We start from the raw sequence: 72089 nt of genomic DNA, 5'->3' as shown, positions 1-72089 counted from the left end.
AGTGCTTTGCAAGTTAGGCCAAGAGTATAGCACTCAACAGGAAGCTTGACTCCTTATTTAATAGATAACATGTAATTTTAATTTAGGGCGGGGAATGAGAAGCTCTACAGGAAATGCAACATAGATTGTGGCAAAGAGAAGCACTGCGTTTCAAAATGTGACAGAAATTTTAGACTACTCATTCCAAAGTTATATATTTGAATTTGCAAACCAGACCAACTGAAATAAATTCCTTTCAGTATAAAGAGTCCTTAAAAGGCACTTGTGGTGTTTAGCAGTGTCTGTTTTACTCTAGGCAAAAATTAATCTTTACCATCATCTTGCAAAGTTCCATCCATTGCAGTGTCATATATGGACAAATGTTGAATATCAACATGAGTTTCTGTCACAGAGTCTTCCTATTAGCCAACTGTGATATGGGCCAAGCGAGTAGCATCCCCCATCACTGGAAAACTTTTAAGTTTTCTTTCCTATAGGGATTTTAAGTTTCCCTTTCCTTAAGTTTCATTTCCCCCAGTTTCTTAGCTCGCTAGTTCCTGACTTAATCATATTTTAAATCAGCTTTTTAATCTTAAACAGAAGATTCTTCCTAGCCTGAACCATAGGAAGTCCCCTTCCCCCTGCTCCAGGCCATTCCAGGCCCAGCTCCTGGGTGAACACCACCACCTAAATGACCGAATTGACCAGAGAAGAAGACCACAGATTCCAAGAAGCTAAACCGAATGTCTATCACACAGCCAGCTTGTGTCGATGCCTTTGGGTCCTGCTTCTTGGGCCAACACTTTTAACTCTGTTTAACAAAAATCTATTTTTCCTCATTTAGGGGCCTTGGAGATACAGATGATACCCCAGTGAGATTACCAGTCCAACCAAAGAAACCAACACAACGTTCCAAGCAGATCTCGGTCTTCCGGGCGAATCTCGAGACCCCTTCCTCTCATCTGAGATCAGATAGGGTGAGAGTTCTGTGAATCCCCCAATAGGAAGGGACAGCTCTACGCCCCTGCCCAGCAGGAAGTAGATACAGAAGAAAAGACCTCCTGTCCCTCAACTTCCCATCGAGATTTTATGGGGATCACGTCTCTCAAGGAGAATACAAGGCAGGCAGTTAGAGATGGGAATCGGGTCTCTGCATTCCTGCATAACCCACAGAAGTCAACAGCCCAAAAAACCTCCCCTCTCCTCCCAAAACTTTCCTTTCTCACTATATTTCTCTACCCCTATGAGGAAACAGTGAAATGCTCCTCTCTCTGACTGTTGGGTACAAAATACCCAACTAGATTAAACCAGCTACTCACACCTGCCCAGTGCAGGCCACAATGGCCTTCATTTCACCTGGGCCTCATTATACCATCATTATAACCTCATACATATACCCAGAAGTTCATTAATATCATTACAACAGACTGAATTCTGGGAAGGAACATGCACAGTTTAAAAAGATGAGGCGATAGCCTCTTGTCAATCACAAGTATCAATCAAGTAGTCCCACTCCTGGTAAGGAACAGGCCATTTTAGAGAAAAAAAGGGATAAAAACTCCAAGTCCTTGCCAGTCAGTGCCTCTAGAGCCTTGCCTTTGCTCGGGGCCCACTCCAAACTTTTTGGAGTATAGTACTATCTCTTCTAATAAACTACTATTTCACCACTTTACTTTCATGTCTCGTTCAGTTATTTGCTCCAGATTCCAAGAACCTGGGCACTGTGCTGAGGAGGGCCCACTCTCTGGTAACAGTTGCAATGGCATAAAAATATAAATTAAAGGAGTGAACCTGTAAGTTAATCATAGTGCATCAGGTAAGAGGAGCGCTGGATTGCTTATCTGCTGACATCAAAAAAATTTGGTGACTGAAAAACATTTGGAGGTGCATTTCAAGAAATACAAGATAAAAAACAGTGTGCTTGCTTGTATTTATAGCATCTCTACTGCTCCCCTTATTGACATATTGTAACCACTTTGTTCTAATTCTTTTGTCCACTGACAACTAAGGAAGATTTAGGTAATCATGAAAGTATGTGTGCTGCTAGGGCCTGGAAAGGCAAAAGTTATCAACCAACAAATCTCAGTTTTAACTGAGGTTTTCAACCATTTGTTATTTGAGTATGAAGGCGCTCTCTTTTTCTCTCCCTCTCCCCCACAAGGAATACTTAATATTCAGAGAGTTTTTGGATCCAGGTTATAGTGCTCAGATCCATATTAGAAAATGTTAAAGAAATATATAAAAATGGACAACTGAGGGTTTTAGCATCAGTGATTTTATTGAATAAAAAGGAGACTCTCAAAAGTAATCATTTTCAAACTTTTATAATGGAATTCAAACTATGTCTGATAAATTTCTGGCAAACTGATAATCTCAGTGGACTCCATGGGTTTAGAAAATGTCAAAGTAATGAGGATTTAAATGAGATGACCCAGTTATTTACAATTAAATTACACAACAGTTATAATTTTAAGACTATAAGCTCCAAAATGCTATCAAGTAGCTTTATGAATTATAGACGATGAAAGAGGATAAAATACTACATAGGAGCAGAAACTGATTATTTCTTATCTTACTCTATTTGTTAGACACAGACAACATATGCCCATTATAATAGTTAATGAGTAATGCTGAGCTGTCATAATCCCAGTGTCTACCTTTTCACAAAGCTGTTTATCTCATTATAAATCTAAACTCCAGTTGTTCTGTGGGACTTAAGGTGATGAAATCAGTCTTGTGTGTATTAATTGAAGCTCATGGTAAGAAATTTAGCCTGTAGAGTAAGTAATGTTGCAAGGAAAATATCTATAAGGAAAAGAGACATTCCACTTCCACAGCATACATTAGCATACATTAGCACATCTTGGAATGTTAACATGATTTAGGAGGCAATGATACTTTAGCTTTTAGTTTAGTTTTCTTTCTTTTTCTTTTTTTTTTTTACATTAACATACACGATTGAAGATTTAAAGATTTATTTTCCCTCTCACAGAAAATTTAATATACCATAAGCATGTCATAGGAAAAGAGTATGGACTTTATATTCAAAGAACCCTGGTTTTATTTTTTAATTTCTCTGTTTTGAATTCATTATTTAAACCTACAATTTAACAAATATTTGTTGAGCATGCCTGTGTGTCAGGTTCTGTATGAGACATTTGGCCTTCCATGCAGTTGCTAAAGACCTGTGAAGAGTTGTATAACTGCTCTGAGTCTCAGTCTGTTCCTCCCCCACCCCTATTTTTTTTCCCTTTTTTTTAAATAGGGATAATGTCTTAATCTATTCAGACTGCTTTAACAAAATACCATAAACTATAAACTAGGTGACTTATAAACAACAAATATTTATTTTTCATCTTTTTAGATACTATGTGTCCAAGATTAGGATACTGACAGATCTGGTGTCCGATAAGGGTGTCCTCAATCATAGACTACTGTCTTTTCCTGTGTCCTCTGAAGAGAAATTTTTGCCACCCCAAAGGTGCCTTTTAGGGTATTGATTTGAAGCTGTTTCTTAAGACATGAAAGATTCAGAAAGAGTCTTTCACACTCACACCCTCTCCCCCTTTTGCTGCCCAAGAGATTCACATAGAAAAATCTGTTTTGGAAAGGAGATTTTTAGGATGTTTGTCTTATCCTAATTTGAATTCAGTATGGTTAATAGCAGAGGCCTGTTCGCTAGATACCTGCTGTACCCTACCGTTTTGAAATTGCCCAGCAAACATTTGCCTGCCATGTGTGTTCAACTCCTCTTCAACTACCTGTAAATCGCCCATTCTCACTTCTGAAATCTAATGCCCTGCTCCCCACCTTTTCTCCTTTGTCCAAGATGTCATATATACCCAATGTTGCCTCACTGTTTTTGGAATATTTATGCTTATGTGAATTCTCTATGCACATGTATTGAAATTTGATTTTCTCCAGTTGACTTGTCTCTGTTAATTTGATTATTAGCCGAGCTAGAAGAACTTAGAAGGTATAAAGAAAGGTATTATTTCTTTCAGTCCCCACACCTCACATGGCAGAAAGGATGAGGGATCTTTCTGGGGCCTCTTTTATAAGGGCACTAATCCCATTTATAAAAACTCTACCCTCATGACTAAAAATCTCCTAAAGCCCCACCTCTAAATACCACCTGTCACGTGGGGCGGCTTGCGGGGTCTCAGCTCCTGCTCCCCACATAAGAATGCAGGATATGGTGAGGCCAAAAAGGAGAACCCACAGAGCCATAGATAGGGGAGTCATACCTCTATATTTTCACTGGCGGCTGGGTTGGAGACACAGGCAGCAGGAGCCACACTAACCACAGCCTGCCATCCACTACTCTGCAATCCACAACCTGGATTGCAGTGCTAATTGCAATCTGTGCTTGCCAGCCACCATCTTCTTGCTAGCCTCCATTTTCTGCTAGCATAGCCATGCTAGCAGTTATAATAGTGGCGAATGGCTCACTGGTTACAGCCGACAGCCAACTAGCCAAGCTTATGGCCATCCAATCACAATTGATGGCCATTTACTACCTGAGCCAGCACCTTTCCACGTGAGGCCAAGAGCCTGGAAACTGCACTTCTGGCTCTGTCCCCACACCATCCCATTAGGTATTAGGATTTCAACATATGCATTTTGGGAACACATACATTCAGTCTACAGCAGATGTTATCATCAGCTTCATTCTATTTTGCAAAGAATAACATGACAGCCACTGAATAAATGATAGCTATTACTCCTTTACTTTACAATTTTTAACTTTAAAACATTTCATTGTACTACTTCCACAGTGCCTGCTTCCAGTAACTTTATTGTTTTACTCCACTCTTCATAGGCAAACTTGTTAAAAGTAGTTATGGCCCCCAATGTCTTCATTGTTCACTTGCTAATTCATTTTTTAAACCACAAACTCTTACCTCACTAAAAATCTTCTCTCTTTTTTTTTGGTTTTAATGTCCTTTTTTGTAAAATCTAGTTATTGCTTCCTAGTCCTTATAGCTATCTGTTATTTGACGTCCATTCACTCACTCAGTCCTTAAACAAATATTAATTTAGTGTGCTTACTATCGATTGTTAAGCCACACTGTGGGAATACAACAGTGATTACTTTGGATGCTGCACTGTGGTCCACGGCCTTGAGCATGGAGGGTCTACTGATCACTCCCTCCTTCCTAGAACTCTTCTTTCTTTGGACCTTGTGAAAATTTCTATTCCCTTTGAATTCAACTTGCACCTTTTTTTTTTTTTTTTCTCAAACAAACTTAAAAACAAAACATATAATCAGAGATGTTGGAAAGACCATTAGCATATAGTTAGATAAGACCTTCTGAGACAGGTTAGTTAACATGTTGTAGGCAGACAGGAAAGATCCCTAGTGAAATAAGCAAAAGGCAGCCATATCCTGAAACTCCTTGAGGTTAATAAATTATTTCATAAATCCCTTTTGGCTGGACAAAGGAGCAGAACTGATAGCTAGGAATAGGTTCATTAATCCCTTTAGGGTGGGCAAACAGGACAAACCTGGTAGACGAATTCCATTAAAAAAGAGCCAGCCCCCTTCCCCAATCAGGCAAGGGAAGGTATAAAAGTAAGAACTTTTGCCTCAGTCACTGGGCACCCCCGCTCGGGAGCTCTGACCCTTTGCTTTCAATAAACTATCCTCTTAAAAACAAACAAACAAACAAACAAACAAACAAACAAAAACTCCTCATCTCTCCTTGGTCCGTGTTTCCATTCTTTGGTCTCACGGGACACGATTCCAGCACTCTCAAAGAAAATATCCTACATCACTTCCAAAGTGAACACCCTAATGTATCCACACCCAGAAAAAAAACAGAGTGTTGAAATTATCTCAGAATTCATCCTTATTTGGCTTTCCATTTTATCCCTTCTTCCCCCAAAAGTAACCACTGTCATGGTTTCTAACACATTGTATTAATTTGCCTGTTTTTCAGTTTATATCAATGGGATCATGGAGTATTTAATTTTTTGCAATGATAGGCAAAGGGGAAAGAAGACTAATACAAATGCTTTGTCAGTACCTGAGATGATATTTTCATCACTTTTTTCTGTCTTCTTGCCGTAACCACCCCCACCTATTATGAGTTGGCTGTATTAGATAATCAAATGATCTTTTATTGGAATTCCACGAGGACTTTGTCTTTTAATTTTATTTGAACTTTGGTATATAATGCTTTCTTTTTCATTATGTAAAAGAGGAATAAAACCTTGGGATCATAAAATAACTTTTTCTCCTTTTCTAAAGAGAAAGATTTTGTGGGTTCAAGAATTACAATTTTCTCTATTTATTTATTTATTTATTTATTTATTTATTTATTTAACGGGAGAGAGTTGGTCTCAATAAATAACTATTTTTTCTTACTTTTCTCATTTTAATATCATTTAGCTAAACTTAAGTATGTATGCATTTTAATAACAAACAAATGCAGATATATTTTATTGACAATCTATAATGAATAATGTTTTGCCTATCTGAGTAAACTGCAGAGGAAGGTATTAGTATTCTTGAGTAATTAAGGAGTTGATTTATAACTGCAAAAATAGATATTTATAATTAATAAGATAATTTTTCAAATTTGTTTTAAACATTCAAAAGAATTTATATATTTTCCAAGGGGATTGAAGTTATAGTTCAAATTTAAACAGTATAATTTAAACTTTTTTTTCCAAGGAATCTTTCTTTCTCTCTCTTTCTTTCTTTGTTTCTTTCTTCGTTTCTTCCTTCCTTCCTTCCTTCCTTCCTTCCTTCCTTCCTTCCTTCCTTCCTTCCTTCTTCTGTCTCTCTCTCTCTCTCTCTCTCTGTCTTTTTTTTCTTTCTGACTGAAGTTGGGAGCTGAGTATCCCACAGTTCAGTTGGTTTACATCACTTAATATTTCATTCTGGCCACTGACTTCCTTCCACAACCCCCGCAATATATAAACAATTATTTTGGGTAACTAAGATGGTAATGGCAATTTGAAAAGAAACATGCACATTTTCATAAGTTCCTTTGAAATATATTTGCACTGTCTGATCCAAACTGATTCACCAACAGCTGAATGGACTGTCAGTGGATATCAACCTCAGTTGGAAGCAATCCATTTCCTGATTATCAAACAATAAAGTTCCCTCACATGGAAATTCAAATATGAAGCCTATTTTGATAATGGGCATTGGACCAGTCAAGTCAGGTAACGTTACTGCTGGTAAAATCATTGGGCCATGTCCATGCAGAGGGTGCCAAAGCAGAGATTTAAAGAAAAGACGAAAGAAGCAATGCCTCTAGAATGAAGCAAAAGAAGAAAGCAGTTGTGTGTAAGATAAAAAAAAAAATTATAGTTGGACTGTAATAACTTTATATCTGTTTCTGGCTGTGCCTGAGAGAATGCTATTCACCCTTGGCCTAAACAAGAGCAAGAAAGGTTAAGTAGTGATTTTTATATACTGTTTAAATTGCAAAAATCTCCTAGAGATACTATCTAGCTACATTAATTAGTGATGTGTAGATCAACGGTTTACATATCATTTAACTGGTTACAAAATCTCACTTTAATTTGTGGTCAGTAGGATATGATAAATCCTGCTGGAAAACTTTTGCCTGATCTCTTCTGAAACCGAGATTCTTTGAACATTATATACTGTTTCATAATCCAGAGACAAAGTGTCTTTTGTGACTAAAACCCTAGGAAGTCTCTCCCAGAAGGCCCTAGGCCACCACAATACTTGGGTGTTCTTGCTTTGTCCTGCTCTACCATGCCCTTTATCTTTATTCAAGTCTTATATGAACATGTTCTATGGAGTCTGTGGGTCTTTTTAATTATCTGAACCTATGTAGCATTAGATGCTTCCTTGGATCTCAAGACCATCCTAGTTCTTACAATCAGTTTCATTTCCTGTCCTTGTCATCCACTTCCAAACAGCAAATCGACCCTTCATGTAATTTGAGTAAACATCTATCATTGCAACAAAAGGCTTTACTAGAACAAAAGAAGAAAAGCCTGTGGTTGAGCAAGGCTATAATATTTGTTGCCCAGGAGAGCTGCAAAGATTGGAGAGATAAAAATGTTGATATTTCTCAGTGGGTGATTTTAAGATCCACAAAAGGCCCTTGTAGGGGAAATGAAGCTGTGATCACTGGCATTGGAAACTAACCCACTGTCAGGATTACACAGAGAAAAGGATGTTAAATTAGAGTTGAGGGATGGACTGCAGAGTCTTTGATGATAAAGCTGGAGACAGAAATATTGTTCAAATTCACTACAGCACAGATTCTTTACTTCAGATAACTTGGGCCTTGCTAATACTGAGCATGAAATTCAAAAATCAGGAGATGCTCTTACATGTAAATCATGGTGTTAAATGAAGAAGAGCACTGTTGTTTGTGTAAGATCTCCCTGAATGATAATGAAATCTTTGAGTAAGAAAAGCAGTGAGGAAGCAAGAGCTATTTTCACAGCTGCTCAGAGGCTCCCTGTCTCTGATAGTGACAGTGGCAGAACAGTGACTCCCTTTCTGGTCCCTGGCAATCTAGGAGAGTTAGGCTTATGTGTTTGCTTTCCGTGGACATGTCTAATCTGAAAATATTTTGTATTTTTGACTAATTAAATAACATGCAGACAGCTTAGTGGAATGTTTATGTGTGACCAGAAACTGAGAAACTGATTTGGAACTCACAGAATTGTTGCAATGAATCAAATACTCCAGGAAGCACCTAGTTTCATGAGACATATAGTACTTCTTCTCGTTCCAGCCTTTCTCTATGCCAGCCTTATTCCCTGAACTGATATTATTTAGACAGTAGGAGAGGAAAAGGAAAGGCAAAAGTAAAAAGAAAATTGCTTCAATCAAGGACATATCTGTGAAATTGTGTGTCTTTTGTTGTTTTTGAAATGCCTTAGTTTTATTTTCACCTTTCTTGTTTAAAAAGGTTGCTGAATCTCTAAGGCGATACATATTTTGAGTTAAGGTTAAATGTTCAAGGGTTGAATTGAGATATTTAAGGGATAGTTTTGGCAACCATCAGCTGACATTTTAGAGTAGACACTAATGGTCGTTGGCATGTTTCCCGTTTCCATCACTGTAATTCCCTCAGGTATCTTGGCATCCAGCCACCTTGACTATTTCTATCAGTGTATGATGCTTCCTCTCCAGACCTTTTGAGAACAATATAAACCTCATCTATTGATTTTTTCCTTTTTTGAAGGCCATCCAAGTACAGGCAGCTAATTGTGACTTCCGTGTCAACAATTAGCTGATCTTATAGAAGAATCATAATGCATGCCTGGAAAAAAAATCTTAAAACCAACATGAGAGTCTTATGCGTTCTCCCTGGTAACATGTGTGTTTTCATATATGCAATTTTAGATGATATTCCCAGGGTTTAAATTCAATCCAGTTTACGATTACTATGATGAACTATTCAGGGCAGTAAGAAAGAGAAATTGATGCTAGGAACAGAGAGAATTACATTTAGTAACTAATTTATGAGCTCCTATATTATTATTGTTTCATTAACTTTGACATTATGAGAGATGTACGTATTTTGCTCCCAAAATATTAGAACAATAATAAGAAAAAGGTTGTATGAGTAATTTATCTCAGTGAGTGAAGGTGCTAGAAACTGAAAAGTTGTGTTGAATAATAGGCCTTCATTATTTCTGATAAAAATCAGCTATCATCCTTATTACTTTATGAATGCTTAGAAGATACTGTCTTTGTCTTTGTTTTTCAGCAGTTTGGCTCTGAAATGCATAGATGCAGTTTCTTTTTGAAATTATTCTATTTGTATTTTATTAGGGTACTTCAATTTGTAAGTTGAACAATCAAATTAGGAAAATTCATGACATTTGCTTCTTCAAAATTTCTAGATATAATTTTTTTTCTTTTCTCATCTCTTGAACACCATGTTCATGTATGTTAAAGCATATAATATTATTATTATTTTAAATATTTTTTCTTTGTGTTCTTCAGTTTGGATATTTTCTATTGCGGTGCCTTAAAGTTGACACTTCTGATTAGTACAATTTGCTCTTCAGATCATCAAATTAATTTTGGTATCAGATATTACATTTTTCAATCTAGTTTTTCCATTGTTTTTTCTTTTTTACACAGTTTTGTTCTAATTCTTTATCTTCTTCATATATTAATTTATCTATCTTTTCCTATAGGTTCTTAAAATTTCCCATAGTTATTTTAAAGTTAACATACTATTTTCAAAACAGTATTCTTTTTTTCCCGCTTAACTATGGTTCACATTTTATGTTTCTTTAAATGTTTAGTTATTTTAATTTTATATTGGACATTGTAGATAATATGCTATAGAGACTCTGTAACCTACTCTCTTTTCCGAAACATGCTGAGATTTTTTTATTAGTAGGCAGAGAAATTACTGTTGAATCATCATGAAGCTGTAGTCTTTGTTTCTGTTTTTGTTTTTTGTTTTTCCCCAGGGGGTGCATTGTTTAAATATATTCTTAACGTTTTTGATACTTCTCCCATTGACAGATGTGGTCTATGTCCTCTTCCTTTGAGTCTGGGTAGGATTTTAACTTGCTTGTATTGGAAAGAATATGACAGAGTTGACTCTGGTTGACTTCTGAGGTTAGATCAGAAACAGTAATTAAGCTTCTCACTTGTTTGCTGGGATACATACCTTTGGAAACTTGGGCCTGTTAGGTCATAAGGCAAGTCAGCTTCCAACTCCTTCATTATAACACTTGAAATCTTTAGCTATTATGTAAGTAATCCAACAGCCCTGAAGGCCTCTCTGCTCTTAAGAAGCCCAGGTCACAAGGAACAACTACAGGTAACTGCTAGTCAAAAGCCCCAGCGTTGGTGCAACAATGCTAGCATCAACCACTAGACATGTAAAAATACTTCATTTAATTCCAGTTCAACTTTATCAAGTCATGTTCAACTGTGCCCAGTCTTCTCAGCTGAGAAAAGTAACCTCTGTTCTGTCCTGTCTTATGTTTTCGTGTTTTTTGTGTTTTTTTTTTAAATCTTATTCCTAGGGCATAGTACTTAGTTCTGGAATATAATCCTTACTCCTAAAATGGGGATATTGTGGAGCTTCAAAGAAAATCCAAGGCATTTACCAAACCTCTTTACCCTGACAGCATTTGAACTATTCTCTTTTTTCTAGTACCTCGATACTCTTGAAAATTTGCTTGGCTTTTTCTCTTTCCAGGTACTACTATATTCTGGAATCCTTCGGTTCTTGTTTCCTCTCTATGTACTTTAGGACAGATCCCCAATTTAAAAAACACAACGTTCTCCTTTGTCTTGTTTTATCTCTTTCCTTTTTTTTCTTTTTGCTAAAATATTAATTTCTAACTATATTAACATGCACACCTATAAGGCTTATCTTATATAAAGTCATTATATATGAATAGATAGATAGATATTAGAATAGTAACAACACAATTATAACAATACGGCTAATAAAAATGATTGTAAGTCCTCTCTTTATTCATTTCTTTCTTCTTTCCTTTCCCCTGCTTAGTTATTCATTTACTTATTTATATAAGTATTTGGGCTGTCTTTGTGATATATCCTACTAGATAAGGACAGTTCAGTTATGCTGTTTTAATATATCCTTGAGAAATCCCTCTCATTGTGGTTAAGATGACAACTCAATGCACAGATAAGTTAATTTATTCTATTTTTATCTCACAATTTCTAGATTTTGCTTAAAATTTTACATAACTTTTATATTATAGTCATGTAATCCCTTTACATGGTACTGAGGATAAATATAAAATCTAAAGTATGCTCAGAGAAGTCTAGGTTCCATTCTGGATCTCACCACCCCGTTACCTTCCTCTCACTCTAGATAACCATTTTCTAAGCTTTTAATTTATCTTTTTCTACTTATTAAGCTATTTGCAAGAGTTTAGTTTCCTTATCCTTTTTTAGATAAGCAACATGTTATATAAACTTGTCTGTATTTTCCCCAAAATAGTATATCTTAATATACTCCACTAATAGCACATAGAGACAAAAATTAATTTCTTTTCACTACATTGTGTGAATATACTATACTTTTTTCAAGCAATCCCACATTGAATAGCCTTTTTCTTTACCTCTTTCACTATTATAGTGTTACAATGAATATCCTAACTTGTATATTTTTTGTATGTGTTTGCAAATGGATTTCTGGGAGTGTGCTGAAATAACGATAAACATACATGGGGTGATTTTTCTAAATATTGTCAAAATCTTTCTATAAGATTTGTTCCATTTTACATGCCCATCAACTGTATATATGAGTCTCAATCACAGAATATATTAAGGTGGTGCAAAAGTAATTGTGGTTTTAAAGGTTAAAAATAATTGCAAAAAACAAAATTATTTTTGTACCAACCTAATAATGTCCAACTTTTGTGTATTTTGCCATGCGATTGTGTGAAATGCTATCTCATTGGCAGGGGTGGGGAGGTTCTTTTTCTTCTCTGCTGTTAGAAGCCATTGTTCTGTAATATCAGTTGCAAATAATTTCTCATTTTTCAATTGCCTTTTACTCTGCTATGGTATTTTATTTCCATGAATAAGTATTCTGTTCTGTTACTCATTTTCTTCTTGGAGTACTAATATTTAAGCCAAAATTAGGGGGAGAATATGATATTATTATAAGATAATTTAAATAAGTTACTATTTAAAGAACATATTTTGTAATTAATTACTTTTATAATAGAAGGAACAACCTGATGACCATGGGAGCTCATTCCTTGTCTTTCTGGTGCAGTTGACATGAGCTGGTTTTGCTAGACTAAACCAGATCACAGAAGACAGAGGAGGGAGAGAGGATTCCTTCACTAATATGACCAAGGTCGCTTTGTAGCCCTCCTGGTTGAGAAACGAGGGCTTTGCAGTCTTAGTTCCTAGATTAGGCGCTCCTTTGGTTATACAGAAAACCTGATATCATACACAGATTCAATAAATATATAAAGCTGTTGGGGTGAGGGTCCCTCTGCCAGAGTATGCTTAGTGACATGTCTCTACCAACCCAAGCTTGCCACAAAAGGAATAGCTATGGGGACTCAATGAATCCTTTGCTTTCAGATAAACCTTTGTTTATGTTGTTTAATAGAATATATATGTGAACATGCATCTCAAACCACACACGTTGCACAGCATTATATCTGAATGATCATCATATTTTATAAAAATCTATTTATAATGAACAATTTCCTGATCTATGTATACTGTGAAAGAAGTGTTTGCTCTCTTATAAATATGGAAAACTATATGAATAGGTACAATAGTCTTGTACCTAAATGAGATATTTTCTTTGCATTTCAGATTATATTTGTTAAAAGATATAACTGGAAAATGTCCCCCAAACTGATGCTTGCCTTTACATGAGTGGTTCTCAAATAGCTTGTTATATGTACCACCTTGACTATTAAAACAGTCACTTACGACTTACAGAAATAAACTTATACTATTTTTGCATCTGGAACATTCAGTTCAGGAAGGAAAGTCACTCAAGTAAAATAGATCTGAAATGAAAATAACACACAATGTTGTCTTCCAGAATATTTACAATGTCTGGTATCTAATGAATAATACATGCTAACAGAAATATTTATCTACTTAGGAATCCCTGAACATTTTGACTATGGAATACAAATCCTGGCTCTGATTCTTGATCTGCCACTTTCCATCAGTATGATGTTTTGGCAAGTAACATAGAAACTTTCAGAGCTTACTTTTTTTTTTTTTTCTGTTAAATGTGTGTAGGTAAGATCTACCCTGTTAGTGGTTGTTAGAATTATATACAATTATATGTGATTTACTAGTGGCATGATACTTGACACACTGTAAGTGCTCAAAGTTAATTTTAAAGTTATTATGGCTAATTCTTAAAACAAAATTGGGATTGTAGTTGTGGTCCTACAATCTATCTGTACAAAAGGTACAGTTATATTTGATGTAGAAAGAAGACTTTGGTAGTCCTAGTTGGGTTTTAAACTTTCTCTTCTAACCAGCTTGGTTCTGGATGCAAATCAGATATCCCATTTTACTGCATAACTTTAAAAAAAAAAAACATCAGTTAAGACTGGTATTCACAATGCTGATAGGCTGATTTTGAGGTCAAATATGTCTGTAAATCTGTAGTTTTCAAAAATGTCTGGATTTAACAAGTTGAAATATGGGATTTTGGTCTTATAATATTATTATGTTAGTATTATAATTATCCTTAAATCTTCAAATAACTGAGTGAGTTAGTCATTATTATTCTCTTTTTGGAGATGTGGGGATAAAGCTCTGAGAGCTTTTGAAACTTGCCTGTGATCTACAACTAATTAACTGTGAGGTAGAATTTAACCCTAGCCTAGTTTGACTCAAAAAAAACCAGATTTTAACCATTATGATACTCTACACAATTCTACTGATCTCTGAATATGTATACAATAATAGGTAAATGTGGGGACAGAGCCCCAGAGAGCAGTTTCCAGGTTATCGGCCTCACATAGAAAGGTGCTGGCTCAGGTAGTAAATGGCCATCAATTGTGTTTGGCTGGCCATCAGCTGTGGCTAGTTGGCTGTCAGCTGTAACTGGTGAGCCATTGGCCACTAATGTAACTGCATGGCTATGCTAGCAGGAAATGAGGGCTAGCAAGAAGATGGTGGCTGGCAAGTGCGATTGCAGTGGGTGTGGTTCCTGCTTCCTGTGTCTCCAACCCAGCCACCAGCGAGAATATAGTGGTGTGACTCCTGTCGTCTGGGGCTGCCTGCAGGGGTCTCAGCTCCCGCTCCCCACACAAGAACACAGGACACAGTCAGGCCAAAAAGGAACACCCACGGAGCCATAGGTAGCAGAGTCATACCACTATATTCTCGCTGGCGTTTGGGTTGGAGACAGGAAGCAGGAGCCACACTGTTCGCAACCCTCACTGTGCCACTTGCAGGCTCAGCCAACATCTTCTTGCTAGACCCCATTTTCTGCTAGCGTAGCATGGCAGTTATATTAGTGGCCAGTGGCTCACCAGTTACAGTTGACGGCCAACTAGCCACAGCTGATGGCCAGCCAATCACAGTTGATGGCCATTTACTACCTGAGCCAACACCTTTCCACGTGAGGCCGAGAGCCTGGAAACTGCACTCCTGGCTCTGTCCCCACACTCCCCTGCCTATGGCTCCGTGGGTGTTCCCTTTTGGCCTCACCATATCCTGTGTTCTTATGTGGGGAGACGGGCCAGAGACCCCGCAGGCCACCCCGCATGACAAATGGAGCAGCGAGCAGGGTGCGGTGCTGGTCAAAGCTTCCTGAAGGTCGGTGAAACAGTTTGTGCTTATGACCACTCAGTCACAGGAGGACCAGGAGGAGCAGCTGCCGGAGAGCTGGACCCCCATGGAGGGGTGGGAAGACATGGACGGTTCCCCAACCAGCATAGGCCAGAGAAAGCGAAGGTCACTGTGGCCCTGTGGACTGGGAAGTACTTGCTGACGCAGCCCTGATGCGGGACTTGTCCCAGGAGAATACGCTTGCTGAGTCCTCCATGGGAGCTGAGGGTAAGGTCAAGGTCATCCCTCACCCCCAGGACAGCCCTGGAGAATGACTATGGACTATGAGGAATGGGTGTTATCCCTAATTTAATGGACCGCTTGACTGTTTTCTTGGGAACATACCACCATGTAGTGGAACTGGCAGATGTTTGCTTTTGTGTCCAAACTGGCCGCCATCGAGAATATGTAAGCACCTTGACTGTGAGTCGTGGTTGTTCCAGCACAGTACCCTGAGAGTCCCAGAGAGAGTGGTGGTGCCCTGAGAGGCCCTGGCTGTGTCCAGGAAGTCTGGCTGTACCCAGAGAGAATGGTGGTGCCCTGAGAGCCCTGGCTGAATCCAGGAAGTCTGGCTGTGCCCAGTGAGAGTGGCAATGCACTGAGAGCCCTGGCTGAGTCCAGGAAGTCTGGCTATACCCAGAGAGAGTGGCGGTGTCCTGAGAACCTTGGCTGAGCCCAGGAAGTCTGGTTGTGCCCAGAAACAGTGGCAGTGCCCTGAGAAACCCTGGCTGTGTCCAGGGAGGCTGGTGGTACCCTAAGAAGCCCAGGAAGTCTGGCTGTGTCCAGAAGTACTGGTGGTGTCCTGAGAAACCTGGATGTGCCCAGAGAGCCTGGCTGTGTCCAGGATATTGCATTCACTTCCAGGCTCCTCGCACAGGGCCCCTCGCGGAAGACGCTTGTCGCGTAGATTGTGAGGCAAGACCCTGTGGAGGTGGTGTGTGGGACAGAGCCAGGAGTGCAGTTTCCAGGCTCTGGCCCTCACGTGGAAAGGTGCTGGCTTCAGGTAGTAAATGGCCATCAACTGTGATTGGCAGGCCATCAGCTGTGGCTAGTTGGCTGTCAGCTGTTACCGGTGAGCCATTGGCCACTAATATAACTGCCATGGCTATGCTAGCAGGAAATGGGGGCTAGCAAGAAGATGGTGGCTGGCAAGCACGGATTGCAGTTAGGTCGGCGGGTTGCGGACAGTGTACCTCCTGCTTCCTGTGTCTCCAACCCAACTGCCAGCAAAAATATAGTGGTATGACTCCCCTAGCTATGGCTCCGTGGGTGTTCCTTTTTGGCCTAACCATATCCTGCGTTATTATGTGGGGAGTGAGACCAGAGACCCGGCAGGCTGCCCCGCATGACAGTATGTTGATACCAGGTGTAAGACTTAATAGAGAGAATGGCTTAAAAGATAACACAGTTCCCATGTTAACTACCGTGTTTCCCCAAAAATAAGACCTAACCGGAAAATAAGCCCTAGGATGATTTTTCAGGATGATATCCCCTGAACATAAGCCCTAATGCATCTTTTGGAGCAAAATTTAATACAAGACATGGTCTTATTTGTGGGGAAACACGGTAGTATTAGGGTCAGGAAGATTGTCCTGGCCCCAACGTGCTAGGGTGGAATTTCAGGTACAGGAAACTTGAGAAATTAAAACATTTTAATTTTATTTGATTTTTTCAATTTATTTCATATTTAACATTTAAATTATTTTCTGCCTATTTCCAAAGTACATGTCAGTATATAGTATGAAATAGGGTAGTAGCTAAAGGTAAGTGGTTTTAGAGTCTGTTAGCCTAGATTCCAATCCTGGCCCCAAATTTACTATCTGTGTAACATTCAACAAGTGATTTGTTTTTGTTTTGTTTTGTCTTGTCTTTATATCTTTGCCTTAATAATAAAGCATACAGAATATTTAGAATATGTCCCCAGTTTATGCCACCTTTTCTTAATATTATTGTGATTAGTTAGTGATTTATTACTCTGTGGGAACTGTTTCTGTAGAAAGTTATACTGAAAAGTAGAAGATCAAATAACATATTTGAAGGGCAAAACTGAAAAATTAAGTCTCCCGTACTCATTCTCCTATTTCACTCACTAAATTAAAATATCCACCCAATCAAAAATGTCACTGGTATGGAAAATAAGTTGGTGCTTCAGACATAGCCACCTAGGAGTTCTAGAACTATCCTTTGTGGTGACTACTGGGCTATATTAGACAGATATGTTAGTACCTATCACCATAACTACTTTCACTTTGGGGAATTTTGGGGGGGAAATTAAGAAATAATTGGAAATCATATCAATGAAACTCAACTCTGAATTTGTTATGCAATAATAGATAACAAGAAAAATACCCTTCACCAAAAATTCAGATCACACATCATTTTTCTTTCCTCATATTTATTTAATATTGTCATTGAATATTTGTATATTTGTCCTCTTGTGTGCAGGCTTTTGTAAACTCCTTTAGTCACATTGCAAGAAAGGGTGCAGTGTGTACATATATTCTTGTTTTGAAGTATCTAGGTGTGCCCCCGACTCAAGTTTTTTTTCATGGATCACCTACCTAAAGAGATCCCATCACTCAAAGTTAGGGATGACAGGATACCAATGGTTTGGATCTGAAGATATCCAAAAGATTCATGTTAAGTATAGGGGATTTTCAATGTAAAAATCCAGTTGTTACACTCAATATATAACTTTATATTAAGAAGACATGTGGTCCTAGATATTGGACCTGGAACTGCCTTCATGTCTGTAAAGTTAGAAAAAAGTTAAAACACAGATGTATCTTTCAGAGACTTGAAACAAGAAGTTATATGTGAGACATCAGCAGGAATGGTGGAATAAACATCCAAAATATTGCTTTTTTATAAAAAAAACACAATAAGAACACTGGAAAAAAATCATCAAAATTAACCTCTTTTAAACTCTGGAAATAACCAAAGGCTTAGAACAATCAGAGAGATATTTAATCAAGAAAAATGTAAGAACACTGTAACTTACTCTTTTTCTATCTCCTCATCCTAGCTGTGCAGTAACAATGAAAATTAACAGCTCCTCTGTCATAGTGAAAAACAAGAGGCTAGCAGCCTATGAAGTGGCAACAAGTTTGGAGTTCTCTGAAAGCATCATTTTCAGAGAATTGTCATTGTTTTATCTATCTGGACGTTCCCTTGAACTCCTCCTGGTATGACTTGTGGTATTTGACTTAATTCAGAGCTCAGTCAGAGCACATAGCCTTTTCTCTGAGGGCATTTATCAACAACAATAAGCAGCAATTGCTACTGTTGCAGCTGCCTTGGCAGTGATAACACTTGGGGCTAACAAAAAGCTAATCAAAAAATGTAAAAGGAAAATTCTGTGATTGAGATGTCCATTGAGGATTTTGTAAAGCTCCAATATATTCTAGGGAATCTAGAAGGCTGCATACACGAATAGGACTGTGCACATGCCCGAGGGGGTTTGTAGTTCCAGGAGAGAAGTAAGAGCATCCTAAACTCTCACTTCTGGTTGACTTTGAGGTTCTACATAAGCAGAAAATGAAAACGGAAGCAAAATTGTAAACTACCTGCTTGAGCATTGCAGATACACCATAATACACACAAAGTTCCACAGAAAAGAATGGGGGACTTATTGGTTCCAGGCATTTAAGAAAAAAATTGATGAATTGGAGTTTATCATAATCAAAATTTTCTGCTCTTATGAGACTGAATAACAAGCCACGGACTGGGAGAAAAGATTTGCGAAGCACGGATACACTAAAAGAACTTGTATTTAGAATACATAAAGGGCACTCAAAACTCACTACAATAAAAAATGGAAAAAACAACAACTCAGTAATGAATGGACAAAAAATTTGAACTGATGTTTTACCAAATAAAACATAGGATGGCAAGTAAGCAACTAAAGAATGAATAAACAATCTGTGGTATATCCATGTGGTGGCATAGTACTAAGCACCAAAAAGGAATGAACAACAACATGAGTAAATCTCAAATGTGTTAGGCTGTGATGAAGACAGAGTCAAAATTGATATGTTGTAGAATTACATTAATAGGACAGTCTTACAAAGGCAGACTGTAGAAGCAAAAAACAGAGAAGTGGTTGCCATGGGCTGGGGATAGAGGAAAAATTGACCATAAAGGGCCATGAGGGAGTTTTGAAGTATGATACAATCATTCTGTTTCTTGATATACAATTGTCAAAACTCACTGAACTGTAACTAAAAAGGTGACTTTTACTGTATTTAAATTATGACATAATGAAAAAAATGAAAGGAATAAAACCACTATCAGCTGCATTTAAATAAATGCCATATATCATTTTTGGTGTGGTGAGTGGAATATCATTGAATTCAGCATATGTTCTATAATATTAAAATATGTAATTTTAGTATATACAAAGGGTGCCAGAGAAATGAATACACATTTTAAGAAAGGAAAAACCGTTAAAATTGTAATGCTCATTATATACTGATAACAAAAGATGACTATAAATCACGTTTAACTTCTGCAATTACAAGAAGTGCTCAAAGTGGTTACCATCAGCATAATTTTAATACAGATTTTTCCTTTCTTAAAATGTGTATACATTTCTCTGGCACCTTCTGCGTATATATAAAATAATCTAATTTAGTTTTTAATGATCGGTGCATCTATCTCATAGACATAAATAACTTTAATAAGTGGTTTCACGCATTTCCTGAAGAAATATCTGTTTTTCTAGAAGGCTATATTTTCCAAAGTCAGCCAAATTAAGTAGAATATTACACATTTGAATCATTAGTACAGCAGTGAATGAGAACAGCTAACTATGTTTTTCACAGCAGGGACAAGGATTGTTTGCTAGATAATTTTAAAGTGTATTTCTTCTGCTCCTATTGGCATTCTTTATAAAGATTTTTTAAAAGTACTTCTATATTTTCTTAAGTGCTCAGTGTTTAGTGCTTAGTGGTACTTCAACCCAAACAAATCATTCTTTAAGTTCAGGAGCCTCAGATATGGATATTAATAATTTTATATTTAAATTATCCACTTCAATGTAAAAAGCCATATATATATATATATATATACTTTACATGTGTTATCATTGGAGTGGAAGCCCCTTCATCTTTTCTTATCACACTTCTTCATCATTTCTTATGACCTAAGGAGGTCCTAGTCCTTCATGTAAAAACATATACATGGACTACTTCTCATTTACAAGAAATAAGACTACGTTGTTTTATGGTGTCTTTACTTCTGCTTCTTTTATCTATTCCTCCTTTCCCCATTTTACTCATTAAATCTGTAGCGTAATCACACTAGATTAACAGATCAATTGATTGTGCTTACACATGCCACTACTTGACCATGGGATTCCAAGTCTATTAGTTCTTTTTGCTTATCCATTGGGATACATAAAACAAAACAAAACATTTTAAAGTACATGCCAGCAGTTATTTTAATTTTAGGATTTGCATTTTGGTAATATTTTTTGCTGATTAATGTAAGAATATTAATACATAGCGACCATTACCAGGCACTATTGCAGGTATTGTGGATGCTATGAACAACACAAAGTCATTTTACACCTTCTTATTCTGGAAGAATTTTAGATGTGCCATGTAAGGTGGTATGAATTACATCAAAGAGTGAAAGAAGAAAGAGTAAGAGTAGAGATATAACATGCATTTATCAACAAATCCATTATTGTGATAGGCATCTTTACCTTCCATCAATATCTAGTTCACCGTCTGAGCACAAAGGAGGATTGTCTTTCTCTGTGCCCTTGAAGAGTCTTACCTCAGGGGAAAGAAATGGAGGTTTATAGCACCTGGCTTGGCTTTGCAAGATCAAGAGAAGGCATAGGATCTTAAATGTCCCCCAACTGCCTGCCCTTCCACCCCCCCAAACACACACACACACACACACACGGGAGCAAGAGGTGTGGCACAGGTACATCTGTAGAAAAAAGTTTGAGAGAGCCTCAGAATCCCCATCTGGCTGATTGTGAAAAGTGTTTCTCACCCAAAACCAGTTTTTTTCTTCTTTTTTTAATTATTAGTTTCAGGTATACAAAACGATGTAATAGACATTTCACCCCTCCCCGTATGATCTCATTTATATGTGGAATCTCAAGAACTGAAGAAATGAGCAAAGTAAACAGAAAAAGTCTCAGAGATACAGAGAAAAACTGAAGGTGGCTAGATGGGAGAGGGGTGGAGATGAGGGAGAAGGGGAAGAGATTAGACAGCATAAATTGGTAAGTATAATATTGCCAAAGGGATACAAAAGACAGTTTGGGGAATATAATCAATAATATTGTAAAGATTTTGTAGGGTGTCAGATGGGAACATGTCTTATTAAGGAGACCACTTCAGGGATGATATAGATGCTTGACCACTGCACTGTACACCTAAAGCTGAAGCTGAATAATATTGTATGTCAACTATAATTTTATATATATATATATGGTCATGGGATAGGGAGTACAGCATAGGCCATAGAGCCAATAGAATTTTAATAGATTTATATGATGCCAAAACCAGTTATTAAAGACTGGTGGAGGTGACTTTTTCTTCAAATGTGAAGAAGTAACACAAGACTTCAAGGAAAATGATACCACCAAAGGAACATAATAATTTTCCAGCAACCTTCACTAAAGAAATGGAGATCAATAAATTGCTTGACAAAGATTTAAAAATAAGTTTTGGGGAGGAGCTTGCATTCTATAGACTTATCATTAAATCTCAGTCTTTTGGCGGTTTTGATTCATTGGGCTGTGAACTTCACAATCGTCTCCTAGTTGTTCATTTCCATTAGGTGAGACAGGGAGATGAGAGGAGGGTGGAATTAGATAACAGTGTAGGTTTTTGTGGACATAAGTTTTCAACTCCTTTGGGTAAATACCAAGGAGCATGATAGCTAAATTGTATGGTAAGAGTATATTTAGTTTTATAGGAACCATCATACTGTCTTCCAAAGTGTCTGTGGAGTTTTGCATTTTCACCAGCAATAAATGAGAGCTCCGATTGTTTCACATCCTCATTATCATTGCTATTGTCATTAATTATAATAGGAAGAGAGGCAACATATATGGCCATAAATATAGTAAACAAGTAAGTGTCACAGCAGGAGCCTGTGGTGATTCTCTTATTGAGACAGGTTAGTTAGTATGATTGCTAGGTAGATAGGTAGGTCCCTGGTAAAATAAAGAAAAGACAGCCATATCCTAAAACTTCAGGTTTTGAAATCACTCCTTTGCTCCAGGACATAATGTAACAAGGCCTTAAGGTTAATCATAAAATTCATTTTGGCCTGACAAATGGAGCAGATCTGATAGATAAGAGTGGGTTACTTTGCTAATTCCTTTAGGACAAGCAGAACAAACCTGGTAGACGGATTTCATTACAAGGTGCCAGTTCCCTTCTTCAAACAAGTTCCCTTCTTCAAACATCTCCCCTTCCCCAAGCAGGCAAGAGAAGGTATAAAAGTAAGAGCTTTTGCCTCAGTCCTGACCCCACCCCCCATTTGGGATCCCCTTCCACTTGGGCGCTGCAACCTCTTCTCCTACCTCTAATAAACTATCCTCTTTTTAAAACAGTTTGCCTTTCCCTGGTCCGTGTTTCCATTTTTCAGCTTCACGAGACACGATCCCGGCCCACACTCAGAAACTGCCGGCAGATCCAACATCACCTACATCATTATGATTTTCTTCTAATATATCAGTGTAATTGAAGCAAGGCTATATGCTTATATCACAAAAAGGCAATGGATGGCATTGTGGAAAATGTACCTGTTTGCTTCACTGGGTTCATTATGTTGGCGAAGGAAAAGCAAAGAGGTTTATTATTATAGGGATAATTTAATCCCTCAGAGTTAAGTGTCAGACATACATCCCCTATAACCCTAAGTAAAGATAATTAATCCAACTGAATAGAACAGTAAACTGTAGCTTCACACTGCTGTTTCTTTGCAACTGGGGTGATCTTATTTCTATATATGGCCTTTTTCATTAGTAGTAAATCTTTGCACTTCTGCTCCCTTCTCATACGCACCTTCACTGTCATTTAAAGTTTGCAAATATTTTACAGAAATCAGCAACTGTACAATTAAATTAATTTTGTATTTCTAAAGGTTACTTTTGGTAAAGGGCAAAGTTGGCATTTCAGTGAGTATTCACTGTGCTATTTCAACAAGCATTTGCAATTTAAGTGTGTGTTTTCCTCCTCTACACATAATTTTAATGTGTTCTTCAAAAAGAAGCCAACCAACAGATTGCTTAGAAAGTCTACATCTTTTCTATTTGCCACACAAGCTCTCTCCCCATTGATGTTTCCTTCCTTCCTTCCTTCCTTCCTTCCTTCCTTCCTTCCTTCCTTCCTTCCTTCCTTTCCTTTCCTTTCCTTTCCTTTCCTTTCCTTTCCTTTCAGGGTAGTGTTGGAAAAAGATTCTATTACAATGTTTTTAGAACAGACTAAGGATATGTTAACTTTTACCTGAAATATACAGGTATAAATTGATACTTATTATTAAAACTATACAATTTCACAATGAAATTGTTCTAATTTCTAATCACTGTGAGATATTTCCTATCTATAGCATATTCCAATACAATCTTTTACTCCAGCTTTCACTCCTATTTTGAAATCTGTTCTACCTTTTGACCAGAAAAAAAAAAATCCAGTTGATTCTCTGTAGTTACTTGGTCTTCCATCCACCACCATAAAATAACTATCATCAGCATACATTAGGCTATCCTTTTTTTCTGAAATGAAATACACTTCTTTTCTCTACTATTTTGACAGTTAGTAATAGACTGTCTTTCAAGGATATATGTTTCAAGAGGCTTTCTTTCTTTTTAGATTAGATAATAAATTCCTTGAATGCAGGAATATTTTTATATCCCTCACAGAACCTGGAAAGAATACAGTAGAAACTCAATGAACATTTGAATTTAGAGTCAATGAAACATATAAGTGTGTGTGTGTGTGTAAGTGTAATTACCTAGCTTTGAAATCTAAATTTCCTCAAAGAAATGCATATGCTTAATTAATTTAGTGCCTTCTTTTACATAGTTTCATTAGTATCTGAGATAGGTCCTCACATCATTTATTATAATTAAAATTAAATAATTACTTGTGCTTTATTTATCTTTATTCTTTGCCACTTCAATAATCTGAAAGCACCACTATGAGAACTGTACTTTCTTTAGTTCCAGGCAAGCAAAATGCACTAAACAAATAATTATTGAATTAAAAATATAAGTGGACAATTAATAAATTGAAGGTGCAATCATATATTGATCTAAATCTGTGGTGTGGACTTTTAATATTTGTGTTGTGTATGTTCAGTTCGAAGAAATAGTATTTCTTTTTTTTTATCATCAACTTGAATATTATCTTATTTCATCATTGGATTACATGTACAAACTGTCAAATTGAAAGGAACCACCATAAAATACTTCAATGATTTTGATAAAAAACAGGAAATGCTGATCAAGGAGACAAAGCATAGAAGAGTAATAAGGAATTTACAGCTAGCCAAGCTTTCTGAGGCATATAAAATCAATGCTCTTCAAATATATAGAAATAGATAATGTGATTTTTATCAAGTAAGATAGGCAATGGTAAAAGAGACTCAAAAGACATTTCCTGAAATTTTTAAAAAATGATTTAAACTGAAAATATTAACAAGCTTTGCTTTTCAACATGGCTCTGCAGCAAACCTTTTTACAGATGTGAATGTCCTCTAAAGAGAAACAAAATATTGGAGGGTTTTAGTCACTAAAAACGTGAAAAAAGTACTGAAGATATTGGACAGTGGGCGGTCAACCATCGGGATGTATTAAACACACTGAGGTATTCCTGAGTTTGCAAATATGTTTTTGTGTGTGTGTGTGTGTTTTGTTTTTCCTGTGATTAGGACATCTGTGCTTGACAGTTAGTACTTATCAAAGTTAGGCTCTACCTTCCCACAGAGACTGGAAGGTGCTATCCCCTTTAATGCTTACACTTCAAAGAGACAGTCCCCAGGTCTTTGAGAAAGATATTTCCTGGGTTATAAAACTGCCAAGAGGTTGAGAGAAGATTTACATATGTCCCAAAGGCTCAGAGGAAATATTTGTAATTGCAAGTTTTCTGAAGTAAATGCTGTAAGAAAAGGAATTTCAGGGGACTATAGTCAGAAACAGGTAGGGCGAAAATTCAGGCATGTTGAAGGGGATGTTAAGGCAGGTAAAGGAATAGCACACACTGAAGCCCATTTTATTAACTACATTAGTGTATTACCGCCTTCAATGGGCCAACAATTTGTGGGAGGAAAACACATCTTTGCTGATGGTGGAGAGTTAGAGAAAGCAGTATCCTCAGGACATGTGGGGAGTAAGCCAGGTAGCTCTGTTTCTCAAAGGTACAGAAAAGCTTTGTCTCTAATTGACAGGAGATGACCTCATTTAAACTTCTCTTTAGTAGAGAGACTGATTTACATTTATTTTTAAAGGTTATCCAATATATATATAATTTTTTGTGCATGTGCTATTTTAAGGAAAAGATACAAACATATCTTTCAAAATCCCCATTGCAGACAGTGTTGAGAACTCTTGTTCTAAATAACTGTTAAAAGAGAAAATGCATATGCATAGAGGACTAGTTTTCAAATTTGGATGCACATTGAACACATCAGGGAGCTTTAAAAAGTACTTATGCCTTGGTCACATTTGCAGAGATTCTCAATTAATTGGTTTAGGGCATAGTCTGGACATTCAGTTTAAAATCTTTCCATGTGATTCTAGTATGCAGCCAAAGCTGAGAACTGTTTTCTGAAAGGGATAACCTTCGGAATCACAGAAAAATTTTACTTAGCAAGAGACATAAAGAAAACATTTATCTTACATGAAAACATTTGGCGAAGCAAATTTATTCCTGAAAAGTACACTTGCATTCTTTTTTCTGTCTTTCTGTGCCCTCAAGTGCTCTTCTAATGAAGAAATTTGACCAACTGGCAAACGATATGTTTGACCCAACCCTGTATTAATTCAAGTGGGACTTATACAATGCACTTTTAGTTAATACACAATTTCTTAATCCTCATGGCAAGTAGGTCTGTTTTCTACCACTTGGTAATTATTATTTATGAGATGAGAGAAGTATTTATTTTCTCAATATAAATAAAAATCTGTTAGAGACATACATATAAAATTATTGTCAAGCAAAGTATATATTCAAAAACTAAAACTGCATAGGATACAAGCCTACTCAACAAATATCAGTGTAGATTTTGTCTGGAAAAAAAAAAAGTGACTAGTCGAACCTAGCTTAGGACTGAGTCCTAAACTGGAATTTTTCCTTCTTCTGACCTTAGCAGAACAACTTGTGTCAAAGGCTGCCTTGATTTCTTGCTTTTAGGCAAAGAAACCGGCAGGGAGTATGGAAGAGAGGGAGTGTCATTATTATACGCAGAGCAAATATTAAGCTAGAATAAAATGTCATTTAAGTCTGTCTGCATGCATTTCTGAACAAACTTTTTAAAATTGAGATTTATGTTAATATATAACCAGATGATTTTAAAATACTGGCAATTAATTTCATAAACCAGAGAGAATGATAATGTCGTAGCCTTGGTTTTCCTGAAAGCAAAACCTGAGACCAAAGTTTATTATTGAGAAATTTACTTGGGAATTGCATGTCAGGAAGCAAGGGTGAGGCCAGGGCAGTGAAACAGCCAATACAAGAATATATTTTTAAGTTTGCCACAGCTATAGATAATCTGCTGTTTGATTGCAAAGGACTTTCTTAAAGAGCTTATAAAATGTATCTCAGAAATATCAGCTCAAACAAGCAAGGGGCACTGTTTTATTAATTGATTCCTGTCCCCCATTGGTCAAGCGTTGTCCCACGGGACAGTAAATGTCTAACAATTTCAGCTTGTTCATGAGTGATTGCCGAGTGAATTCCCATTGGAAAAAAACCACCAGAACATCTAAGAAGCCTCTGGGCAGGAAGCAGCGTCCCCTGCTCCAAGCTAGTCTAAGTCTGTGTGAGCCAGTTGCCAGAGCTTTGGGTGAAATAAGGTGAGGCAGTGGGGTTACTGTGACACAAAAGCGATAACCAGTGTAAGCAGGTCCTAACACAAAGTTTTGTTTGCTTCCTTTTTCTCTTTCTAATGACTGGAAACCATTAACTATTTCTATGTCCTTTTATACTTCTAGCTTACCTCTCGTATCAAGTTAGCTTTCCTGTCTTTCTTCTTCGTAGGTGTTTTATGTTTTATTTTATTGCCACCATGGCTAGGGTTATTTTGTGATTTCCTGTTCATACTCCTCTTTTATCAAAAAACAAAATTATGTTTGATTAAAGGCCTCTTGAAAGATGCTCTTGCACAATTAAAAATGTTATACTAACAGATTTAAAGACACATATGTAAAACAATAAAACAAAGTGGAATATAAAAACTTTTTTGAAGAACATGTCTAAACAAATTTGACACCACTTGAAAGTGCTTTTAAATTATATTATTAAACTCTAGGTCAGTAGTTTTCAGACTTCTTTGACTGGAACCAGAATAAGAAGCACATTTTACATTGTGATCCATTGTGCATGTACCTGTGAACTCATAACTGAAACAAAGAAACAAAAATAATCACAAAATACAAATACTCTTTATTACATGTGATAAAGTCTTGTATTTTCTCTATATTATATTTAATTTAAAAAGTCACATCTCACTAAATTGACCTCACAATGCATTAGTTATCTGTAATATGCATTAATATACCTCCACTTAAATGAATTATATTTATCTGAAATGTAACATGCAACAAACCTGACAATACCTTCCCACTCTTGCTCATTTCCTTTTCTTCATCAAGCATTCCCAGTCTAGTTAATGGCATCATCATTCTCCCAGAAACTCTGAGTCCTGAAGGGAGGTGTCTGTCATCCTTGATTCTACTCTTTCCTTCAGTCTTCTTTATCCTCCATTAAACTCATTGTTTCTGAAATATATCCTCCATCGGCCCTCTTCACAGTCTCTGCAGCTTCTATCCTAATCCAAGCCAAATCATCCACTTTAGCCTGGACTCCTGCTGTAACCTCCTATTTAGTCTTCCTACTTTCATTTGCAGGCCTCTTCTAATACATTATTCTCTTTCACACACAACACATATTCATTCAAGGGGACATGACGTCTGTTTTATCCCCTAGAGGAAATACATTACTCTAAGAGAAGAGACATACATTGGGGATTTGAGATGGTATCCAAACATTCAATTCCATCATACTTCTCTTCCCTTTCCCAGTGTCTTCCCATCACAACTACAATGACATCTATTTACCTTTCTGTCTTATATCCTAATATTTTCTTCCTTGATTAACATTCAGCAGACACACTGGCTTCTTTCTGGTTCTCCCTTGAATGGGCTACACTCATTTCTGCCTCAGGACCTTCATCCTTGCTGACATAATTTGTAGGGAGATCTCTAACTTGAGGCACTGCAAAGCTGACACCTTCTTTTTTATCATTTAAAAGTCCCTTCTTCAAAAACATTTTCCGTGCCTAGCCAAACCCCAGGAGTCTTTATTCCATTGTACACTTTTATTGTCTTTGCATATTTTATCAATATATGAAATTATATTATTTAGTTATTTTACTTTTTATGTGCTTATATTATGTTTCTTCGCACTAAAATGTTAAGTTCTGAAAGGATGGGATTTGTTTGTCTTATTCATATCTATGTTCTTATCTTCTAGAAATATAATAGGAAATCAATAAAAATGTGCTGAGTGATTAATTTTTTTGTATAAAATACCAAAAAAAGTATTTTTTCAAGTATTTAAATTATATATATGTAAAATGCAGTATCACATTTTTCATAACATGCTAGGAAATAGTCATTCATATGTTTATGTAAGCAGTGATCTTGACAACCAAGGTATAATTTGGAAATGATGTCAAAAGTTTAAATTTAAGATTAGTTGTCAAAATGAGCTGAAGGTCAAAGAGCCCCCCTGGATAGTAGTGTGCAAGGCATTATAGAAATGAATAATTTGGAGGAATTTGCTATTTCTGAAGAGGAGAACAAAGACGTATTTTTTTTTCTCAAAAATACTAAAAACTTCCCAGAAATTACAGACGTCCAAAGACAGATTTGCCTTATGAAGAATTAATTCCCAGATTTTTGCGGCATTTAAGCCAAATCCAACAGTTCTTTTTTGCATAGGTAATGGTAGGCATGAAAGCACAGGATGGGTGCTTGACTGAGATGACTTTTAAACTTGTTTCCTGTACTGAGAATCTATGAATCTAAACTTAGCTTACGTCTTGAACAAATATCAAATTTATCACATAATTTCAACACTTTAACATTTGCTTAATGTCAAACTTTCTACGTATATGACCCCTTAATTCTATCAGGGAGTCATTTAAAATTTTGTGTTTACTATTTCTAAAAATACTATACTTCTGGGACTGCATTATTTAATATTTTAAAAAGTAGCATCTTTATCTCTATAGCAACAATTCACCCACTGTCAATTGTTCTGTTTTGGTTTCTACTCTTAACGAAAATCAGAACTTTCTGAATTTTCTAAAAATAAGACTGTTTTTCTAGAGTAGTTTAAGGTTCATAGCAATATTAAAGGGAAGTTACAGAGATTTTTCATATACCCCCTGCCCTGACACATACATAGCCTCTCACATTGTCAACATTCCTCATCAGAGTGGTACATTTTTATAACTGATAAATCTCACTGACACCTCATAATCACCCAAAAGCCAGAGTTTACATCATAGTTAATTTTTGATGTACATTTTTTGGATTTGGATACATATAACATGATACATTATAATGTATAATGACATGAATCCATCATTATGATATGATATACAGTACTTTCACTGCTCTAAAAAAACCTCTGTGCTTTGCCTATTCATTCCCTCAACATCCAAAAATTCTGGCAACCACTAATCTCTCTACTAATCTTTCCACTAATTTTGTTTTTTCCAGAATGTCATATAGTTGGAATCATACATATGTTGTTTTGTTCAAAATAGTTTTATCTAATTTGTTATTACAGACATTCTTCTACTTTTCTTATCTAAACTATTTAGATAAAATCTGTTTTATTTTGCTTTATTGTTAAATCTACAATCTATTCTAAAGTATTCTAATGGTGTTAGATTGGGATAATGATATTTTTCCCTCATATTATATTTACCTAGTGTATGTAGAACCATTATTTTAAAATAAAATTCTCACAGCATTTATGGGTTCCCTTTACCAAAAACAATGTTACCTGAAGTGTGTGTCTCTTACTACATATGTTGCAAAATATTTATCCCAGTTTATAACTTACCTTTACATTTAATGTGCATGTATACGTTAACGGTCTTAAATTTTAATACAAATGGATACATCCTTTTTTTCATTTTGTTGTCTGTTACTGGAAAATCTTCCCATTGTCAAGAAAAACATAAACTGTTCTTTCAATCATGCTTTGTGAACCTTCTTTTGTATTTGTAGATGTATCTTGGGGAAATTAAATTTTATATATATATATATATATATATATATATATAATTTGTACATCTATGTATAATTTGTAGAAATATGTATATATGTATATGTATATATGTACATATATGTATAATTTGTACAAATTTGTATATATATAATTTGTACAAATATGTATAATGTGTACAAATATGTATAATGTGTACATATATATGTGTATATATATATATATAGTCACTTTAGTCTAATGTACAGCATTACATTTGAACCGCATTTTACTTTTCTTATTTCCTTTGCCCGGTCAACCCAGAGCAGGCTTAAGCAAGCATGTGGACTGCTAGGAAAGGCCAGTGCTCAGTGTATGTGTATACCCAACTTACAAAGCTGTAAGAAAGCTGATCTAGTTCTGGAACACGTCTTCTGCCAAGCCTCTTCAAGAATTTTTTGATGTAATGAATGCAATTGAAGGAAATGTGTCTTCATTTTACTTTCTGCTATCTCAGTCTTCTCTCTGCTGACACCGATCATTTGGATGACACTAATTCAGTGACAGTAATTCAAATACTGGACCTCTAATTGGGTCCTTGTGTGAATTCTTTGGCATTTCTGCACTGAACAATATGCGATTATGAAGACCCACCTCCATTCATGTCCAGCTCTAGATCTTCAGCTCTTCCTTTCTCTACCCTTTATGTATCAGCTGTATACTCCACAGTCTCTTACTGTTGGATTTCCTTCTCCAGACAGACATTATTCTTGGTGGAAGTAGTGGGTGAGGAGATATATTATAAAGACGATTTCAGACCAGCTACAGTCACCTTGACCTACAAGATACCAGCACTCTGTACTGTGTTGGGTAGCAAGAATTCTGAAAAAAATAGGTGAATATGAGAAAATTGAAATAAAGGGAAGAAGAGAAGGATACAACCTTTATCAATGAACTACACCATAAAAAGGACCAGAGCAAATTGTTTAGATTATTTTGAAAGTCATTAAAATCAAAGTAAAAAGACATATTCCAAAGATAAAAATGAAAATATGCTATTTTAAAGTTTCATTGTTATTGGTATTCAAAAGGAGAAATTCATGACTGAATACACTGGGCAAATAATATGCTTATTTCTTTGAAATAAAATGTTTTGCATGGCAGAGAAGGTAATTAAATAATCTCATTTTCTCTCTAAAAATAGCAATGACTAGCAGACTAATTATTATGATTATTTTTATGAATTTTATTGGGGAACAGTGTGTTTCTCCAGGGACCATCAGTTCCAAGTTGTTGTCCTTCAATCTAGTTGTGGAGGGCACAGCTCAGCTCCGAATCCAGTTGACGTTTTCAATATTTAGCTGTATGGGGTGTAGCGCACCATCCTATGTGGGAATTGAACTGGCAATCCTGTTGTTGAGAGCTCGCACACTAACCAAGTGAGCCATCCTGCCACCCCTCTGGAAGCTCAGTGGCAGTTTGTTGTCTTCCATCTAGTCGTGGAGGGCGCAGCTCACTGGCCCATGTGAGAATCAAACTGGCAACCCTGTTGTTCAGAGTTTGCACTCTAACCAACAGAGACATCAGGCCACCCAGATCCCTAATTATTTTTTTAGTTCACATTTTAGCGCATGAAAAACCAAAGCCTCTCTTTAAGTTTTCCCCATTAAACTTTTTGTTCTCCTTTTTGCCTGTGTCCATGTTTTTCCCTCAAGACTACCCTGTCTGTGAGATATTTCATTGCCACTCTAGTTTTTGGTTATATATGTCTGTGTCTAAAGAGAGAATCAATGTTATTATATTGAGAATTTCTAGCTGGTACTTGTACATTACAGTTTTTCTTGCATTGACTTGAACCATACTTTATTTTCAATTTAGCAGTTCTTAGGTATGAATGAATATTTTTCCATCAGGACAAGATTCAGCAGCAATTTAAAGAAGGAGATGGTGGCACATTCTGGTTAAAGATTTCTTTTCTCCCCCAAAAGCCTGTTTCCTTCTGGGGGTAAAAATAGACTGCCTGAGCTTTAAGTCGATTTCATTGTAATGAGTTTTGACCCATTCCTCGCAATGGTATACCAAATTCTAGAATAACTATCTTGGATAGCACTATGGCATGGTGATTGTTATGGGGTGTTGAGTTAGGCTGTTTAGATTTGAATCCTCAGTGTATCATTTACTATCTCTGTCTTTGGAGAAGTTATGAAATTGCTGTGTTGATATATTTTTCTTCTATAAAGTGGAATTAACAATAGCACCTGCCTTGCAGATGTGCTGTGAGAAGAGAGTATAGACATATATTTTTTTGGTAAGTAAGCATTCAATAAATGTGAACTTTAGCATTATTATCTTTTGCATGTCATTCACCTTCACAAGAACATCCAGTCCTTTCCTGTGGGTAACACATGGCTCTGTGAATGTCTCCTCAGCAGTTACAGTTCATTGGGCTTCTGCCAGCCAGTGTCTCACTGATCTCCATCCATTTTGTTATCCCTTCCTTTCAAAATGCTTTTATTCTTGATTCCCTTTTACTTCCAACAATATGAGCTTCTGCCCTTGTGAGGTCCTAAAAAATAATTTGGTCCTCAAGGAAGCCTTTCCTGATTCCATTGACGTAGAGGTTCTTTAACTTCAGGTCCTCTCAACCTTTGAGCTATAACTATTTACACTGAATGGATAACATATATTGTTTATTTTGTCATCTATTTATATTTCCAAAATAAATTCTCATGTTTTTGAGAGAAATGACTACTTTCTTTTATAATCTCTCATTCACTGAGGAAACTTTTCCAGATGTGTGTGTGTGTGTGTGTGTGTGAGAGAGAGAGAGAGAGAGAGAGAGAGAGAGAGAGAGAGAGAGAGAGAGAATTCTCAATCTATGGGTACTAACTGATTTCTCTTGTAAAATATTAGGTTGGTGCAAAAGTAATTGCATTTTAAAAGGTTAAAATATTGCAAAGACCACAATTACTTTTGCCCCAACCTAGCTTAGCATTGCATAGCTTAGACAATTATATTCATTGGTTTACATTTTCTTTTCAGATATTATGATTGCTTTTAGAAAACAAAGTGTTTTCCATTAACATCCCTAAATGGCTTCCTATAGTAACTATGCAAACAAGAATTGTACAAGATGATATGTTTGATTTTGCAGGTAACATAAAAAGTTACAGAGCATTAATCTGTCTTAACTACTGATAGTTTGTCCTCTAGAGTCCTATCACATAACTATAAGAAGACTTTGTTTTCCTCCCTACCAAGTCTACTTTTCTATCTTATCCATTCCTTCATACTCTACAAGTAAATGAACACTAAGTCAGAAACTACCAAGAATAAATCATTGTTTTAGTAACTTTTTATTGTGACTGATACATCCCACAGGTTGCTGGTAAATATTAGTTTTATTATAACAATCTGCTGTTATATAAATCACCTCCTTGATGTATCCTGAATGGCTTTCCAGTTAAAACATAATTCTCCTAATGTCTCATTCCAGTGGTTAAAACATTTGTGTTTTTGCCTTGAACTTGTGAATCTTTTTTCCAAAAGTATTTATAAGCTCACTGAAGGGTAATGTGACTATACTTTCAAAGAGAAAAATGTTTCTATTTATCTATCAGTTCATTCAGTTCATTTTTTTTCAATTTATTGGGGTGACAATTGTTAGTAAAATTACATAGATTTCAGGTGTACAATTCTGTATTACATCATCTATAAATCCCTTTGCGTGTTCACCACCCAGAGTCAGTTCTCCTTCCATCACCATATATTTGATCCCCCCTTACCCTCATCTCCCACCACCCACCACCCACCCCCCTTACCCCTGGTAACCACTAAATTATTGTCTGTGTCCATGAGTTTCAGTTTCTCATTTGTTTGTCTTGTTCTTTTGTTGTTTTTGGTTTATATACCACATATCAGTGAAATCACATGGTTCTCTGCTTTTTCTGTCTGACTTATTTTGCTCAGCATTACACTCTCAAGATCCATCCATATTGTCACAAATGTTCCTATATCATCTTTTCTTACCGCCGAATAGTATTCCATTGTGTATATATACCACAACTTCTTTATCCATTCATCTATCGAAGGACATTTTGGTTGTTTCCATATCAGTTCATTTTTTATTGATGTATAATTGACATAAAATTGTATTAGTTTCAGGTGTGCAATATGATTCAATATCTGTATACACTTAAAATGATTAGCCCTAGAAAATAATGAAATTGTTACTTGTAAAAGCTGTGCTAACAAAAGATAATCAGCTTTACCTTATTAATTTAAAATTAAAGCTGTAGCAGAGCATCTTATAATACAATGTATTGACCTGCTAAGCATAATGTCAGAAATTCAAGTTTACTGATATGATTGCATATATTATAGTCTAAGAATTTGTAGCTTTGCAATCCCTCAGTAAAAAGTGAAAGAGCAGTGCATGCATTTGTATTTGAGTATATTCCATTCAAAAACACATATTAGTTGACTATCAGGTCTTAAGTATTGAGCAAGGTAACTGAGAAACAAAGTGGAGTAATGTGGCCTTCAAAGATCTAGTCTATTAGGGATATTAAAAATGAGACAATATCAGGAAAATAGGATTATGATAATGCTTAAAATCTGGCACTTTAAAGGCATAGCAGACAATTATTTAGCCCAGTTATGGAAATTAAGTTTCCAATACCTGCAGGAAAGCTTTGTTCTATTAACCGGAGACAATGGCTTGCCACATCTACTACCGTGTTTTCCCCAAAATAAGACCTAGCCGGACCATCAGCTCCAATGCGTCTTTTGGAGCAAAAATTAATACAAGAGCCAGTGTTACATTATATTATTGTCACGAGGGGCGGCCTGCGGGGTCTCTGTTCCCACTCCCCACATAAGAACGCAGGATGTGCCTAGGCCAAAAAGGTATAGGTAGGGGAGTCATACCACCATAGTCATACCACCATCCCCTGGAGGCTGGATTCACACGACGTGCGACCTGCTTTCCGCTTTTCTGCCAACCGACCGATGACTCTCCTCGACTCTCCTCGACTCCACTCCCCAACGCAGCCGTGGCAGTTACATTAGTGGCCAATGGCTCAAGGGTTACAACTGAAGGCCAACTAGCCACAGCTGACGGCTATCTACTACCCAAGACAGCACCTTTTCATGTGAGGCCGAGAGCCTGGAAACTGCTCTCTGGGGCTCTGTCCCCACAATTATATTACATTATATTTTATATTATATTAAAGACCAGTCTTATAGTATAGCAAAATAAGATCGGGTCTTCTATTAATTTTTGCTCCAAAAGACATATTAGAGCTGATGCTCTGGCTAGGTCTTATTTTCGGGGGGAAAACGGTAAGGCATCTGGGCTCTAATTCAGCATTTCTCAGTAGTGACAAGAACCGAGCCAAAGGTTTGCTAGATGATGTTGAATTACTTCTTCATGACAAAGGACAGGGCCCAGGCCCACCTCACACACTTCTGTTACCATGGATTCCAAATTAAATGTTTCCCCATCAAAGCTTACGGAATCTTGCTCTGTTCATCCTCATTTTATCACACAAGCTATAGCTCACATCTCTGATCCCTCTTGCTCATGAAAGCAATGAACTGAACATAAATGATTAGAAAATACCACCTGCTCAAAGCTTAATACGGAGGGGAAAAAAAAAAATGTGGCTGTGCTTTTTGGAATGGAAATTCATTAGCTTAAGCTCAGCATGTCACTTATATTACCCACCACGAAAACTGTAAGTTACTGAGTGCATGGGATGAAATATTGGGTGACAGATACTAGTTTTCTCTTTGGGAGTTTTTCTCTGAAGACTGTCAAGGACAGAGTGTGACTGATGAGGCCACTGCAGGACTTTCTTTGTATCATAATATTTACTGTTTGGAGCATGAAAATAACAGTAGTTGTGTTGAAAGTAACTATTTAACAATGAAATAAATTGGAGGTCCCCAAAGGTGGCCTGCCAAGCATTCGCTTGTGACCTATGGCTGCCCTGACGTAAATGAGAGAAAAATTATTTCTTCAGCTCAGAACCCAGAAACTTTTCATTTATTTCTACGAGTAGAAGTAAGGAACAAAAATCATTTGGATTTGCCTTAATACTTGAGCAAAAACAATTCAAGGGAGTCATTAAGCTGTAAATAAACAAAAGAAGCATTCAGAGGAATCACTAGCAAGTCAAAGTTTTATCTGCCTTTTACCGCCTTCTTCCAACTTCTATCTTGCCTCACTCCTTCTTTCTTAAAATTCCAAACTTCTAAGCAGTTTAAAAATCTCTTTTCCAGATTATCATTTCAGTTGTTCAAGTGGTACTTAATGCTATAAAGTTTTATTTTGACTAACAGTTCATGCTTTATTAGAACATGTAATATAAACATGGCCTTATTCAAATTTTGAGAGTATGTATAGGTTTATTGTTTTTTTTTAAAGGTAAGATGCTATAAAAATCTAAACAATAGAATCAAAATGTCAGTAATCTGCTTACTAGTTTTTTGATTACTAGGATCTAGGATGTAGGAACCAAGCTATGATAAGGGTTCTGAGTTTGGAAAAGTGGGCTGGGTACTAGTCTCAAGAATAATGATGATTAGCTGATGGTAAAATCATAATGATAGCAAGAGTAAAAATGTATTAAACAGCTACTACGAGTCAGACACAGTATAAAGTACTTTATATGCATCATAGTTTAACCCTCATAGTAATTTTATGAATTAAATGACTGTAGTAGGCAGAATTGTAAGATGGACCCAAGATTTCCATTCCCTGGTTTCCATGCTCTGAAAAGTCCCCTCTTTTAAGTATGAGCAGGACTTGTAAATATGATGCAATATTACTCTCATGATTACATTGATTTATCTAGCATAAGGAATTTTGCAGGCATATTAATATCTGATTATTTAGTTTTCAAATAATAGTTAATCGATATGGAAATTATCCCAGGTGGACCTGACCCAAGTAGGTGAGCCATTAAAAGAGATCAGACAAATTCAAAGTATAATACATTCTTCTGCTGGCCTCAAAGGAGCAAAGTGCCATGTAAGAGGAACAGTGTGTGGCATCTGGAAGCTAGAATAGGTACCTGATTGATAGCAAGGAAGCCAGCAAGTGAGGATCTGTCTTAACCGCCACATAGAACTGAACCTGTGATGTTGGAAGTGGACTCCAAGACTCAGGTGAAACTGTAGCCCTAACTGACTCTTTGATTTTAGCCTGGCGAGCCCCTGATTTGAGGACCCAGTTAATCTTTGGCCATACTTCTAAAAATGTAAATCATGAGATAACAGGTTTGTGTTATTTTAAACTGATTAATTTTGTGCAAATTTGCTATATAGCAATAGAAAACTAATGAAAGGCATACCAAGGTATATTAAGTTTCTTTCAATTTTTCAAATAAGGAAACTAAGAATTAGGGATATTAAATAACTTGTCCAAATTCACATTGGTTTGCAAGTCAAGGCTTTATGTCACTAGAACCGATAGTGTTTGCACTCCACTTTATTGAACAACAGTGCCTATAAAGACACTAGTCCAATGGGAAACCCATATCTTAAGGGCTGGAAAAAATTAATAAACAATAAATAACAGAACCCAAGATTCTAAATGGAAAGTAAAGGGGTTACTAGAGAGTGAAGACCCAGGAGAGAACTATGGAGATGAGTGGACTTGCAGAAGTACACAGAGAAAATGTAAAGCCCTTTCAGCTTGTTCAGTCTATTGTTAACTGTTCATTATTAGAGCTAGAGTTGTAGGCAAAAGAAAGACTTGTCACAGATCATTTTTTTGTATTCTTGTAAAAGCATGTTTTATTCTATTCAAGAGAATAGAGAGGAATTGTAGCTTGAAATGAACTTTAAAACAATAATAAGAGAAATGAGGCAAGCTTTAGAAAAAGAGCGAATGGTTTGGGAATTTGAGAGCAATGACAAATACTGGAGCCAGAAGTTCTGGGTTAAACAAAAATATGTTATATAGATAAGGATTGAAAAATTGTGTGTGTGTGTGTGTGTGTGTGTGTGTGTGTGTGATGAGATGCTTAAGATCTTCTCTTTTAGCAAATTTCAAGTATACAATAAAGTATGATTAACTATAGTCACCTTGCTGTATATTAGATTTTTAGACTCATTAAACTTATAAATGAAAGTTTGTACCCTTTGACTAGCATTCCTCCCACATATTGGAATAAAGCCACTCAGCAAATACATGCAATTTTCTACTGAAATGTTTGGTAGTACAGAAGCAAGACTAGGGAGCAAGAATAAAAAAGTTTATAGTTAGAGCTGTGATTTGGCAGGAAGGTTGTGGTAGAAAGAAAATAAGATATTTGGATGATGAATGATTAGAAAAATACAGAGGTCCTGAGGAACTAGATTTCAGAACCAGTTCAAATCAAAATGTAGTAACAAAATAAACAGCTAGGGAGTTGAGGTACTTACCCACTGGACTTTGGGTTTTGAGGGGGCTAAAAAAGAGTATTCCCACCACAAATGTGTTCTTCTTGGGTATTGCAGGGGAAAGTTTATCTCTCCTTATCATTTAACAAATCCAGGCATTTAGGAAACTGAGGAGGGGGCCTAAAATGCATGTCTCTCACACAGTACCCTCTACCACCGTAATAGGATTTAGCTAACTTTATTAAAATACACACGTAAACAATCAGCCTATCACATATTTCCCCCAGAAACATATGAGTGAAACTTTACTATGAGAAATAACTGAGAAACCACTCTCAAAGTTGTGCTAAAACTGCATACCCCTAAATGACCTCATTTGGCCCTTAACACAGGTGTAGGGGAAGATATGAATGATTCCTTGCTAAGGGCTGAAAATACCACATTATATGACTCACTCAGGGTAACATTTCCTCACCATCTTACAATTAAGTATCCTTATGGTCTTGGCAGGGTGATAGCCTCTTATACAATGACTTATTAGTAAATCAGAAAATGGAAACTAAAACTGTTTTTAGAGATGTGTAGACTTTTTCCCTCAAAGGAAGAATATAGTGTCAGGAAGAAAAAAAACAACAACAACACAGAAACAAAAACAAACAAACAAAAAGAATAAAATGAAAATCCATTGGGAAGTGACTGGTGTTGAACCTAGACAATGATGTAATTGGCTGTTTTCTAGTTGATTACCAAACCCTTTCTCAAACATAGACTAACATCAGTTTAGAGCTGGGAAGAGAACTTGATTTTGACATACTATTCACTATTATCCCCAACCCCATACTTGGAATCTCACAAACTCTATGCTTCTTAAGACAGATGTAAGCTACATCAAATTTCTAATGAGCTAAGAAAAAAATATTTGTCAGTGTAGTCTTTCTATTTGTAATAAATAGTTTTTTTTAATTACACAATAATCTTATGATAAATGATTTTAGTATTTAAAATAACTGTGTAGATTATTGTCTAAATCTATGACCAAAACACTAATTAAATCCATAAAACATAAAAATGTAAACAATGACATAAAAAATTTCCAACTTTTGGAAAATATTATATTATTTGAGCCTAATTTTTGACAAATTGTATGTAATGTAGGAATCTGAGGATATCTCATTATTGGGTCAAGCGGCATAAATTATGAAGAAAATCCTAGAAATGAAAAATACAGTAATCTTAATATGATAGTTGTAATAATTTAAATAGCAAAGTAATTCCAGGGGGAAAAAAGGAGCTTTTTTATGTGTTACAGTGGTAGAGTAAAAGGATAGCCCTTTAGTACTGTGCTGATGGGTTGGTTACAGGCAGACTACAGTAGTTAGTTCTGTCCAGAACAATTCTAAGAATATAGAAAGAGTCTATCAATTCAGCAGTTTCAACCAGAAAGAAGAAGAAACTCCATCTTTATGTGAAATAATTGAAATAAGAAAAAGTTAGGTAATGTGGGAGCAGGAAGTGATAATTTTTTTCAATAGGTTAAAAGAATAACCATATTAGATTTCCATCATTGGTTTAAGATGTAATGTAATAAATACAATATAATATAGACTATTTTTTAGCCAAAACAATGTAATGTAATAAATATAATATAATATAATATAGACTACATTTTAGCCAAAACAATAAAATAGCTTTCTATGAAAACTGCCCAAATATTGGAATAGTTGAATAAGATATCAAGTTGACTACATAGGCATAAACTTAATGATTACTTCTTGGGGATGTTTTGCAGGTAGTCATGCATTAACTGGGAATCTGTATTTCAGCAGGTGGCAGTTTGGCGGTTCTTGGGCTAAATGTAGCCCAGATGACCTATTTGTTTGGGTATATAATACTATGTAAAGAGTAACAAATTTGTTGCCAACATATAAAATTTAGAGTATTTCACATGAAAATCATAATTTCTTGCATCTTGGAACATTTCTTGGCATTTGTACTCGTTACATCAGAAAATTTGGCAAAATTGAATGGTGATATTTTTGGCAATAAGAAATAGAAAGCAAGAAGTTACTGGCCATTTTTGACAGATTTTCTTGATTCCATTTTAACCACAAATAAAAGCGTTTGACCCTACTTTCCCCACAAACACTATTAATTGCCATTTATCATCTTGCTTGAGCCATTGTTATACTTTCTTCATCTTGATTACCTACATGGCTCTATAGGCATTCCGATTTTCTATCTTTGGACTAGATAAGGTAAGATCCCTTCTGATGTGGAAGTTTTTGAAGTTTTTATTCTGACTAATAGAAAATGCCAGGCCCCCATCAGTTTACTTAAGCTAGTGCACACCTAGACACCTAGGTCTCCGAGACCTAGACAACCTAGACAGATTTTAATCAAAATTTTCTGCAATTCAGTTCCAAATAACCTACTTACTTTTGAAAATTCTAATATATATGTATATTGAAAAAAACTAATATATTGAAAAAAAAATATATATATATATATATATATATATATTGCCTGTTATGGTGTAGGTATAGCCTTTGAATGGTATAAGATCGTCTAAATCAGAGATTTTCCAATGCAATTTGCAATTATATCTTTTCAGTAAAAAGTTATTAAAACAAATATATGAAAAAGTACAGAAATCAAAACCATATTGGAACATATATTATTTAATTATATTTAAAAGAGGAAAATATAAAATCATACACAATATCTTACTGAGTTATTACTTCTTAACACTGCACTAAAGCTTTTTAGATTTATTATCCATTTTTATCATTACGAACATACCATTTATTATATAACTTTATTATCCCTAGTTTGCAAATTAGAAAACAGAATCTTACAAAGATTAAGGTCACAAGTTAGTCAGAGGTAGGCGTTCTAATTCCAAAGCCTATGGGCTATAATGATCTACAATATTATCACTAGGCAACTATCTTTCTCGCTCACTCGTCTAAAATATGATCTATTGAGTGGAAGTGCTGGAATGCCCATAGGATCGTGTACGCATGTGGATGGGGATAGGGAGAATCAGGTCAACAGATTCAGAGCCTAGGAAGTGATAACATTGCCCACTGATACTGGCCTCTTTGAAGTGAGTTAGAACCTAGTTCCAAATTGACCTATCCTGTGGTGGCACTTCAAAAGTATGTAGGTGTTATACAATCATGTAATATTCTGAAGTTGGAATTTACCTAGTGTGGTAATTTGAAACGCACAAAAAATATCTGTCAGAAACATTTTTCAACTGCCTGGTATGTGTTCAGAAAGAATCTAGAGAGTTTTTGCTTCCAGCTATGATGGAGTACAGAGAGATAGTTTCTTCTTTGCCCTAGAGATTTATAGGTTAATGAGAGGAACCCACCCCACAATGATAAAAATAAGAAATGACATAGTGCAAATTCAGAAAAGAAATTTCTTTCATCTTGTAGTCATGTAAACCACCTAGTTCAGGACCTAATTGACTAGTTTATTTGCACTAAAATAAATGAGTTATTGTCAGATAAATGGATGAAAAAAAACACACCTAATTACAGAAAAAAAGATACTACCCATAATTAGTATTTTCAAAAGCCATGAATTTTAAGACACATGAAAGCTGTGAATAAACTTACATAAAAAATTGAAGGATTGAACAAGAAAAGCCTGTGTGTGTATGTGTATCTGTGTGTGTGTGTGTGTGTATGTGTGCATGTGTGTGTCTGTTGTATTAGGGGTGTTAATCAGCTCAAAGAAAATATGTTCAAACAAACAACACAATTATGCTGTCACTAACAGGCAAAGGCATTTAATAAAGAAAAAATAATAATTTGAATAGGCAGCTTTGACAGAAAAGCTGAAAATAGGTTCATGTAATTGTATTTAAAGTGTCAATACTTTTGTGCCTTACAGTTCTGAAAAAGTAATTAAAGGGAAACCATTTTTAGTCTGGAAATGTTTTAAGGTGAGTTGTATATTGCTCAAGGCATCCTTGGACACTGCTTCCATTTTGGACAGAAACACTTTCTTCATTAACTTAATTTCCAAACTCTTCTGGATATCCATTCAATCCACAGCTCTGCACTACTCAAATTAGAAATACATACTCAGGAAATAAATAAAGTCCTTATAGATTAACGATGATTCTATCTACATGGCAGAACCTGGTTTAAAGAAAAATAAAAAGACATGAAAAGAAAGGAAGAAAATACATGAAAGAAAGAGAAATAAAAAGGAAGGAGGGAAGGAAAATAAAAAGTATGAAGAGGTTATTCTACTGCAGTTTTATTCATGGGATGGTTTTCAGTTCATTTGTTTGGCTCCTTCATTTGACTTGAATGAATACAAAATGAAAGAATGAACGCTGGATTTCCTTACATGTCCTACAGTTTTATTAGCATAAAACCTCCTGAAGTCAATGATGGATCCAACATGGACTTTCAGTACTGAGATTTATGACCATATAAAAGTGTTACTGGCATAGAGTGGTGTTTTAAACATGTTGGAGCCAGAATTTGAATTATGGTTCTACCAGTAGTTGACCTTTTGGATACTGGAACTTTCAATTGTGTAGTTTCGTTATCTAAATGTGGTAAAAAATGAGACCTCCCTTTACATGAGTTAGTATGCATAGTCTCAACCAAGGAGAAAAAAAAAGGAAGTCTGTCATATTAAACTAAACTCAGCAACATTACCTTAACTGTTGGAGAAGGAAGCTAGTTGGCAGTTCATGCAGGTACCCTCTCACTTTCTCCCAGAAAGTTTCTGTCAGGTCAGCAGCAGGAAGAAAGCCAGTCAGCTTAATATCACCAGTAATTACCTGTGGCACTTTCAACAATGAGATGTAAACTATATTGATCTGTTATTTTTATGTGTATTTATTCCCCTGTCTCCGAAACAGGATACTTGTGCTCAAACCACTCACATTTTTCAATTATACATAGTTACTTCTCAGACTCACTAACTATGGCTTAATTTCCATTCCACAGTCATAAGACACGTTTCAATATCATCCATCATCATTTTACACAACATCTCAAAAATGTATCTTTTTGTAAAGCAATGTAATATTTTAAAAACATTTCAACGCATGTTTTGCTATTTTCTTCCTTAGATGTGTAAACATAAAAGAGAAATCGTCAGTGCCTTTTTGCCAGTGAGTAATTTAGTCATATCAATATTGTGACCTTTATTTCTGAAAGAAATAAGAGGTTCTTTCTATTACAGATGTGATTATCAAACACTTTTGAGTTATAAAATTTCTCCTTTCAGTGTTCTATAAATTAGATTCTTTGTGAAATAGAGGGACACCACTTGTGTTTCATACTCAATTTCATTCATAATATGCTGCTCTTTTGGATTTGGTTTTTGAAGGAACAAATTTTAAAAAGTCAAACACTATGATTATTTTTATATTACACTTTTCTAAGTCTGGCTGACTTAATGAAGTAATCATTTAAGTTTACTCATTTAAAACACTGTATTCCATTTTAATGGTGAGAAAATACATTGCTATACTAAAATCTGATCTGAGATTCTCTTTTATTGGTTAAAATAGGATTATGACTATATATAGAAACCTGAATCTCTTTGTCTCATTGTCTTCCTTTGATTCTACATTGTTTTTCACATAAAGTATCGGTTATAAAGCTGTTCTTGCTTTTCTGAGGGTGGACAATGGGAGGCAATTAGGAACCACTAGCTAGCAAATGTCTAGTAAAATGATCCCTATCATTTACACTCAGTATCATTGAGATCGGGTTGCCCAGTTAACTTTAAACAACAACACTTTTCACTTGGTTACTTAAGATTTGAATCCATTAATTGTTGCTGACTGCCGAACATATATTTATCAGAATTGGAAGAGGCGAGAAAGTGTTCATCCTTTCATTAAAAAATGATTGCCGGGCTGGTGCCAGATATTAAAAGTGAGGACAACTGAATTAAATAGTGCCTAAGACACATCTCTGTTTTAAGGCACTAAGCATCTAATGGGTAACACAGACAAGTAAATAGGCCATTATAATCCAGTGTACCTTGTTTTACTGTAAGTTTAAGTACAGTATGCACACAAAAGGGGCCACAACACTCAGGAACGTTTCCAATTCAGAACAGTTACTATCATAACTGGAGAAAGAAAATAAAATGTATGTTGAGTTGAAAGAGAATCTTGTTCTTACCTACTACTTTATAACTTCGGTATCGGATTCCTTCATTAGTCTTTGCTTATTCAAGATTGAAAAACTATGTACCAAAGGAGTGGAGAATAAATCCAGTACTCCAGAGGTACCTCTGTGAATACCAATCTTTTGAACTAGTAAAATTAGTGGAAGTGGAAAATTTTAATAAAACTTCCTACTCATGTTAATTTATTGTATATTTATCCATAGGTGGATGTATAGAAACTTCTCAAAATTTCTACACAAACTATCCGATAAAATTTAAAGATAGATAATAGGAAAGTTAATCAAATTGATATCTTAGACTAGAAGAAGTATTTCCCTTGAGTCGTGAAATTCCTTGATGTCCTGCAAGTCACAATCATTTTAGTAGTAGCTCTACCCACTATGGAGCTGTCACAATTTGGCTTAGGAAAAAAAAAAAAAAAAATCATTGTAAATTCAAATGATTACCACCAGGGATGGTGAGAGGCAAATCCACGCAGATAAAAAGTGAGGGCGGAGCGCACAGTTGTCTATCAACTCAGAAGCAGATTTCCTAGCTCTAGCGTCGGGTTCCTTGGGGCGAGTTTTACTGTTTCTAGTTGGTACTCACACGTTGATTCCTCCAACGCCGCGGCCCCCACACCCAGAGCCCAGTGTCCTGGACTTACTACCGAACCCGTACCCGCCAGCCGGTCTAAGGGAGCCCCGCCTTGTCAGCAGCCGCTGTCCTGCCGTGTCCAGATCTGGGTCTGTTTCAGACAATCTGTCTTACCAGAAGGTGGCCAGACTCAGGGACCATGCCCTGCCCCTCAGCCCTGCAAAGCCCCAGCTACTCTGAACATTAATGCTACCGCACTTTCTCGGCCCTGAATGTCTTGCTGTATTTTCTGACTTCTGTTCCACCTACCACCGTCAGATCTGATTGAAAGCTCTGTCCTCCCTGTTGGGTGACTCACAGAGGAAAATAAGACGAAACAGTGCCCAGAATCCAGCCACCATCTCCCAGACAGTTAAACAACTCTCCAGTTGCTCAGACCCCTTATCGCTGGAGGCAAAGGATTCAAATTCATCATCACAGTACATGCATACAACAGGCGGAGAGCAAAGCTCGGTAACCACCTTGACATTATTTCTATGATGCTGAAGACATTCTCCTTCCTGTGCATTACAGAGAAGATTCAAATTTCCAGAGTTTGTAGGTTTTGGAAGACGCTCGTTGAACATTCTGCACTATGGAGATGAGTACCTGACACCTTGCAGGCTTTGCCTGCTTAGTGCTTAGACTGTCTGTGACTGAAAACCAGAGAAAGACAGCTGATAACTGAGTTATTGACAATGCAGCCATTGGAATCAGTGATGTTTGAAGATGTAGCTATAGACTTCACCCAGGAAGAGTAGGCCCTTCTGGACACATTCCAGAGAAAGCTGGTCAGAGATGTAATGCTGGGAACTATCAGCCATGTGGTCTCCCTGGGGTATCAGCATTGCAAAGCAGATGTGATTTTCCAGTTGGAGCAAGGAGAAGAACTGTGGCGTGAAGGAACTGGATTTCTCCAAAGCCAGAGTCTAGACAGGCAAAGTACTATTAAAAAACAAGAAATGATAACCACACAGCATATCAGCAGGAAAGACACATTTACAATCATGCCAATGCAGAAATCTCATACTCCAGAGGAGCCTGATGAAAATAATGATTTGGGAGCAGATTTCACTCATAGTTCCACAGTGACTCAACATTTGTTAACACACATGGAAAAGAAACCATACATCAGCAAATAGTGTCAAAAATCCCTTAGTGACCAGTCATACTTTAACCAACATAAGCAAATTTACACTAGAGGTAGATCTTATGAGTGCCATCTGTGTGGGAAAACCTTTAGTAATTGCTCTAGCCTTAGACGACATGAGATGACTCACACTGGAGAGAAACCATACGAATGCCATATCTGTGGGAATGCCTTTATTCAGAGTTCTGACCTTAGAAAACACAGTCTAACTCACACTGGAGAGAAACCATATGAATGTCATCTATGTGGGAAAGCCTTCAGTCAATCCTCTAACCTCAGACAGCATGAAAGAACACACACTGGAGAACAACCGTATGAATGTCATCTATGTGGGAAAGCCTTCAGTAAATTTTCTGCCCTAAGACGACATGAGAGAACTCATAGTGGAGAGAAACCTTATGGATGTCATCTGTGTGGGAAAGCCTTCAGTCAGTGTTCTGTCCTTAGACGCCACGAGGGAACCCACAATGGAGAGAAAATTATGAATGCCTTCAGTAAATATTCTGACGTTAGATGGCATAGTATTATACATGTAAGGAATGAGGAAGAGACTCATACATTGAAGAAACACTGTAGTCAATGTGGAAGATCCTACAGTCATCCTTACTCATCTGACATAATGTAAGTTTATATGGAGGAGAATCCATATGTGTAACATCTGTGTGGCAAAACCTTCAGTCTGTGATCTGATCATAGATGACATAATAGAACTCACTGGATAAATAAGGAGCAGAAGTCTTCAGCAACACCTCTAAACTTTAAATACACAAATGAATTTGCACAGGGGAGAACCCCTAGGTATGTAATCTGTGGGAATGCTTTCATTTCTAATTCATGGTTAAACAACATGAGCAAACTCCACTTGGGAGACGCTTCGGTTTGTAATCACTGTGAACAAATACTCAGCCAAGCACAAAGCATGGTGTGCATAAGAAAACTCAGTGAAGGAATAACCATTAGAACAGGTGTGAGAGGATAAAACCTTGAGGAATACCAAATAATTCATCTTTGAGAAGTGATTGAATGAAAAATTATGAGAAATCCTTTATTCATACAGGAATACTTGTGGCACGTGAGGATTCAGACTGTACAAAATACTTCTGGTATCATGAAAGAAGAAAAGTCTTCAGTGATCATTTTATAGTCACCGTTACAGTTCTCACCCTGAGGAAATAGTCCTAAAATCAAAGTAGAGAAACCTTCAGCTAGATTTCACATCAGAAAAATCAGTCTGGGGGGTGGGGGCTCTCTAAGAGAGACTTTTAACATGCTATTTAGCAAATAATTAAGAATTTGGAGAAAATAACTATTCATGAGGAAAATGTGGCAGGTGAATGCAAGATAGAGTGATTTGGGAATACAGAATGCAGAATTTTGTAAGAAATTAATCTTTTTCAATAGGTTATTGCTTGTAAATATTTAAACAATAAACCCTGTTACTGAAAAATCTAAAAAAAAAAAAAAGAAAGTGTGGGCATTATTATAAAATTGAAATTTCAGTTCTACCACTTTTTTGCTCTGTCATGAGGTAGCTACTGAACATCAATGAACCTTGATTTTCAAACTTGCAAATTGAGATAATTATAGCAACTATGTCAGGAATCTTAAAAGGATTAATTAAATTAAAAAAAAAAAGCAGGTAGTAAATGCTGAGTACCTAATACATGTTTATAGATGTAAAAGAATAGGGAAACAAATAGCACTTGTGACACATTATCCTGAGAATGACTGTTACAATAAAGTGCAGCATTAATAGAAGAGTATTTGAGTAAATTTAGGTGTTTGAAAATAAACACTTATGATTTCAGAATATGTACCTTGGCTTTAAAAAGGAGCAAACATCTTAATAAAGAAATGGCGCAAGGTTTATATATATAAAATAAGCAGCCAAAATATAGAACTTCAATGTTGTTTTACTCACCATAATGGAGAGAGCATTTGGGTTTATGTATTTGTCATATTTTTTTTCTGAATCTGAACTAAGCAACAAAAAGTGATGAAAGGGAGAAGCATGTAGTAGACTTTTTAATGCTGGGTACAGGCTTGTACTGAATTGATATACCACTGCCATGAGAGCTCATGTGAACATTACAATTCTGCTAATTTCTCTTGGTGGAGAAGTAACGGACTTCTCTGTTTTTAAGACTACTTTTCATATGGATGTAATTATTTTCTTTAGAAAAACAGCCACTAAATTCATACAAATGAGCTCAACAATTTGTTTTTCTTTTGTCAGTTAATTGTCAGAATTTACGTAAGTTGTTATTGTGTTCATTGAAGCCCAGGATTTAATTTCTGCAAAGGATTTAAGTTCAGTGCATGCTTTTCTATAGGGTATTTCATATCTGAAAATCTCTGTTGCTGATGTTACTCATATGGGTGCCAATAGGACTGGAAATGTTGATTTTTCTGTCTCTTGTTTCTTCTTTCTATTCAGTAGTGTTTACAGCCTTTCTTGCAATTAGTAGTTGAGCCCACTTACCTCAAGAACTTTGTTGCTCAAATCATATAGTATAAGGCTATAGTAATCAAAACAGCATGGCACTGACATAAAATCAGGCACATAGATAAACGGAACAGAATAGAGAGCCCAGAAATAAATTCATGCCTATATGGCCATTTAATCCATGACAAGGGAAGCAAGAATTTACATTGGGGTAAACACAGTCTATTTAATAAATGGTGCTGGGAAAATTGGACTGACACATGCAAAATAATGAAACTGTACCACCTCCTTACACCATATACAAGAACAAATTCAAAATGGATTAAAGACTTAAATGTAAGGCTCAAAACCATAAAACTCCTAGAAGAAAATATAGGGAGTAAATTTGCAGACATTATCCTGAGTAATATTTTTACTGATATGTCCCCTCGAGCAAGGGAAGTAAAAGAAAAAAATAACCATTTGGAATTACATCAATCTAAAAAGATTTTTCACAGCAAAAGAAACCATGAATAAAAGCAAAAGGCATCCTACTGAATGGGAGATTGTCAACAATACACTTGATAAGGGGTTAATATCCAAAATTAATAAAAAACTCATTCAACTCAACACCAAAAAAACAAACAACCCAATTAAAAACTGGGCAGAGGACACGAAGAGACATTTCTCTAAAGAGGTCATTCAGATGGCCAACAGATATATGAAAAAATGCTCAACCTCACTAATCATTAGAGAAATGCAAATAAAAACCACAATGAGATACCACCTCACTCTGGTCAGAATGGCTATCATCAATAAATCAATGAACAACAAGTGCTGACGAGATTGTGGAGAAAAGGGAACCCTTGTGCACTGTTGGGATTGCAGATTGGTGCAGCCACTATGGAAATCAGTATGGAGGTATATCAAAAAAATGGAAATGGAACTACCTTATGACCCAGTAATTCCACTCTTAGGTATCTATCCAGAGAAATCCAAGATGCTAATTCAAAAACTATATGCACCCCTATGTTTATTGCAGCACTATTCACAATAGCCAAAGCATAGAAACAACCAAAATGCCCAGTGGTAGACAACTGGATTAAGAAACTGTGGTACATTTATACAATGGAGTATTATTTAGCTATAAAAAAGAGTGAAATCTTACCATTTGCAATGATATGCATGGACCTAGAGAACATTATGCTAAGTGAAATAAGTCAGACAGAGAAAGACAAATACCGTACAATTTCATTTATGTGTGTAATCTAAAGAACTGAACAAATGAACAAAGTAAACAGAAATAGTCTCAGAGATATAGAGAAAACAAGGATGGTTGCTAGATGCAAGGGGTTGAGAATTAGGGAGAAGGAGAGGGGATTAGAAAGCATAAATTGGCAACTATAATATTGCCACAAGGATATGAAAAACAGTTTGAGGAATATAATCAATGATGTTGTAAAGATTCTTTCGTAGGGTGTCAGATGCGCACATGTCTTATTAGGGAGACCACTTCATGGATGGTGTAGATGCCTAACCACTGCACTGTACACCTGAAGCTGAAGCTGAATAATATTGTATGTCAACTATAATTTAATCTATATATAGTCATGGGATATGGAGTTCAGCATAGAGAATAGAGTCAATGGAATTGTAATACATATGTACGATGTCAGAGGGGCAACAGGTTGGGGGAGGGGAATTACCACTTTGTGAGGGGTGAAATGTCTATTACATTGTTTTGTACACCTGAAACTAAAAACAAACAAACAAACAAACACAAAACAAATGAAACTTTGTCTCCTTTGGTCTGTTTCTGTGATGCTGATGCAGTATTTCTCTTTCAGAGATTTTCTCATAATCTAATTTTCCTTTCCATAATTTTCAGCAAGGTAAACCTAAGAATACTTTTGTATACTACAGGATTGAATAATTAAGTAAATATAGCATGGATGATGAGAGCACATTTCTCCTATCAGAGCTATGAATATGGAAAGAAGAAGGAAGCATAGACAAAATCCTACATGTTGGGCTGAATTAAAGTTGCTAGGGTGAATTAATGGGAATATATATATATATATATATATGTTTATAGGTAGAAATAAATATAGATGTGTGGGATTATGTATCTATATATGTGTGTATGTGAATATATATATATATATATATATATATATATATATATATATATATATATAATTTGTGTGTGTGTGTGTGTGTGTGTGTGGATATAACCTGGGCAGAATCACCAAAAATTTGATTACATTAAGACTGGGAGAGAAGCTCTTACTCTTCATTTTGTAACTTTTCATACTGTTTGAGTTTGCTAACCCCATAATATGGTACTATTGGTTAAGTGAGTAAGGGATATATAGGCAGTGAAATTATGGGTAATTTTTATTTTCTTTGTAGTTTACTATGTAATAAAAAATTCAATATGTGTTCCAGTTATATGTTTTGAAAGGGAGTAAATGATTAATAGCATTGATACCAAGGATTGGCTATAAATTGAAATATGTTCTTACAAGTTTTTGACATTTATATGAATGAATGAAAATAAATATGATTACACTGACAAAAAACAAACAAAACTTATAAAACTCATATGCACACAAACAACAGATTGTTCTGCATAGTGCTTGGTTATAGACTAAAAGTTATATATGTTTTAACTCTTACGCTATTTTTGTCACTATTGCTGCTGTTGACATTAAGTTATAGCATATATCAAAAAAATTTTAATATGGGCAGATGGAGCACAATATTTGATAAGTGTGGGAAAATAACTTCATTTAACATAGTAATGATTTCAAGAAAGAAGGATCTTTAAAATATTTTTAAATCAAATGTCAGAAGACTATTGCTCAAGATGAAAGGAATGGCACATTTTATTTATTTTTGTCCTATGCTAATTAAAATACTGTCTGTGCTTTGAGGTCTTTAAGAACATTCTCTGACCTGAGAACAGGGATAACTGAGTTCTGAATGCTTTGAGAAGAAACTGATTTTTACTCTTTTCCATTCACAACTATGAAGTCTACAGAGACGACTCTCATGATAATACTACGCTTTCCCTTTGGTACCCTGTCCTTATTACTCTGAGAGAAATCAGTAATCAACATAGTCAAGACAAAGGCAGTATTTTAAAGTGGACATTCCTTTAGGAGATGAACTGGGAATTGAGCTCTGTTCCAGAATTAAATTCTTCGGCAAGAAATGGACTGTTTATGTAGTAGCAGGTGTATATACTAATAGAATGGTTTTGGTTTTAATTAGCAACATTTCTCTGCAAAATAATTATGTATGTTGTTTACTCAACTTTTTTTAAAGGGCTATTAACATTTTTTTGTAATTTCCTTTCTTCCCAGACTACACTTCAAAATATATTTAAAACTTTTGTTGCTGTTATGAAGGGAATACAAAATAGTCACAATGCTTATGGCAAATTTGTTTCCTACAAAATATTCCAATGAGATGTTCAAATAAACATTCTTACAGCCTGACATGCAGCATTCCCTTAAAGTTTATAAACTTTGTTGGAGATTTTACTTCTCAAGAATTGAGCCTTAAAATCTACAGAACTAAAAAAATGTTTTAAGATATTCGTAAATGAATATTCAACCCCCAAAAAACTTCTACAGCTGCCATTAGCTCTCATAGGTGCTACACAGAAGAGGGGTAGTGTGCACCTCAGCATACACAGTTGAAAGCTGCACTGAGTATCTGCCTTTTGAACTACGTAGTAGTTCATTGAATTTAGACTTCTCACATGACAACATCTGGAATGGAAATACTCTTGGAAAAGATTCTTGAAAATTTACTGTAGGGTTATACTTTGAACTCAAGGTCTTCTGTGTGTGTTTGTCAAGTTCATAGACACTTTTGCTACAGGGCAGAATCAACTTGATTTCTTTGTTTGAAAGTTGGACTGTCTGTCAGCAATTCATGGAATTTTGTAAGAAAGGTGCAATGGGGTTGTGTTTCTCAGAGAGGCTACATGTCAGAAAATCAACTAGATTCTTCTAAAGGCAGTATTAAAAACGTCTATGGATTATACCCTATCAAATCTTATTTTAACATGCTCAACTTTACTTCTGAGATCCTGTATCTTATGGCTTCTTAAATTTATCTTCCATGATGGAATAGTGAAATCACAGAAGAATTCTTAATATACTGATATTACAACACAGCAGTCATTATGAAAGGAAGGAAGATTCTTAATTAAATTTAATTAGCAGATTGAACAGAAAGATCATCTATATTGCACACTTCTGTCTATAAATTGTATGACATCTTATTAGAAATATATAGCTGTTCAGAACTAGAGAAAATGTTTGGTAACAATATGGCATGGGTTTTTGTTTTGATACAAAATAATCCTGGAAAACCCTGCCAGACTGTATGGGAAAGCACAGAGTGGACTGACTTTGCGAGATCACGTCATAATTGGCTAGATCACAGTGTCTTTCTCTGGAAAAAAAAAAATGGCCCTTGATCTGTCAAAATCAGATGTTCAACGGCCATAGACTCATGACCGTCAAGTAAATCTTGAGTGCAAACATGATGATTAAAATGTATGTGCCAACCGCAACAATAAGCAGTGTATATGCTTTCATAGTCTGACCACATTCTAAGGAAGAGGCCACCTTTGCTTTCTCAAGAGAGAAATGAAAAGCATAGTTTAAGAGAGAATTATCTAACATAGACAAGATACAAGGATAAGATAGATTTCACAATAAAAACTGTAAATATTTTCCTCAATTGGCTTTCTTATATTGCATAGTTACATATTTTCTTTATGATCAAGAATAAAATTGTTCTTTACAGTTTAGAATAAATTGTATTTGAAGGAAAAACATAAAATCAAAATCAGTAAGGGTCTTTGGTAGCTGCTTCTTTACTTTTGCATGAAAGAGATGATACACCCATTAGATGAAAAAACTACTACTACTACAACTACTATTATTAAACTAGACTGAAACATGGCAATGTCTGCCATGACATACATTCTTCTTCCTTTTCATGGAGGGAAGGAGACTTTTACTCTGCCACTGATATAATGCTGTTGATTAAATGTATTTAACATATTTAATGTGTGAAATTCTAAAAGGTGTGCAAATTTGACACCAGCTATTAAATCTATGTAAATGGGTCTTCAATGCATGCAAAAAATTACCACTGCTTCTCACTTCTAATGAGCCTCTCAGTTTTTTAAGTGACATACTTTTTAAGTGAAAATAATGTATGGTTTGGACACCAAAGTGAAATTTCTAGATTCAATTTATTGAAAAAACATCTTTGAAAATATAAGTGATTTGATTAAGACATTTGATAAGGAGACAACACTGTTTTATAAACATAGATCTTGAGGCTCAGGAAACCTGGGCTCTGGTTTTAGTGTGATCTTGGCAAAGTGTGTGGGTCTCAGTTTAATGGTTTAAAACAGTTAAGGAAGAAAAAGAGAGAGAAGAAAAATAAAAAAGAACATTTGCTTGTAATTACAGTCTTTATATTTATGAATTGCATGCAAAGATTGAGATGATCCAAGGTTTTGCTACTTCTTTTGGTAGAAAGCCTTTGCCCAGGAAGAGTAAGGTTGGAATTAAGCCACCATTTAACTAGAGGGTCCAGCATTATTTGTATGTCCAATAATTTACTAGATTGAGAGCAGAGACCATGAATCCATCTGCTCTCAGGTCTCTGCGGAGACCTGAGATGGATACATTTTGTTGACCACCACTATGTCAGACACAAGGAGGCAAAAGTGTTTGCCTCCTTGTGTCTGACATAGTGGTGGTCAACAAAATTTATGTTAAAATTTCAGCTAAATCTATAATACATTTTTAAATATAAAGAAAATTTTCCTGGGGATCAAATATATGGTGATGAAAGGAGAACTGACTCTGGGTGGTGAACACACAATGGGATTTATAGATGATGTAATACAGAATTGTACACCTGAAATCTATGTAATTTTACCAACAATTGTCAACCCAATAAATTAAAAAAAAGAAAAGAAAATTTTCCTCTTATATTTAACTACCACAGACAAAATTTAGATATACATATAAATATTAATCATATAGTTTTAGAAGGTTAGAAAAAAGAAATAACATTGAATTTGGTCCTTATAAGAATAATAAATTGAGAATGTGAAAATTACCTAGTGAATCAAGTCTGTAGATAGCCAACCTTGATAATTAAATTTGAAATATAAGCTTAAGATATGTCTTTTCTTTAGACTTGCTGTAACATATCCAAAAACTGTATTTTATCTTGTCAATAATGAAGTGTCAAAACTGCAGTGTTTGCTGGTACATAATGAATACGGAATACATTTTGATGAATAACTAAAGTCTTAGCATTAATGTAAGTTTAGATAACACTGAGAGTAATGTTTGATTCAGTTAATGGATATGTAACCCACTGGGTTATTCTATTTTTAGTCTAATTAAATATTGTCTTACTGTGCTTTATTATAAGAAATCATGAAAATGAATTTGTTATTTATAGGCATCTAATCTGTACATTTATGTTTCATTTTATCACAGTCATAGTATTAATATCATTTCTATTGTAGATACAGCTGCAAAAACTAAGCTGGATTTCCTTAAGTAGGGCAGTTAATTGGTTTGAGACTCCTGGTCAGTATCTTTATTGTAGCTATGTACATTTACTTAAGAAGAAAAAAAGGAAAAAGAAAAATATGACTCTTGAGAGAAGCTATAATTAAAACAAACAAGGAGGCAACAAAGGTAGGGAAATGTAAATTGGACATCAATTTCACAAACAAATATAATTGATCTTGCTTTGCTGAAAAAAAAATTATACAGAGTTATCTATAGAAATTTCCAGAATTTCTTTTAAAAAAAGACAAATTCATGGAGTAATTAAATTGTTTTGTCTCTACAGGTTTTATCACTTTGTTTCTGCTTCATGATAAAATCAAACACTTTTCTACTTTGTAGAGTAATAAAAACAAACAAGATGACAGTCTGAATTGTTTGTAAAACTTTGGGTCTGTGAAACATACAAAACATGTCTTAGAAGATGTACAAACAATTCAGTTTTAGAAAAATACAGGCTATCATAATTATTTAAAAAATAACAGTGAATATATATTAGAAAATGAGTATTCTAAAGTCCAAACCTGCAAATGCTGGCTACACATTATGTACATGACACAAGTAGTTATTTGAAAAAAATTTGACAAATGTGATAAGCTTTCATTCCTTGCAAGTTAGAAATACACACCAATATGCATATGTTTACATACCCTTTTGTGTACCCAGGGTACTGATAGTCATCGTATTTTAAATAAACATTTTTCTAGTCTACTCCCTTAATACTGGGGTTTTCTAAATAAGAAATTAGAACAGGATAGATTTTTCTTTCTTTTTTAATCCAGCAGGGAATTATAAGTTTTGAAAAGTTTGGTTTTGTCTCATTTTTCCAGTAGAGGAGGAATGGAAGTATTGCTTCTTTTATTTACTCTTTCTTGACTATCATTTTGGCATAATTAAAAAAAAAAAAAAGAGAGAGAGAATGAAGTGAATAATGAAGATATATAAAAAGAAGATATATAATATAAATAATAAATTAGTGTTTGTATGGCCATTATTTTCATATTAATTATTTCATGCAATCCTCAAAGTATCTAGAGTTGGGATTGGATCAAATGGTACTGATTTCATTTTACTAATAAAGGAAATAAGAGTGCTTGTGTGGCTTGCTGAAAGACATACTGGACATTGGTGGAGAGTAAGTTCATTAAATTCTCATAATTTTTGTCTTTCATTCCAGCATGCAACAAATATAAAAGCAGGTAGAAATGCAAAGCCATTATCTGAGGAAAAATGGGGGGGGGGGGGCACAGTAATTGAAAATTCATTTATTATTTTTAACTATTCTTTTTTAGTAATGAATAGTTACCAAAAAGAAATTAAATTTACAGCATTTTCTCCAGTATTCACTTTCAAAATGGAGACTTAGCACAATTCAGGTAACACAATTAATTTTACTGTTTTCCATATTTATAGATTTGAGTTCCTACTCTATGTGCTGTTATGTAACTTTTATTTTGTTTAACATAATACAACTCTACACCATTAAATATAAATAGATAGACGATAGATAGTTGATAGATAGGACAGCTAGGTAATTTAAAAGATTATTCTTAATTTTTGCATACTATTCCACTGGATAAATATATTACAGTCTTTTACCTTTATATAAACATTGTTTTAAAGTGTTTCTCCATCATAATAATGTTGTAGTGTTTAATCTTTAAAATAAATATCTAAGTGCCTCTTGGTTAATTTCTTAAAATTATTTCCTAAGAGTAGAATTACCAAGTCAGAGGATGAGATCCTATAAAGACTTGTGATGAATACTGCAAAACATTAGCATTTAAAGGCAAATTTTCATTTCCCCAGCAACCCAATGTATGAATTATTTCATGAAGTTTCACTATCACTGGGTTTTATTTGCCATATTTTTATTTTATATATTCCTTACATTGCAAATTATCTGTGCACATCTTGTACCAATATTCTATTATAAATTATTAATTTCCACATTTTTATTTCCTGCTATATTTTGTGTTTAATAATTTTCCTTTTATCTGTTAAAACTATAACCAGTTCCTTTAAGATATTACTCTTCTGCCTAATATAACTAATATTGTGATAAATACATAGCCAGTACAAAACAAACTACATACAAGTATTTGGAAAGTATATTATTTCAAATGGCATTATATGTGTTTAAAGGAGGAAGAACATCAGGGTATAAAACTGTATCTCTCACTCATAATTCACTGTCTCATTTAATATCAGAGGTATTGTAAGTAGAGGAGTTCAGAGTAAGATAGAGCATTATATGAATTACCTTTTTGTATTGATAAAAGTGATGGAGCTTGTCCTATCACTATACAGACATGTGACTTCTGCTTCATGATTTGTAAATATGATTTCTCATCTTTTACAGTTTGTATCTTATATGCTTTATATTATCTGTCATTGTTTTATAGCTACATATTTTACATATTTTCCATCCTTGTGAAACGTCAAAACATGATGAGGTTTGTTTGTGTGTAGAAGGGGTAAGATTAGAGTGGATAATAAGTGCACAAGAAGGCATAAGAGAAAACATATTCCTGTGCAACTAGAAAGAGCTCACATATTAACACACACTTTATAATGTAACCAAATTAAGTAGTTTTGGTAAAAATATCTTTGCCCTTTTTTATGGGTACCATAATTGGTTTTGAACATACCCAGAGTAACGCAGGGTGTAACTCTGAGCTTCATTTTTGTATGCATAAAAAATAAAAGCTAGAATTTAATTAAACCCTAACAAAATAGAATTTAGGCTTTTAACTTATTGATTAAGCAAGTTAATAACCACATTAAAAAGAAATGTTGCAGAGATATTTATCATTAATATTGTCAAAAGAAGACCTTTTCTTTGACTCTCAATAGTTCCTTTGGCATACATGCGCATAGTGGTATTGTGTGTGAGCACCTGAGCATGGAAATGGACCTTTGTCCTCCTTCATTGGTATTTTGAATTCTTTCCAGATTACCATTTTCTCCATGAATAGGCGTGCTGTGAATCACTCCGCTGTGCTGAGAACCACGGCACTGAGTGGAGAGAGTAACTGAGGATTTCAGCGTGTTTAGAGTAGAATGTTGGCCTAGATCTATAATGTATTTCAACTGGCTGTTTCAAAACCCAGACCCAGGGCTGGAAACCAATCGTCTAGGAAAATCTTTGGACATATATGCCACTACATTTAATTGAAAAAGCCTTGGTTTTAGAAACCAATGTTCCTGAAAATGCCAAATTAAATAGACAATTACTTTGGATTGCTTTGCAGATAATTTCACAATTTAGGCAAAAGGACTGAAGAAGCAACTTGGTCTTTAGAGAAAAAGCTTCTGATGTGTTTTTAGTACCTACATGAATTCCATTGTAACCCCAGATGAAAATATTTTTTAAAAATGATTTGAATTGTTTGCCTTCAGAATCGACCCTACTTACTTCTCTACTGCATGGAAAAAACAATAATAGTCACATTTTTATAGTTATACAGTTTTATGTGTCAGCCATTATTAAATTTACTGTACTTCCCTTTTGTTTCCCCTGAGCAGTTTATGAATCATCTGAGTGTGGGCCCCAATTCTACACTCTCTTGTGGTCCTGACATGACTTAGACTGTCTGGACCCAGTAGTTGATTTTGAATGAGAAAGTGGTTAGACCATTTAGGAAAAGTTTCAGTGAGATGAAATTAACTCTGTGTATACACAGAGCAGGATGATCAGATCAAAGCAGATAAGTTAGCAATCCTGTGTTAACCCTTGACTCTTTCCTCGGTTATAATGTCCTCTACAAATTTCTCAGTTACATTTTTGGCAGGCAGAGCACAATTTGCTAGGTGAACACTTTTCACATGACTGCTTTGTTCAGGTATTAGGTACAGACACGAGGTAGAACAGCAGGAGGAGATGAGCTTAGAGGATAACTATGCATATGAACAAATAGTGTGTTGAATTAAAATAGTGTGGGGTGAGAAAGAAATAAATTAACTAACAGATCATTTTAATAACCTGATAAATCTAAAATTACACACACAGCAGGTTGAGGGGATTTATAGAGACAGTTAAAGATTATTATCTATCATGCAGTTGGTGGTTTAAACTGTATATAGCTGAATTAAAATATCATGCTTATTTATATGAGAAGAAAATTGGTCAAATCTTAAAATGTAAGCTAAAGGGAGGTTCTGAGAAACTGTTTTAGAAAAAAAAGTATCTATAGGAACTTGAGAATATTCTTGTTCTTGATACATATTATTGTTAAATGTTAACATTGTAGATAGAAATAAAACGTTCATGTGATTTTTTTCTGTTTATGAGTAGCATTTAAACTGCAAGTTATTAAAACTGGTTGCATAATATCTCTACTTTAATATTTCAAGAATGTATAAAAATGTACATTATTCATCCTTGAAATGTATTACTTTATTATATTCATAAACTATACCAGGTAATTAGCGATGTGTTTTAAGCATTTTTAAATTCATGAGAATTAACAATTTTTATGTATTTAAGTGATTTGCATTTCATTCTAAGAATTTTCTCTTTATGTGCATGGGATACTAGGGTGTTTCTAATTAATTTGTAATAATTTCTTCATATGATGCGTATTATAGTTATCTGTGGTACTGATGCAAAGAAATTTTCAGTCCAATGTTTCCATTAGTAATTATCATGATATTTGTTATCTTACTGGTCTATAATACCCATTACTGGGGGCGGCCAGATGGCTCAGTTGGTTAGAGCGTGAGCTCTGAATAACAGGGTTTCCGGTTCGATTCCCACATGGGCCAGTGAGCTGCACCCTCCACAACTAGAATGAAGGACAACAAGCATCCACTGAGTTTCCGGAGGGGTGGCTGGATAGCTAGAGTGTAAGCTCTCCACAACAAGGTTGCCGGTTCAATTCCCATACTGGATGATGGGCTGTGCCCCCTGCAACTAAAGACTGAAAACAGCTACTGGACTTGGAGCTGATGGGCTCTGGAGAAACATACTGTTCTCCAATAAAATATTTTAAAAATTCCCCAATAAAAATTCCCCAATAAAAATTAAATAAATAAATAAATAAATAAATAAATAAATAAATAAATAAAAATACCCATCACTGGTAATAGCCCTTTTCATGTTTAAGAAGTTTTCCCTAACCTAAATCATTTTCCCTTTTTTATTCCAGTTTTTTTTAATACTTCCTTTGTTTTTTATATACCACTTTACATGTATTTCTATCTATGTAATTAAAAGCAAAGTTGATTTTACATTTTTTACAAACTGCCAATTTTTCCAAGATAATTTATAGACAATTAATGCCAGAACCTCAACTTTTTAGATTTTATATTTTAATACCAAAGATAGAAAATTGTTTGTTTAAGTTATTATTCTTCATGTTTTAAAAACAATACATCCTGGCATTTTCTAAAACTTTACATGTAATCTCTACTTCCCTTTACATATTATTCTTTTCATTTTAATATTAAAAATAAATTGGTACTTTTAACTTATTTCTATATAAAATAAGATCATAGAATACCTTTAGTTTGTTAACCTGGTCTTCACGTTTTGACCAAGATTATTCACAACTACTATGTGATGGAAATACAAATATTAAAAGATAAATAATGAGAACTCCCACTCCTTTCTGAGTCTGCATAGATAGGCTTCTGTGTTTGTAATTGTGAAACTTTACAGGATACTAGAGAAGGAAGGATGAAAAAAGAGTGTAAAGGGGGCCAAATATATGGTGATAGAAGAATTGACTTTGGGTGGCAAACACACAATGCAATATATAGATGATGTATTATAGAAATGTACATTTCAAAGCTATATAATTTTACTAACCAGTGTCACCCCAATTAAGAAAACAAACAACAACAACAACAAAAACAAGCAGGGCAGAGGGGGGTGGTAGATGAGGGTAAAGGGGATCAAATATATGGTGATGGAAAGAGAGTTGGCTCTGGGTGATGAACACGCAATGTAATGTATAGATGATGTGTTACAGAATTGTACACCTGAAATCTATATAACTTTACTAACACTTGTCACCCCAATAAACTTTAATTAAAAAACAAAACAACAACTACAAAAGAAGCAGGAGAGATCCAAATGGAGGAGCTATGCTTACCTCATCCTGTGAACACATCAAAATGACAACTATATTATAGAACAATCAAATGGAGAACCATCTTAAGTCTAGCTGAACAGAAGTATTATAACTAAAGATATAAAGAAGCCACATCAAGATTGGTAAGAAAGGCAGAGGTGTGAAATGAGCTGCCCCCAAACCTCTGTGTGGTGGGTGAAAATTTGGAGAGATATCTCAGCCACAACATTTCCCCACAAAGAAGCCAGGGACCCCAGCCCCACACCATGCTCCCCAGCTCCCCAGTACTTGTGCCTGGAAGAGGAGCCCCCACAACATCTGGCTGTGAAAAACAGTGGGGATTCCAACCATCTGGGTGGGACAGAAGCTGTGGAAAACCCAGATGTCCTCTTTAACGGCCCCCAAAAACTCTCTCGCAGGTACTCACCCTGGGAATCAGGGGAGGTACAGTGACTCAGGGCCCCAGAGACATATGGGGAGAAGACTGAGGTGTGTAGTCTTGGGGTAAGGGTTGGAATATAGTTGTCATTTTTCCTGTGTGGGGCACTCCTCCTGTGCAGCCTGCAGGCAGGCACCATCTTTACTGCATTGAGCCTTCCACTGTGCCCATGGCCAAATATGAACCTAAATTGGTCTGGTGAGCTCTACCTGCTCCACCCTGGTGATTCAATGAGGCCTCTCTACACCTGACTCTATACCACTCAAAGTTTTTTTAAGTGGTTTAACCTTATAAGAGCCAGTAACCCACAGCAGGCCTTGGTGTGCCCTGGATTTTTGTGGAGCTACCCCAGGACTTGTACTGGTGGCAGCCATCCTCAGTTCACAGCATGGCTTCTCCTGTGTGCCTCCAGATCCAACACAGGCAACAAACAAATGCCAATTGCTTTGTAGCTCCTACCAGGTAGTCCCCATCTGGTCACAGGCAATGCCTGATCTGACCGGCACCAAAACCCCTCCCAAGAGGCCCCATAACCAATGTACTTGGAGATTGGCTTTAGACCACAGCAGAGCACCATCCGATTAGCCCCACCAGTCACACACCCAAAGGACAGTGTCGACAGGCACCAGAGCCCACTTGGGGAAATCAGTCCATAAGCCATGGATGTGGCCAAACCCCACTGCCAGTCAGCCTGAGGGTCAATCCCACCCACTGACCTGCTAATAACAATAAAGGGAAAAATATAACAGGAAGGCACACACAAACCACACAAGGGACACTCCTGGAGCACCCAGCACAGATGACCAGGGAGGTTGTACCACTGGGCCCCATAAGCCACCTACCACATCATAAAGGGACCTGGCAGATCTACTTAATACATAGAAAAAAACAAAACAAAACACAGAGACAGCCAAAATTAGGAAACAAAGAAATACATCCTAAATGAATCAACAGGAGAAAACTCCAGGAAAATAACTAAACAAAATGGAGGCAGGCAATCTACCAGAAATATAGTTCAAAACACTGGTTATAAGGATGCTCATGAAACTTAGTGAGAACTTCAACAAAGAGATGACAAGCATAGAAGAGGACACAGAAACCTTAGAAACAAAACAAAACAAAACAAAAACAAACAAAAAAAACCAGTCAGAAGTGAAGTATACACTAACTGAAATCAAGAATGTACTACAAGGAATCACCAGCAGATTAGATGAGACAGAGGACCCAATAAGAGATTTGGAAAACAATATAGCTGAAACACCCAATCACAACATCAAAAGAAAAAAAAAAAAAATGAGGATAGTTTAAGAGACCTCTGAGACAAACATCAAATGTAACAACATCTATATCATAGGGGAACCAGAAGAAGAAGAGACAAAGTAAAGGATTGAGAACCTGTAGTGAAAATTTTGATAACCTCATGAAGAAATAGATATACAAGCCCAGGAAGGACAGAGAACACAAATAGGCCCACACATAGATACATTATAATTAAAATGGTAAAGGGTAAAGACAAAGAGAGAATCCTAAAACAGCGTGAGAAAGGCAATTAGTTCATACAAAGGAGCTCCCATAAGATAGTCAGCCGATTTCTCAACAGAAACTTTGCAGGTCAGAAGATCCCTTCTGGCAGGAAATAGTCAAAATGATGAAAAGCGAGGATTTAAAACCACGACTACTTTACCCACATGGCTATCATTTGATATTGAAGGAGAGATAAAGAGCTTCCCAGACAAGAAAAAGCTAAAGGAGTTCATCACCACAAGCAAGTATTATAAAGAATGTTAGAGGGATTTTTAAAGACATAAATAAATACATTAATTAATTAATGAGGATGTAGTGTACAGTGTGGGAAATAGAGTCAATAATAATGTGATAGAATAGTATGATGTCAGGTGGTTTCTGGATTTATGGTGATCACTTCTTTAGGTTATAAATGTTGAACAACTATGGTTCACCCTTGAAACTGAGATGATGTTGCATGTTAGCTAGATTTTGTAAATAGAAATCTTCTTAAAAAAACAGTTTCATGAAAGTTTAAAAAATAAACAAACAAACAAAATCTGGTATACACACACACAAAAAGAAAAGTAAGTGTGGGAGCTAAGAGCAGAAGAAAAGAACAGTGATACTTTGGGTGGAGGGAGGAAGCTCAGAGTGAGACAGACAGGACAGGTCTTTTGCATATCAGAGAAAACGAAGGGAGAAGAAGTGTGATGTGAATGAAATGGCAAAATATTTTGAAAAATGTCTGCTGTGTTTTTGTTACAATTCATGCCTTGCGGCCTTTTCAAATTTTTAATAGGCAGCAGAGGAATTAGCTGATACGGTTTTCACTGAGGAGGTAACCGAGGAGGCTACTTATTTACATAACTGACAAATTTAGTAGTTAAAAGGATGCATAAAATTCCATCATGTTAATGTGCTGTCTTCTTATCATTAGTGAAGTTTTTTTTTTTTTTCTCACTGTAAAGAACAGGACAATAAACATTTTTATGAATAGTTTTTCTCTTATTTAAGGTTACCCCCTTAAGATAAAATTTCACATCTATAACAAAATAGTCAAAAAGAATAATACTTTTTCCAATTTTTATAGCATAGATTCAAACTACTCCCCAAAAGAATAATCACTATTTACTCTACAATAGTTATATACAAATATAGGAAGTTCAGAATCTAATAAACAGATAGTACTGCTATTTTATTTTATTTTACAGTTTTGCTTGTTTAATGAATACTTTATTTATCTTTTACCTTGCATTTTCGTAATTTAAAATCTAGTTGTGAAATATATTTTGCAATATTTGATATTAGTTGTATCTCTTCTTGTATTATCTGATTTGGGGAAAACCCCACCCAGAAACATCTCAGGCTTTTCTTAGCTCTATTGAATAGTATATCTGTCTAGAGGGAAAGAAAGAAGTGGAAATTATGGTCAGAAATTTATTGTGTACATTAGAAAATGTATGAGGAAGTGGAATTACAGCTTCTTAAAGAGTGAAACAGGAAAACAGACCACAGAAGCGATTCTAAAGTATACTTAGATTTTTTATTTGCTTGTTTTGTTTTTTCCATAGTTAACAATCTTTCCAGAATGATAGGGTTGTGTAGGTGTGTGTGCGTGTGTGCGTGTGTGTGTGTGTGTGTGTGTGTGTGTGTGTGTGTGTGTGTTAGTCTTAACTGTATTTCTCCCACAGCCCATCAGAGGTCAGAATGAAGTCCACCTCCTGTATCTGAGAGGGAATCCCAAGGTACTCATCCCAGGTACTGAGTTCAGACTCAGCAAACTGTATAACTGTACATTTGTATTAAGAATGCTTTGTTTGCTTTTTTGCTTGCTTCTGTTACTGTCTATATCTATTTTATATACTTAGCAGCACATCAGTTCTTACATGAGCAACTTAATACCTCTATTGTGATGCCTTGTGATAACTTTTTACCCTAGGGTGCACTAAAGGGCACTACACCATCATTCAGGTAATACAATAGCTGAAGATTTAATGTTATCAAAATTACATATTGTAACTGACTCTATGAACTGTCTTATAAGCAATTATAGTCTTATTTCCTGTTTTCTTCATTTTTTTCTTGCAAATTTTCAGCATCATCTTTCACCTCATTTTGTTTTGTATAAGTTATTTGCATACTTATCAATATATTTGGTGAACTTTGAAAGATTTTTCTGATACTTCCAAGACCACAGAAGCGGCATTTAATTTTTTTATGATTATCTCTATGGCTACAAATCATAACTAGAAATCATATCAACCCAGTCATTTTTTTATAATAAGCTTTCTTACTTTTTCAATTTTTCAAACATAAATCCTTAGACAGACAGATGTGGAACAATTTCACAGTGCCCAAACTTTAATCAATGCATTCTGAGGGTAGTGATGGATGGATGGTAAAGTTTAACGGTAGCCTTTATTCCCCCAATAAGTGGTAGATAAAATAATGCCAGTTCTCAGAGGTAGAAATATTGATATCCCTCCACCCCCACCCCAATCTGGTCAACTTTCCCATGCATAGGGAGAGTATCAAATTTACTCTCTTCGCAGAGATTTTCCCACAGATTGATAAATTGAGTCACAAAGAAAAATAAAACAGTGCTAACATATGCATGCACACATAAACACATTTAAAAATGCATTTTGATACTGATGTTTCAAGTTACACGTAGGGACATTTTTTGAATAGATGTGTCCATCTACCTGTCTTACTGTGAAAAACAGTTTATTGCTGCACAAACTCTCAGCGCACATGTCTTGGCTCTGTACATTCAACCCATAGCCAAAGCCTAGAATTCTAATCTGGACTGTCAATCACTTGCTCAGCGATTTGGGGCAAGTCATTGAACATCTTCATATTACAAGAAAAAATATACAAATTCCCAGTTTGCCTAGTAATGACTTTGCCACTTATTAGTCAGTTGCCTTAGAGGTATCACATGTCTCTGAACTTCAGCATTTTTCTTTTCCTGTTAAGTGGGGATAACCACACTGTTAAATTAATTAAACAGGACACCATTTGACTGAGGTGATTCTAATGTCATGACAGCAAACCAAAATCTAAGCCTGTAAATGCTTCAAGGTTATGTCATTGAAACCTAAAGGACAACCAACCACAACCAACTTGGCTTTAAGCCATAGCCAATCAATAATCCCCTAACTTTGTTTCTGTCTTTAATCTCCAAAGCCTCTCTCCAAACTCCTTTAGATGGAGCACTCCTAACCACTTCCAGTTGAGAGCTGCCCAATTCTAACTGAGTTTTTCTCAAGTAAATTCTTGAAATGTGTAATATGTCTCAGTTTAAACAGTTCATATTCTGCACACGTGTCAGATAGTGTGGCATGTGAGTATAAGACTCTGACGCAAAGTAGGTATCTAGTAAATGGCAATTTCTATAACATAATACATATGTAATATACAACACACATAAACACACATGAAAATACAAAATATCCCACAGAAAAGGTGAGTCAGTACTCGGGTCAAACACAGTGGAGATATTTTTGAAAAATATCTTAAGATGTTTAATCTCAAATATGTCATCCTTAAACCTGTAAGACTGACTTCCTACAAAATATAATTATTGTGCACTGTAATTTAGTCCAGTTTCTATGTTTCTAAAATAAATCCTTGCTATTTTTCAATATTAACATTGGAAGATAATCTGAAATCATTTTATCTAAACTATAATCAAGGAAGCTGACTCCTCTTGATCTCCTCTGATTATACCAGGACGTGTGTCATTGTCCATGCTAATGGTAGATCCAGCCCTCTCACTCCTAAGAGTAATATTCCTTAAGTTATTTATTTCATTCTGCCTGACTAGTGTGTGATGCTATTGGATGGAAATTGATACTATCAGCGCATTGAGTCCGCATGGGTGTATCTGATTTTTTGTTCTGCATTTATTCCTAACAACAGATTATGAACTATTTATACTTTATTAAATCCATAGTCACTGCTGGATATATTGAAGTATTTTTATCAACTGCACTGCTGTCTTTGTTTTCATGGACAATGTTCTTTCCTGGGGAAACTATCATGCAATTAACATGTTTGTCACACAATGTATGCTTTAGAATTATTAACCAAAACTTTCTGCAAGAGCATAATATGCTTTATCTGATACCAAAACCAAAACAAAAAACAACAACAGGAAAACAAGTCATGTTCATGGTCTTCACATAAAATGAGCTTTTTAAGGTAAATTTGAAAAACATTTTGAGGTAAAAGCTTTAGTAGCCATTATAATAAATATTTATCCTGGAAAATCTTAGAGCTTTATGAATTCCAGGTTATTTTCATATTAATCATATTACAATGAATCCAAAAGACATGAAATAGTTCATATATTATTGTCTGAAATTTTTGTTTCATTATTGAAATTCCATGTCACATATCAGCCCATGAACATTCTTTTTAAAGTTTCTGTTAGCATAAAAATATAAGTTAAATTCTTTTTTCTTTTCAACTGTCTTGTTACTTTATGTGTTTACTAGATCTTTTACATCAAGATCACTCTGACACAATCCCAGTTTGGGTTATGAAAGAGAAAAACAGATCAGATATATAAAATGTTAGGAGCATTTTAACAAAACCACAGTGCTTGGTACAGAGCTACTCAATAAAGTTCTGTTGTTTGAACTATAATAGCACCTAGAATTTGAGCATCAATTTTAATTTAAATAGCACTACTAAAGATATTTGTATTGGTTATGTACAATCCTGTAAAAGACTCAGGGCAGAAATTACCATTCACTATTTAAGAAAGGCATGGAGTTACAGAAAACAACAACAACAACAAAAATAAGTGATTTTTCTCACACTGTTCATAATCCTGTAGTGAACGAGTGTTGGGAGCAGAAAAGGGGAGTATAGCTAGCCAGTAGTTGAGAAAAATTTAAAGTACATAAGTCAGGTACTAATCAAGTGGTTTTTGATCAGCCTGGAAGCTCTCTGCTTTCGGTATACCTGTAGCACTTCATATTGATTACATTCATTCTCAATGCATTGAATGGTATCATCTGCTTTTTTAGGAAAGATGTGATTTATTTTTATCTCAAATTGTTGGGGTAGTCATGTAATGGTTTTGGTAGACTCTTAATAAATATTTGTTGGTTTTAGTATTTCTTTAATATAGACTTATAAATTCACCATTCTCAAATATTTTGCACAAATGGGTAATTAAAAATTATTTTGCCTTCTTTTGGGTTGAAAAATATGATATTAATGACTTTTAAAGTTGCAAGGTCAGAATGAACATGAAATAGCCTCACATTAACAATGTGGTTGGTTTTAAGCTGGAGATTATACAATCTGCTAAATTTAAAGTGGTTTCCATGTAAAATTCACTAATAATTAAATCACTTCCGTGTACGGCAATGATTAAATGTCACTTTTTTACCTCCCTACATGAATATCAATGATTAAATATGCTGATAACTCTGCAAGATGTTGGGACCCAACAATTTGACCTAGTAATTTTACTTGTAAGAATTTATCCTGAATAGTAGAGAATCTCAGAAAGAGTTTATAAGGCTCTTTATTATAGCATTCTTTTGTAACAGTAAAATAAAAACATAAAAAAATATTAAATAATAAAACTAAACCTTGTAATTGACGGAAACACACACACACACACACACACACACACACACGAGAATAAAGGATTAGATACAAAACTAAGGTTTAAACATAATTAAATGATGAAATTACAGGCAAGCAGTGGAAATATGCCTGCTTTGATTCTATTTCTATTTTAAAAATTACAATGTACACATTTGAAAAAGAAACTATATGAATTTATACATAACACTTTTCACTGATGTTTTTTGGAGTCAGGATTATAGGACACTATCATTTTTGAAGTTATGCAGTTCTTCAATATGGATTTTGTTTTTGTAGATGTATTTGTTTCTAGGGCTGCCATAACAAAGTACCAGAGGCATGTAAACAACAGAAATGTATTTTCTTACAATTATGGAGGCTAAAAATCTGAGATCAAGGTGTTGGCAGAGTCAATTTCTTTATAGGCCTTCCTTATGGGCTTCTAGATGACTGCCTTCTCTCTATGTTCTATGATTTTTCACATGTGTGTGCCTGTCTGTGTCCTAATCTACTTTTCTTTTAAGATCATCAGTTATATTGGATTAGACCCCACACTAATGATTTCATTTTAATTTATCTTTAAAGATCCTTTTCCAAATACAGTCACATTCCAAGGTACTGAGGGTTAGGACTTCAACATCTAAATTTTTGGAGTGACACAATTCAGCCCATAAGAGTACATAATATGCTAGTGATTAAAAACAAACAAACAAAAAACGATGGCAAGAAACAAAACCATGTTATTGTGGTGTGGTCTGCATTCCATCCTCTCATTAAAGAACCCCGATTTTCTTAGAGATATTTCAGTATCCAGCTACAACACTACATTTTCCAGATTACCCAGTACTTAGCAATGGTTATGTGACACAATTCTAGTCGATGAATTTGAAGTCAAACTGTTGGGAAGGACCACTGTGATAAGTAGTGTCTGAGTTCACTGCAGATGAACTAGTTAGTGTCTGAGTTCACTGGGAATGCAAAAGGAAGTATTTCCCCTTCTCCTTTTGTGTTTCCCTTTCTCCTTTTCTCTCAGAATTGTGGATGTGATAGATGGATTTCTAGCAGCTGTCCTGAAAAGAAGAGTGGCAAGATAGAAGTAGGACCTCTTGTGGCATTGTGGAGCTAATCTTCCCTTTATTGACAGCTCATAGACTTCTTTTATGTATAGAAAAATATATTATACATAAGCCATTATTATCTGGGATTTTTGTTATGAGAGTTGAAACAAATCGTTTTTAATCTAGAGAATTTAAAGAAAACAACACCTGAAGAGGTATGAATTCCTTAAGATATGATCAGTTGTTTTCTAAAATCTAAGGTGACCCCATTTATGGTATTACAATCAAGATCAATTATAGAAATTAAGATCCTCTGACCTTTGAGAATTTTCACATCATATATACCTATGAATTGTAGGGGTTCAGAATGAGCCACCTCAAGATGCGCGTCATTTGTATACAGATTATTTTCAGCTAAATGTAACCAAGACCCTCTGAGCTAAAGAGAAACTTCTCTCCCCACCATCTCCCGCTAACCCCCCCCCCCCCACACCCAGCCACCTAGAATAATTTAAAATAGAGGCCTGGTCCGTGATAAGAGTTATCACCAGAAATGACTTTTTGCCAGAGAAACCTGATAATTACTGAGTATGTGCTCTCCCTGTAATTATCTTCTGAAGCCCCAAGGCATTTTAACACATCTCTAGCTCAGAATGTCATATATACCTAAATTTCCCTTTCTGTCTCTGAACCTTTTATGTAAGAGGGATACTCATACATATGTATGCAATTAAATTTGGTTATTGTCTCTTGCTAATTTGTCTTATGTCTATATGATTATTTGACCAGCCAAAAGCAAACCTTGAGGGTTGAGGAAAGTTTCTTCCAGCTCCACAGAATTTTAATAAGAATTTAATAGATTTATTTTCATAATAGTTTTCTGGAAACAAAATTATATCACATATTGTATTAATTAATGGTGAAAATGGCTTATCGAAAAAGCCAAGCCTATCTCAATCTCCATCTTGCATCATAAGCATGAATGACACTACTAAATTTTCCAGGTACTCTCATCTGATTAATTCTACTATAACAAACAATATCAGTTCATATGCCATGTGAAATATATAAATGCTGTTGGTAGAGGATTGTCAGTGGGACTTCTAGTCAATAATTTTAGACAATAGCCAAATAGGGTCTCTTTAATATTAACTTTTACCGTAAGTTTTTGTCTTTTTTTTTTTTTTTTTTGAAGTGTATGCAATGGTGCATAGACCATCATTCTTCAATTCGTTCTCCTATTTAAAAAAAAAAAAAAGAAAGAAAGAAAAGAAAAAAGA

At 35.4% G+C, this 72089-nt stretch overlaps 1 pseudogene; it reads left to right on the top strand.

Moving 5' to 3' along the window:
• Positions 1–46422: 46422 nt before the first annotated feature.
• On the top strand, positions 46423–47693 carry LOC109447384 (uncharacterized; annotated as a pseudogene).
• The last annotated feature ends 24396 nt before the right edge of the window (positions 47694–72089 follow it).

The sequence above is a fragment of the Rhinolophus sinicus genome, linkage group LG07 (assembly GCF_036562045.2).
Source record: "Rhinolophus sinicus isolate RSC01 linkage group LG07, ASM3656204v1, whole genome shotgun sequence".
Classification (NCBI taxonomy): domain Eukaryota; kingdom Metazoa; phylum Chordata; class Mammalia; order Chiroptera; family Rhinolophidae; genus Rhinolophus; species Rhinolophus sinicus.
The sequence above is the reverse complement of the archived record's forward strand: the minus strand, read 5'-3'. Positions and strand labels throughout refer to the sequence as shown.